A 72,089-nucleotide genomic window follows, 5' to 3' on the forward strand; every position below is an offset into this window, starting at 1 on the left:
CTAGAATTCTTCGAGAATTATTTTGGCTATGAACGTTCTTATGACCAGGAAAAATAGACATAATTATTATTGTTCTTTCTGTTCCAGATCTGTTTCCATAACAGCGATTCTCGGGGAAGTACTTGGAATTCCAGACTTTCCTTTGAAATTCCAGACAATCTTTTGTCATAACTGATTACGTACATCTGAGTAAAGAGATAAATTGGACCTGTCTGTGCCTTGACTACTACAGTCCTTGACCGTACCGTGTCTTGACCGCTCATTACACCTGTCGGTGACAGCTCGGAAAGGCAGGTACGTTTTGAAACACGGCCAACGACCACCAGGAATGTAAATCACATACCTTTAATTAGGATTAGTGATTAACAAGTTCTTTTCGCGCTGTCAATCAAGCTTAAACGATAAGAGTTAATCCCATATTATTGGTCACTAGTCCAGTGTCACAGAAAAGATCAGTTCCCTTTTTTCTGTTTTAGTTTATAATATGTAATAGGCTTTCGGAGTATTGACTCACAATCTATCTGTACAATGAAACTTTTTTTGTAATCAAGTGAAAATTCTGATGACAATAACACATTTCCAGTATTTGTTCTATTATATTATTTTCACACGGCAGGGTCGTATGTGTCATACAATGTATATTGACTAAAATCTCTTATGATGAATATCATTTATTTGAGGGAAAGTGTTAGCCATGACCTGTTACCACTAGCCTTTCACCTCTGGGTTGCTATTATCGTTCCGAACTCAGTTGTTCAAAAGGTGATTAGGCTACTCAGTTTAACGACAATTTTTAAAATAAAGACAAAATAACTTCTGGTAATGCAAATTTTACAAATTTTATTCATTATCTGCTTTCTGATTTTAGTGAAGATGTAATCACAAATTTTGTAGCAGATGAGATATAAAAAAAATATTCACTGATCACATGATGAAGCTAATCAGTCTTTGAATAACCGTGCCCTGATACATTGCAGTTAAACGTTTCAATTTTGTCTATAAACTCTATGGCAACCACGTGGTTTATACAAAGCTGAGAATTCATCTCTAGTCACCAGGTGTCTGTAAATTTACATGTGAGTTTTTTTAATTCTGAGCTAAACAGCTTATTAAGCATTTTTCAGCTTATGCATGCATGCATTATATAACTGCAGTCTGTGTGTAGGATATAGCATTATTTTCTACAGATTTAGTATTTTGTGTAAAACCATGCTTTCTGCACTTTTTGAATGTCGGTTAAAACGGCTAAAATGTACAGCATACATTCCGTAGTTTTTGTGTGTTTGTTATGATGAAAATGTTTGGGCATAATGGGATAAAAATTTGACAGCATATTATTAATTCTCATTGTTTTCGTGAAGCTAACATCACTTTTGTAGAAAGTATTTAAGACATTTCGCATATATCTTTACCTGTGTCCATCAATTCATTCTACAGTGTTACAGCTGCATATGTGTTGTTTTGAAGTAATTGTAAAAAGTCTTAATTTAATATGTTTTGTGGCATGGAGGAAAATAATATATTGTTTATTTCACTATTATTCTGTTCAAATTCCATGGTTAAATGACACTAAATGTTATGTTTAAAATAATGTTCTCTCTTTTCCTGCTATCCGATTTACAATGAGCAGATTTTCAGGACAGCAAAATTAACAATTGACTTTCATGTAAATGTAGAAAGCATGGTTATGTATATTTTGTCTTTATATTTTGTAACAAGTATTTTCTTATCCATAATATTCTTTCATCCAGTTTGTGAAGTTATTGTATTTGTTCAGCCTATTTCTGTTGTCAAATCTATGTCATTCTTGTAGACATGGTTGTCATCCTATTTTTTTTTTTTTTTTTTTTTTTGCTTCAGATGTTAAAAAGATTTCGATCAGTTAACCCTTATAACTTAAGCCATTATGTATGTTTCATATGTGATAGTTTTATTGCATTTTTATTTCTATTATTTCTTAATATATTTTTTCATCTCAGAAATAGCTCTTCTGAGATAATTGTAAAATATGACGTCAAGTAAGATTCTTGAATGATATATTTCATGTTTTTGCCTGATCCTAATTGAAGGGGGGAAATGGCATTAACTTCTCACATAGGCATGAAGTTTGACAGAAAGTGAGCAATAATCACAAACAATTTTGATTGTGATGCAGTAAGTGGATACATATCACTTTTGTTTACCTGGACAGAGCAGCGTGTGATATTTCACACTTAAAGCCGGCGACTGTTTTATAAACAGGCGGAGTCGCTCAACAACTTCCACTCGTTTGGTTATGTGATTGTGTAACCACCAAGATTATCCTTCATTAGGGACGATTTGTGACGACCTACCATATCCCTCTGTTAAATATAGGCCATCTTTGTCAGGGTATTATTCCCCTATAGATATACCATTGACAACAAACGTGTGTCTCGTATACATAATTTGTGTACCTGCTTTATGAAAGTTTGACAAGAGTCCAGCTGTCTATCACATAGCGATTGTGTGTATCACTGTATAGTCTCTACACGCACCAGGGCACACAATTCTATTGGTGCGGCCACTGAGGCGTGGAGAAAAATCAGGTGTCTTGTATTACCTATGTACCTATTATTGTAGGAAATGAGGCCAGTTATGCTGTAGCTATAGATTGGAATGCTGTGTCGAGTGTGGGCTGTGTACTGGTCCGACGTTGACTACCAGAGAAAGTGACTGCTGCACACCTGTTAGAATTATGGACCTTAATTATAATCTGAACGCAAATCTAAACAATTCTGGTGGCTACAATATAATGCCATCCCAACAGACCACTGCTGGCACGTCCGTATGGATAGGGAGCTACCCTTCACAGCAGCATCTGCAGCAGCTATCGGCACAGATGGCCAATGTGAACGTTGCTGACACAGGAACGAACTATTTGGATGCTTATATGGCTCTGTCACAACAGAATGGTCTAGGTGTGCCTGCTCACACACCCAATACCGACTTTTATGTTACATCTGTTCAGCAGGCACCGCCGGGTGGAATTAATACTTCATTGACCAACAATACAAATGTTGCTGATATACAGGCAGCCACAAGACTTGCCAACCAACCACTGTCGCCAACGTTGGATTTAGAGATGGCACAAGTTCAAATGATGAGTACGGAACAGCAGATTGCACTTCTAACCGAGTTACAACGTAAAAATATGGCAGCTGGTCTGATTCCGCCACAACATCCACCACCGCCGTATTCGAACAACCACCAACAACAGTTCCCAAAGCAATATGTCGTGACAAGCACAATCAGCCCTGGGCCATTGTCACCTTCTTCCACGAGTTCTGGGTCGGCACCACAGACCCCTACCTCGGAAAGATCCGGAGTGACCATGGCTGTCAAGTCGAGTTCTCCCGAGAGTACCGGAAGTAACCTTCATCAAAGATCCTTTACAATTTCCGAAACGAGTAGTACGACGTCATCAACATCTGTGCCAGGTTCACCAACTTGTGGTATGTCATCTTTTAATGATGACGTCATAGATTCTCCAAGAATGATGAGGTCACCGTCAGCTCCGGAAAATCCGTCAAAATCTACACATGCTCCGATTCGGTCAAAATCGCTAAAATATGATGTTAAGTTTCCGCAGGACAAGTGTCACAAATGTTTAAAGAAGGTCTATAAAGTGGAAAGCGTTGGACCTGTGAAAGGTGCAGTGTACCATAACACATGTTTTACTTGTAAAACCTGTAAAACAAAATTAACACTTAAAAATTATTACCTTAACCAAAATGACAAATTTGACGTTTCTGTATATTGCAAATCCCACCAACCGACCATCGCCGATACGGGAGGCCATCTTGATACTAACTCTATTCTTATCAAGGGAGCCATGAGTGTACCGAAACTGGACAAAGTTAATGAACAAATCAAGGTCAACAAGAATACAAAATATCACATGGACGCGAATTCTTTGGATATTTCACACGCGCGAAATGTTCCCGCGACGGATTTACAGACTGGTAATAAGGTGAAGGCCAAATCATGGAAGAAAAAGGACAGAACTTTGGATGTAGTCCCTCCACGTGACGTTATACGTCATAGTGACGTAGTTCCAGAGTATGATAAAGAAGAATACGAGCACGCACTCGTGGAGCAACAGCCGGATTATCGTGGTGCACGTTTCTAACTGGATGTATTAAATGTGATAAAAATACCATGGGATTACAAGTCATGTGATTTATATCTTCCCTAAATATGGCACAAACATTCACTGCCAGGTAACATTATGTCGAAAATGCCATATTTCGTGTGGCGCGTATCATTCTTAACAATATCGCGTATCGGGTATATTTCACATGCATGAGCATATATTTAGCCCTCTACTTTCGTATCACTAAGGTAATGTTCGATGCTGGTTAGGGTGTTATATTATTTATTTATAAATACTCATTTTATTGCATATTGAAGTACTGCCTATTGTGTTGTGCACGTGCTTGAACGTTTTGTTTGAAATGGATATATGAAATTGAGAAGAGGAAAAGATAATGAAAAGCAAACGTTTATGATTATAAATACTCTATTTATGCAAATCAAATTAACTCAATACTTTTTTAATCAAAATTGGATACCGGTTCTTACCTAGAATCTACACCATTTGATATTCATATTTACAAATACTCAATCATTTCGATAATTCATCAGTATTCTCTCCATAATTATGTACAATACACCTCCGTTGTCACACTTCTTTACTAATTCCTAATAAAACCTGTACGATGTCAATTTAGCCACATGGCCTTATGTTTTTTTTATTGACGTGATTTAGTGGATTATTTCTTTGTTGCGTATAATACTAATACACGTAATGGTAAATTAGTTTGAGACAAGAAAGTTTGTATAGCGCTTACCAGCTTAGTATCCAGAACGTCTTTGCCATTAATCCGACTAGATCGTTGGAAGATAATAAGTTCTAATAGGAAGGATAATGTTTTACTGGTACAAATTTTACAGTGCTTCTATATATTGCTGATTTATTTGGCAACTTTTGTCTCAATGCTTTTATGAATTGTGTTTAAATCGAATTTCTATAAAACAAAGTTCTCAAATTTGTTGACTGAATACGACAGGTTATAATTTCTTTAATCCGAAATTCTCTATTTGATGATTGAATATGACTTGTTTAACTTTATGACTTTCAAAGACTGTGGACCTTGGACTGTCTTGGATGTTGTTTTGATGCTATATTGCTATAAAGCGATATGCATTTGCATATCTTAAATAAAAAGTGTTATCGCGAATAGGCATTGATTGTTAAGCAATACTATGGTAAGCATAACATCGCTTTTTCGGGAAAAACGACGTAATTTTCGCTTTTGGTGACGTAACAATGGATGCCTACACACAAGAGCAGGTACACAATAATGTAAGTCTATAACAGGCAGACAGACTTATATATATATATACATTTTTACGTTCAGCATGGAAATTTTCAAAGGCTCTGCCGAATGTTTTATTCATTGATTCAGTTATCCTGACAATAGAAACAATCTTAGGTCTGAGTTTGGACTGTAAAAAGAGGTCTTGTAATTTAAAATGACAGAAATTGGATAACAGATGTTAAATATCACAAGAGGTATGACAAATGCATGTTACATATATTTATCGAATTCTGATTATATACAATGTATGTGGAGTCAATAGGGTAAATGTATGAACAACCGGATTTTACAGCAATTAAGTAGTATGGTACAAGTTGGTGACATTTATTCAAACTATCTTTTAAGAAAATTATGACTATCTCTAATGCTTAATGCAAGTTATCAAACGGGTATTTTGACAATTGTTGGAAGTTCCTTGTTTCAATTGAAAACAAAAATCAAAGCCATTCCAGGATATCGAAATTCGCAATTTCTGGTTACTTCAGCAAAATTTGGAATTGCTTCAAATTGACGTTTCCGGAATATCAAGGCCTACAAATATGTAGTGTAAATAAGATTGTTTAAATCGACATTGAATGGATTCTAGTACTCGTGAATGTTTCACAGAAACTTCAGTCTCTAACCATGAAAATAGTTAAACTTTTAGAAGACGGAGACCGGAATTACAGAACCCGTTTAAAAATTCGTGTAAAAATTTGAGTTATCTGCAAATCAAAGTTTCGGGTCCAATTAAAACTTAACAAGGATCATCGAACTTGGGACAGTGAATACAAGACTAGCATGCTCGGGGAACATTAGTATTGAGGTCTAGAATGTCAATAGCAGTACTTTGCTTTACAGACCATCGATAGCTAATGTCCATAAAACTTTCGGCGCCACAATACGTATGCTACTAGGCCGGGATCTAGGGGGGGTCTACGTGCACCCCCCCCACAACTTAACGAACCAAGGTTTTTCTGAAGCCTTATGACCCACTGATAACGAAATCGAGAGGTAACATTGTATAAACTGGGATGAACTTCCGGTTATGACGTCATCAAGATGGCCGCCATCTCGTATTTCACTAAAGATTGAAAAATAGTCATAACATTGACATTTTTCAACCGAAGAAGACAAATGAGGCATCAAAATGACCACAATAGAACAACAAATACATATCAGGACCATATATTCCAATATATATAGCTATTTCTACGCAGGAAATGAAAAAATCGGATTTTAAGCTCAAAAATGGTAATTTTTTAGCAAATTTTTCATATTTGGCTTGACGCAGCAAAAATGTTTGTCAACAGCAAACTATTATTTCTAATCAGTTATTTGACCTCTTATCAATCAGTAAAAACAACACCAACAAAAAAACAATGTTAACATTGTATAAGCTCCGGTTATGACGTCATCAAGATGGCCGCCATCTCGAATTTCACTAACAATTGAAAAAATAGTCATAGCATTAACATTTTTCAACCGAAGTAGACAAATGAGGTATCAAAATGATCATGATAGAACATCAAATTCATATCGGGACCATATAATCCAATATATGTAGTGATTTCTACGCAGGAAATGAAAAAATAGGATTTTAAGCTCAAAAATGATAATTTTTTAGCAAATTTTTCATATTTGGCTTTACGCAGCTATAATTGTTTCCCAACAAGAAACTATTATTCGTAAACAGTTATTTGACCTCTAATCACTCAGTAAAACAATAAAAAATATAGAGATACAAAAAAGAATTATTGTTATATACCATCATTAAGTTTACAAAACATCACCGGGTGCGTATACTGGGTATATGCTATTTTTCTAACTCCAAACCGCTGACACTACAGTTTCCTGGTGTATTACAAGTTCCTTAAATAAGTTTGACTATTGACGATTTATAAGTAGGAAACATGAATGTAAAGTTGACAGAATATCTAGCCTCGGGTAGGACAAGTCACAGTTTCGTTTATTTCCTATGCATATTATTAGCAAAATGTCAGATAGTTACCACAATGTCACATATTTCTTTCACTGGTTCTCAATTATAACCATTATCATTGTGCATGCTTTCCCACCTCACTGCACTATCCTCTGACGTGACTCGGCATGTCTGGTAGCTGGTACATGCAGTCCAAATCAGAGTAATCGAGATATCAGTATCTAATTCGTCGAAAGCCAGAGCGTCGTCTTCGATGTCGATGAGATGATGTGACACTACATTACCAGTGGTGTTCTAGCCTGTCATCTTTCATGGCCCATCCATGGCCAGAGTTTATATCAGGAACAACAGGTTCAGGGATGTGGGATCTCCTTCAGATTCTAACATATCGTATATGCTGTTTCAGACTTCTCAGGAAATTACACCAGATCCAGATTCTTCGAATGGTGGAATGATTCAAGCACCATTCATCAACCTTGTGGACACTCGTGCGACTATAGATGGCACAGTTGATATCCTCGAGGTCTTTAATGAGGTCATTAATGTTAAATGTTTTTCATTGGTCAGACTTTCCCATGTCCCTTGAAGGTACTGGTTGTGTCGCATCTGGTGTATGCGTGGATACACCATTGAAAACTCTCCAGAAAAAGTTTTCTACAGTGCTCTCCAGACTTGGCAAAGAGAGGAACTTCACTGTAGACCTCATTTATGACCTCAAATAATTCACCTGTGTCATCTATGGTCACTGAGGGTTCACAAGAATGAGGAATTGTGCTTCATACGAATTAAGGAGATGCAACTCAACCCTTCGCAGAATGTGGCTCTGGTGTCTTTTCCATCCTACCGGAGAGGTCTGGAACATCATATACGATATGTCAATCACTAGGTTGAAAACAGGATGAGCTCCAACATCCGCGAACCCGATGTTCTTGATGTTACCTCTGGCCATGGACGGTTGAGAAGTTAGAACCACGATGGTAAACCGGTAATGTAATGTCACATCAGCTCATCAGCTCATCGACACTCTGGCGAGAAAGCACGCACAAAGATAATGCTTATCATTAAGAACTATTGAAAGAAATATGTGATACTGCAGTAACCATCTGACATTTCCTTACGTTACACACAGACAAATAAAGTTAACAGTGGATGCGCTATTTCTAAAAGAAACAAATTTCGGAAAGTGTCGTGGTATTAACGGAAACAAATGCTTTCTTCAGTTTTAATTTGATACCCTATTAGTTGGCGTTGTGCAGTAAAAATTCATTTTGAGACGCTACTTGTCTACAAACTTTCGAACACGAAAATGGATTTTGTTAGGAAATTGTCAAGTCCCGCTTAGATATTAAGCCACCTTAAAATTCAAATGTGTTAAGATATGGATCGTCAATTGCCAATGTTATCTTCAGGAAGTTCTAAGACATCCGGAAACTGTAGTGTCAGCGGTTTGGAAAAAACAGCAATCATGTACCCTGTATACGCACCCGGTGATGTTTTGTAAACCAAATGATGGTATAACAATAATTCTCTTTTGAATTTCTATATATTTTTGTTGTTGTTGTTTTTACTAATTGATAAGAGGTCAAATAACTGATTACAAATAATAGTTTCTTGTTGGGAAACAATTATAGCTGCGTAAAGCCAAATATGAAACATTTGCTAAAAAATTATCATTTTTGAGCTTAAAATCCTATTTTTTCATTTCCTGCGTAGAAATCACTACATATATTGGATTATATGGTCCCGATATGAATTTGATGTTCTATTATGATCATTTTGATACCTCATTTGTCTACTTCGGTTGAAAAATGTTAATGCTATGACTATTTTTCAATTGTTAGTGAAATTCGAGATGGCGGCCATCTTGATGACGTCATAACCGGAGCTTATACAATGTTAACATTGTTTTTTTGTTGGTGTTGTTTTTACTGATTGATAAGAGGTCAAATAACTGATTAGAAATAATAGTTTGCTGTTGACAAACATTTTTGCTGCGTCAAGCCAAATATGAAAAATTTGCTAAAAAATTACCATTTTTGAGCTTAAAATCCGATTTTTTTCATTTCCTGCGTAGAAATAGCTACATATATTGGAATATATGGTCCTTATATGTATTTGTTGTTCTATTGTGGTCATTTTGATGCCTCATTTGTCTTCTTCGGTTGAAAAATGTCAATGTTATGACTATTTTTCAATCTTTAGTGAAATACGAGATGGCGGCCATCTTGATGACGTCATAACCGGAAGTTCATCCCAGTTTATACAATGTTACCTCTCGATTTCGTTATCAGTGGGTCATAAGGCTTCAGAAAAACCTTGGTTCGTTAAGTTGTGGGGGGGGTGCACGTAGACCCCCCCTAGATCCCGGCCTATACAGTGTAAAAGTCGGACTAGGGACTCTAAACGTAAAGGTTCTGACACTGCCGACGAATGGTAATTTGTCATCTATTGAAGAAAAAAAAACAAAACAAAAAAACAAAAAAAACAGACGCAGGCGTATGAGGATAGTTTTGTCAATAACCAAGGTTACTTACTTTACACTATAACTATCATGTATTTTTGTTTTAATAAGACATATAAACTTATTCACAACTGAAAAAAAAAACATTCTTGTTCAAATGATATTTTTCGTTTATGCATTGTCGGCGGTGGAGCATATTTAAACATTCGTATTGTTTGAATTTAAGTTGGTAACGAAATATAACTACCCTACAGTTCAATAGGGGCAAATTTTGAATAAACATTTTTCTATTAGTGGGTGTTTTATCGGACAATTGAAATTCACATATAGACATATATTCCAATAGTGAAAAATGAGCAAAAGCTTTCCATTGTGAAGTTTTTTTGGCTAAAAAAAGGATGCGGTCACGTCGGACAACTGACCACAATGAATGTTTATTGTACGGAAAGTGATAGGTATATTATATATAGGGCCAGTGTTGGTAATTAACCAGGTATTCCTTTGTGTTGATGTGGTATGCTGGGAATGTTAAAAGGTTGTTTATACTTCTCTATTGACAAACACAGTAGAAATATTATATAGCATTGCTTCAGTGAACAGAGAATCTGGCCCAGGGATATAAGATGTGTCGCCGATCATTCTGTCAGCTGTAGTCATCGAACATCTAGAGGATACGTATTACACTGGAGTTATAAAGGTTCCCAATACACTAATGTATCATAGATCACATACAATACTATAGCAATTTAATGAGGTCGATATATGGTTATATCAACCTAAGAAAAATATTAATTATTTGTTTTATCAAGCAATGTATTGATCAAAATTTAAATGCTATATGTACATTGTAATTGCCTTCCCTGGTTATGATAAATTACCAATACTATATTATCCATCATTCATGCACCGCGGTTGCCGCGTAGTTACATATGTAGGATAGGTTAAGACATATTACATGTACCACAAGCCCTCTACCTCTAGGTCACGAGTTCGAATCCAAATGTAGGAAGTTGTCCGGTACTGACCGGTGGTCGGTGGTCTTTCTCTGGATCTTCGGCTTTCTTCCACCAACATCAACATGACTCTGCTTTAAATATCTCTGATTGTAATAAATAGGACATTGAACCACAGGGGTTTAGTTTTAAATATCTCTGATTGTAATAAATAGGACATTGAACCACAGGGGTTTAGTTTTATAGACATTTTCCTCTATATATTACAGTACATGTATTGCATAAACAGACACAATACATGTAGCCAAACGCCTGTGATTAAACCAAATAAAACATTGCGAAAAAAATGATTGTACAGTAATCCTATACTGTGTATACCAATTTATCACAGAAAATCCCGGGAAGCAATAAACAGCGTCTGTTTCACAGGATAAAAATTTACTACAGTGTACCTTATTTAAGGATTAACTTGAATAGTTTTTTTTTATGTTATGGAGATATAACACAAAAATCTGAGTGTACTCTAAATAAACCGCGAAGCAGTTTATGATGAGAGTACACTCAGATTTTTGTGTTATATCTCCATAACATAGAAAATCTCTTCAAATGAATCCTTATAATTCAATTAACTAAAGATAATCTCTTCAATACTCAAAATTCATTTTGGGACTCTTTTGTCTATGAAACCATTATGCCGTCATCTGATCAGCCAATCAAAAGCAACGTCACAAACGGCGACGCCATTTTTTCCTTTATGGGCTGATAAAGTAATTTTTTAAGCTAATGAAAATGCTAGTAACAAGCAAAATTGAATTATTGACGTTTAAAACTGAAGGTTTAAAAAAACCAAAATCGTGATAGAGGCAGATGAACCGGAATTTATAGGGACATTTCTTTAGAGGTCCAAAAAGTTATAAAGAATCTCAATGTCCGGTTTCATTTTAATGCGTAAAAGGTACGACAATAAAACGGCAATAACAACGCAAGAAAATGATTGGCCTGGTCAGGTAAGTATTTACTAGAGGTTCACCTGGCCAGGTAACTATTTATCTGACCAGGAGATGTCACACACTCCTTGCCCCCAAGACGTACATGTCGTTCACTTACTTAGCGGAGCTTTAACATAATCACCCCGGGGGCCGGAGGCTGAACGACGGACAATCCGTTTATTGTAAAGTGTACCTGTATGTATCTTTGTTTGTTCGCCAGGTGGGCACTGTTGATCCATGACACACGGGCAAACTGCGTCAAAATCCTTAGTATATAAATTAATATTGTCGCTGTTATTTCAAAGACCTCCAGTACTGTTTTACAAAATTACAATGGCGATTTATAACAGGTTTACCGCACGTCATTCGTAACGCGTTTGATAAATGTAATAAGAAATAAAAGTCGAAATGAAGGGGGAAAATGTCAAGGCCCTTAGATCATGGTTTTTTTCAAACGCTATTAACCAATCACAGATGACGTCCCCAAAAGTAGCGTCCTTTCTATTGGCTAACGTCAAAACGTTTATGGCTTGTTACCAGGCTTTGCCAGATTTCGAACGCAATTTAAAGATGCGGGTAACTTATCAAGAGTTTATTTTGTATTCAAAGTAAAAATTCATGATGTGAATGATGTCAATTAGTCAATTAATCTATATTTCGATTAAATCAATAAATCAAACATTCAATTATAAGTCATCGATCGATCAAATAAACGTTAATGACATACATTCATATTTGCGATATCCCGATCGATAAATATAATCCGTGTAAACATCCCGTGAGAGAGTTGTTGTAATTTTAATTGTTTTTACTTTTTAAATCTATGGCAATATACATCAAAAGGAGTTAAATAATTCAAGTGCATCACTGGGAAATTATGCTTTGTATTTTCTATCACAACTAATCGTTTTATTCGATCGTGAAAGTATACGGGATATTCTACCGTAAAACAGTTTAGTCAGCGATCTGTGGAAATCAAAGATATTTGAGGGTATATTTTGACAAGAGATTACCTTGTATACTTAAACGGCCTGCTTGATTACCACACACGCTCTCATACGCTTCCTAAATTAGGTTTAAATATTTTCTTAAATCCTCAACACGGCTAACTGGTTTTGTGACAACAAGAGAGAACGTCAAGCAATGCTGAGCTCTGTCAATAACATATCAAAATGTTGAAAGTTTTCTCACACTTGAGCTTTAAAGGCAAATAAAGATCCCTCTACAAGTTGTAACCACCGATCTATTGTATTGACGACTGCCTGACCCAACAACAATACTACACAAATACTTTCGTTTGGTAATTATTTCCACTGTACGGTAAAGTCCCTTCAAATGTGATTTAGTAAAATAATCAGGCGGTACCCTTGACCACAGCCATAAATCGTCGATCTAAACGGCCTGGCCGAAACAAGAAGAAAACGAAGAGGCAAACACCACTGCGTTTCATGAATTGGCTATTTTGAGAATCTGCTTAAATAATTTTCTTTATTCATAATAAGTTAAGCATTTTGCAGTTTCCACAAGTTCATCTCATCAAACGAAACAATAACTCTTGACTCCCATCGACTACAACACTATAACAATCGCACCATTTCTTTGATATTTCCGCCAATCTTCGGAAATTTAACACTGTCGATAATTTCCAAAGATTACCCAAAATTTCTCAGGGATATTGCGATTGCGTGCATACCAATTACAATACAATAAAAACCTGGAATAGATCGCAATCCAATCGCAGCATTTCCGAGAAGTTTCCTGCAATCTTCGTGAATGCAAACGTTTCTGATTATTGCCAGAAAATATCCCGATGTGTCACAATTGAATTCGATATACACTCTGTTGTTCTTGGTACATGCATTGCAGAAACAAGGTATGAAATTTGTTCTATAAGTACATTGTATATTCAAGTCAAAATAATACAGTATCATTGAAATTACTGGCAGGCGACCAGTTATGGCCAAGTACCAATTCTCGCCATCGCATCATATCGGAACGATTACCACGCATATTTATGTCAATAAAGCCATCTTCTAATAGAAGACACTACTATGCTTGTTACCACAAAAAAATCGTCTGCAAATACGATTGTGATCACACAAGTGCACATCCGATGGCGAAAATTGGTACTCGGCGAGGAACTGGTGGCCTGCCAGTAGGCATGATCAAGCCTTCGATGAGGCAATAGTCACAACTGTATTAGAATGCATATTTTCTTTCTTTTGGAAATAATACTTTCGGAGCATAGCGCAAATACTACTATCTCTGACAAACATTACATTCAATTAATGTGCGTTACCAGATTGGGTGCGAATTAAAACATGCAACGGCGTTGTGAAAGTTTGTTGAATCCTTTGTTATTGAACTTTGCATCACACATTTAAGCTTAATCAACCTTCTTCGAATTGAAGATCATATTGGTGTGGTTGTTTCGGAAAAAAAGAAAACAAGTAATGGAAAGATGAAAAACGTCATTTGAATGCTGTCAAAATGTGTTTTAGAATTGCAAGGTCTGGAGGAAGCGCGTCCCAGTCTTCAATAGTACTGGAAAAGAATGAGTATTACAAGAGCATGATCTGCAGTAAAGTTTTTAGAATTTGGTATGGGCCAGGATATGAGTGTCGAGTTTATTGATATAAAACACAAGTTTATACTTCTCAGAAACCTAATTTGCATTCTGGATGTCAAGAATAAATTTTAAATTTAGAATATATAGAACAGGTTTATCCGGAAAACATCTATCCGCTCCATATCACAATACGCTAAATGACGAACTGCACACTCCCGAACTATTTGGCGACTACCGTACATGTGTTGTATAATTTCGTTTTGTATATTTAAGCTTTAAGGCTCAGTCATCCCTGTGTAACAGTTATGGTTCAGTAGTTCAAAGAAATGTTTATCGTTAACCTGCAATACCCATACTTTTTACGGATATGCACAAAAAGAAAAGTGATCGACGATAGGAATTGTCGTCCCTTCCCTAAAGCATTGTCAGGTGTGCTTGACAAGTTTAGATACGTTACACAAGTGTTAATTACATGTGTGAAAAGCTGATTAAAAATACATGTGTCCAACGGTCATAATTATCTGGTATCTGCACGTGTTAACTTTGGAGTCAAATTGGCTGCACCTTTTGCAGATCATTCAGCAAAACTATATCGCATTAAAGTTTCTGTTATAACCCATTGCTCGTGAAAATGGCTATGAGGTGTAGTGGGTCACTCATTTACAGAAAGTAAAAGAAACTGTCGACACTTTAACAAGGTTTGAATTTTCTTTTGTTTATGCACAAAACGAGAAAAAAAGCATACATTTTTCACGTGATTTTATTCAACAATTCCTGTTTTTCGTTCTTTTTTCTTTTTCTTTTCATGAATTTGTGTTGAAATGAGAACAAGTCTAGGTCACAAATGAAAACTGATAATGGCAGGCACGTGTATCTCATTGTGCATGATTTATTAAAGCTACTTTCTTCACATAGCTGAGTAGAGTGTGAGAACTGATAATGCTCTGTAAACAATGTACCAAAAACACTCGTGGACAATTTACAGCATACATGAATTTTGACGTAATTTCAAAACTAGTCTTAGGGAAGGTTTATAAGTGGAAACAGATTATGTTTAATTGAATTTAATCTAGACCCCTTAAAGTAATAGAAATATTCTTATGACAATAGATGTTGGTTAGTTGCTTGGGGATTAACACCCAGGTCATTTAGGGCGGATATTTGTACAATGTGATGCTTATGGGGATTGCTTGTGTCTTTTCAGAGACTGTTATGTTCATGTTGTGTCTTCTTGCGATAGCAGATCCTCTTGTCCATTTTATAGTGCTATCTCACTGAAGCAAACCACCAGAGACACCGAACAGCACACCCCACTTGGTCACATTATATTGACTGACAGCGAGCAGTGCACTAGAGCTACATGTACTAAATAGTATATAGGATAGGTCCAAATTACATATGTGAGCTGTATATCCCGGGTCCCTATATAAACACTATAGACACGATGTCTAAGTGTCTGCTATGCATCTACCATATACACAGTATGTATGTAAGGCCAAGTTCTACCCTGCTTAATCCTGGAAGCATACAAATCCTCCTTTATTTGTACTGATATGACACTGGTTTATGATAAGTAAACAGTCTTTAGTACACGAATCTCTAACCGGCTGGAGTTAAATAACCTTTGTAATGTTTTAAATATTGTTTCAAGCATACGTACATGAAGAATTGTACTTTTACAAGTACTTATTAGACTGGTCCCCGAATCAGTTATCTCCCCTTGCAAACACAACGTGGCTTTATCGATAGTAGATTGAAATTTTTCGCAAAAACTTATATTGGGATTCTCAAATTATGTATCACAGAACGCAGTGATGATCAAACAAGATGAAATAGTTAAACAAAACAAAAAAACAAACAAAAAATACAAAAAAATGTAATTATATTTCTGTGGAAATCTGTTGAAAAGCCGAAAGAAATATAAATTAAAACAATATTGAAAAAATGAGAAGATTAAGAAGAAAATGTGTAGAATTAAGACAGACCTGAGCGTGTTTTTATATAACGGGACTAGCATTAAAGCTACACACTGATAGTGTAAATGCTAATTTCTTTTTACATAGTAAAATATTTATGAGAGTTACATGCGTGCACAGTAAATGCTATAAAATATCCAGGAAACAGTTTCATAAAAACTTAACCCAAATACGTATAACTGACTCAGGGTTGAAATATGTAGACTCGCAGTTTATACAAAAGGTGTGGTTACTTCACCTCGTCAGATAAACAGCTTGAAAAATGGTTATCCTACCTTTGTTTTAACCTAAATTTTACTCCAGCATCACAAATTCAGCCTGAATTAAGCTTACCATCAACAATGATTGTATGACTTCTATATCTTGGTTTCTGTGCACATTTTAACCAACTGAAGGTTTGCTTTTTCGTGATAATGACCTAATTTAGTAAATCTCGGTGAAGATAAACTCGGCGTTACAAGCACACCTTGACCATGTCATTCATACTCAGACGCCGTGACCACTGGGATCTGAGAGTATATTATAGTTCACACCCACTGGAGAGTCACTATTTGTAGGCGTTCAATGGGTCTAGATCATAGGGTTCAACAGAAAAGATGCATGTACAAGTTTAATAGGAGATACAAAAACAAAATCAGTAAGTACTAACTATCTTACTGTATGTACCGATTTTTTATCTAGATTCCAAAAGGTCTTGAAATGATTATGAACACTGTGGTGGGTCAAAAGAATTGTATAACAATTAAACTGTCATGTTCCTGTGATCTAGACTAGCGATACCTAAAAGGTCCACGGGGCCGTACGTCTAATTAAGATGGCCATCCGTCATAAGAACAATTTCGCAAAGTTTCTTTCGTCTATATATGGCACATATATAACACATACACACATGTACAATACACGTGTGCTTTCCTTCAGACGTTTGATTTTACCTTTCAGAAGTCTGAAAATGTATCATCAGGGTATGTACAACTCCCAGATTCGATTTTTCCGGATAAACAATGTGTGGGAGGATACTGATGACAAACGCTCCACCATGGCACATATATACCTACTGTTAGTCTACCCCACTTGATGATGATACCCGCGTTAGCAGGCCCGTGCCATATAACGTGACACACGATATGACGTAGGGCGTCCAAAATAGCCCAAGGAGGGATAATTATCACTTATCTTCCAAACATGGCGTTACAAACATCCGTATTTATGTAACGGAGACTGGACTAGTAAGGTGTATCCATGGAACGTGATCTAGTGAGTGGCAAGTTTATAACGGATGGATGACCCGGGCGGGGGCTCCTTATACATTTTGTATATCAAATTCTTTAAACGATGTCATTCAAAAGGATAAGTCCAATACTGGCTAGATATATTATGCATATAATGTATGAGTTTATGGTGCATTTGGAAAAATTAAAAAAAAAAATAGAAAAAAAAAAATAGAAAACATTGTGACATAGCCATGCACTTGTTTGCAAATACCATAAAATCTAACTGTGTTTTACAGTTATAATTATGCGTATTTGTATGCTCTATCTACGCCTTATCTTCTTTCTGACTCTCTCTCAAAAAAGATGTATAAATTACAAACAACAATGATATATGCCTTTGCATATTTTGCGAGACTGACGACATTGAATCCCTCACACAGTTGTAAAAATACCATGTAACACTAGCACATTAGCATAAAGCATACATAGTTACAACACAACTTTGCAATTTGTTTATAATAGTTCCCGGAGAATTAGATATTTTTAGCATTACAGTTATATAATTAACTGTCCGCACTCTGACCCGTCACTTGTATGCGACACCAGCTACTCCAAATAAAGTAGGTTTCTCCCAACCTGATAAAATTTTTTTTGTAAAACCCAACAATCAGGGAAAAAAAGATGAAAAATAACACATAAAATATACATGAATTTAATTTTTAATGGGTATGAGCTTGAACAAAGGTGTCTTGAATACGAAATTGAAGTAAATCCTTATTTTATATACGACGAATGCATTGTTCCACAGGGACCTGGCACGATTTTTTTTAATCATATATAGATATACGTATACTGTTTGTAAAATATTGTCGTGTCAGGTCCCTGTGCATTGTTCTATGTAAAGCTTGACATCGCACTATTGTTAGAGGAGAATTTTCTTTGTCAAGCTGGACAACTACGTATAAATGACCACCTATAAATCATCACTGAAATCCGCTTGATAATGTTTTGTCTTTGCGAATGTCCTCGATACCCCAGGGGTTATACTATCATTGACGTTATAACATCAGTGATAATAACCCATGAATTATCGAGGATGCTTTGCGACATGTATTATTCTAAGTTTCAAACAAGGGGGAGATAATCTAGTACATATGTATCAGAATTCTGATGAAAAATCTTATCAATAACTTAAGGTCTGCTGGCCAGTCAAGGATAACTTCTAAGTTGTGATTTATCGCAGTGTGTATTCTATTTTGATCAATCCACGAATATTTATTTTCATTTTTCTTTTTTTTTTTTTTTGATTTGCTTGTATTTGATATCTCCTGTCTTAGCCATAAAGAGGTTTTAGCGGATTAAATCCGGAATACCAGTTCCAAATATTAATTCAACACCTAATTAAATGGTCGGTTTTCTGTATAAAATTTCAGGACGAAATGGAATAAATTAATCTGATTTAAAACAGTCCAAAATTTCAAAGAAATAGTTAAGCTAATTTCCGTGAACTCTTGTAAGCCGTAAATTTACCATTAGGACAATGGTGCGGTTCGCCGGATACATGGACTAATTATAAGGACTCAGCTGCTGTACTCACCTGTATAATAAACCCTGTAATTGGTGAGAGTCAGGTATGAACAAATTATAACCAGTTAGTATCTGTAGGATTGGCGGGCTGTCACGAGATATCCGGAGATCATATACCTGGCCCATTCATCCCGATAACAATCAAATGGAATGTCGGTGTATTCAACACAAAACAGTTAGCAGAAAAACCGGTTTTAAACCCAGATCTTGATTTCTGATATCCCCCCCGATGTTGATATATGTTGGTAAACAACAACGACCATACTGGTACCTGTACAGGTATACAAGTGTGTATTGATAGGGAGAGCAGGAATAAACACATTTCTTACAGAGTAGCCCGGCTGGAAATTGTCCAATTACTGCTTGACCTTACGTTAAACTACTTCCTACTAAAATTGCCCAGGACGAATTCTGGCTGAAACGAGACATAATTAACTAAATCTTGTAATTTCTAAAAATTTAAAAGTCAATTTAGTGAATTTTATGGAGAGGGTACGACTGATTTAAGACAGGCACCCGTGAATTGGTTTAAAAGTCTATAAATATATAAATACAATAATGTATCAATTTCAGACTTTTAATTCAAAGGTCTAGATTCAACTTCTGTTAAAAATTAGCTATCCCCTCCCAGTACACTCCCTCACGTGTCATTTTATATAGGTCGTTTTTATGGTAGCTTGTGAAAAAAGAGCGTAGAAATTAAAAAAAATGTATTTTAAAGTGGGCATAGGAGGAGAGGTTAACCGGAGAAAAAACATCGTCCCATGGTTAATAAATGTACCTTGATAAATGTGCGCCTTATTATATGAGGTTTCAACTCGCAACCAAGCGGTGGAGGCCTATAATTAAGGGCTTGTGGTAATATGTCAAGGCATATTAACCACTTGGCCATCAGAACCACTATCCTACAAAGTTGTGCTATTGGAAGCGATCGTACTCGAAAACAAAAAGGGTAACGTCTTTCGGAATGTACCCCATAATTTTCCTAATATGAAATGCCATGCAGAAGAGATCAAGTGCGATAGTTGTATAATATGATAATGCTGACCATCCTATGCAATACAGTTACTACTACATTTTTTAGCTGGCTATGTTGTGGGAAGGGAAGCAACTCAAATTATTTTCGGGGACATATGTTTTATCAATTCCAATGTTTTAACACAATTTGGTTTTCTTTTTCATTTTCGTTTGTGTACATACATATAGCAGCACTAGTACTAGTACTATTCCTCTCAATTACAGCGACACCAACATTAACCCGGCGATAAGTGTAGCGTATCGATCGACGGTATATATACGTAGTGCAATCAACCGTGGGTCACCGACGATGAGCGACACCGTCATCAGCCTCATTAGTATTAACGTATTTAGTAAATGTTTTAAAGCACGAATAGTTATTTGTATGTCCCAGAGTTATGAAAAGTGGGCGGTGAAGTTATCGGTTTAAGTTTTTTTTTTAAATATCTATCATACATGCAAATTAACAATTTTCTTTTTTCATTGCAAAAGAAATTTATGAAAGCACGTAAAACTTCGTATGTTAAGCATTGTGGTGTATGATTTGAGTGCTGTAAATATACATTGTTACAATTGTATTTATACCGAATCTTGGTCATGTGATGTACATTTATTACAGATCAATTCATAGTACATTTGCATTACGACATACTCTTCCAGGAGCTTGAAGCACAGTAGGGAAAGGGTGCCTCATTTACCGGTATATGGTGATTATCTTGGATTTTCACATTGGGAATTCATCTCATAAAAGATTGCGAATAAACCTAAATCATTTGCGAATAGACACAAAACTTATAAAAGACTAAATGTCACATCTACATGTACATGTCAGAAATTGCGAAAAAGAGCATTTTAGAAATAATCTTGAGACACGAGCACGTACTTGCTGTTAAAGAGTATTATCTAAGTTATTTAATCCTTGGCAATAAAGACAATTTTGTAATTATTTTGAGAAGTTGTCTTACACATGTTTAACATACCTTATAAAACATCTGATATATATGTCTTATGAAGAAGATAGGTACACTGTATCTTATTTTTGGAAATTAAAATATCTTTTATATCTCGTAGATATATTTTCGGAAATATGGTTTAAATGATTACTTATATACTTGAAATTATATAATTGTTTGCTGGATCGACAAATTTTCTCCGTGAGTAAATAATGACAATTGCCGTCCGTAAAAATGTAGTTAAATTTGAGTGAATGAGGTTTACGAATTTTCGGACTATCGGGCCTTTCGGGCTACATAAATGTACACATGTGAGTGTCACTTGTCCACTAACCTGTCTATATTTTTAGTTTTTTTTTTTTTTTTTATTTATCTATTAATTTATTAATTTATTTGGTTTCTGCTTAATATGTTATAAAGGAAAAAAAAATATATGCAGCCTTTAGCGGACCAGGGTACGTGTCGCTATGATAACTATAATATATAGGCCTACATGTATAACAAATTTTCATATCTCAGATTAAACAATTCAGTGTATATGTACAAATGTACATATTCGCAGAAATATATATGTTTCTGATATTCGTCGTGGGTAGAGCAGTACTAAATATAAATATTATTGTAGAAGTATTTTAAAGGGTTTGTGACACAAAAACCTTTTTTATAAATTTTCTGATAGTTTGACCCCATCAATGTTGGCTGACACACGTTTCACAGCAGTCCGCAAAGCTGTTTATCTACTTTAAGGGCAGTAAGGGTAAGCTCATCCTCGATACTCCAGGGGTTCCGATCACTTTCGATCTCTACACCCCTGGACTATCTCATAGTAAAACTGGAAACAGAATAGAACAGGTAATTTAGTCATTTGATGTACATCAAAAGAGCCGTATAACGGTACACTGTGGTTGACTGTGTGGCTTAGATGTTAGGCGTCGCTCTCTCTGTAGTCTTCAAAGAAAATCTTTGCTAGCCTGTGATTGGTCAAATGTTTTCCGCTGAGCTGCCTTCAATTTCACTATGAGATAATCCAGGGGTGTAGAGATCGTAAGTGATCGGAAGCCCTGGAGTATCGAGGATGGGCAGTGGCGTAGCTAGGTCTGGATAGGTCTGCATGCCTGGGGGTGCAGGGGGCGACAGCCCCCTGCCCAGGGTCCAGGGGCGAAGCCCCGGTAGGGGGTATGGGGGTCGAAGCCCCCCAGAAGCTGACGGGAAATTGTTACAACGTAGTAACCATTTTACTTCTTTGGTAACTATTAACGTATATACCAATGGTTAAATGGAGGTAACGATATTTAGTTGATAACCATTCAAAACTATACACAAAATCAGAACTGTGGTGATTTTTTTTATATACATATAATAATACTATACTAGACTCCCCTGACAAGTGCTCGAACAAAAAAACAACGGATTTTTTGTCTGTAAAAATTAAAACAATAAGCAATGGGAGAATTTTGTGTTATTTCAACTGATGAAAAACTTATGGCGAATATTTTAAACAAAATTGATATTAAGTTTACGTAATTGCGTAAGAAGGGACCAGTCCTCGACCACCTCAATAAAAAAATTAAACATAGTATTTATGACCTATTTTTCTACATATTCTGTGCTATTTCTAACAATTACAATAACATTTTTTTTCTTAATCAACAATCTGTTCATGTTCTACAAAAATAAAAGTCAACTATTTCGTGAGTAGACACCGAAAATCATGGATTAACACGCGTTTTAACGGGGCGGGAAGTGAACTAAAGTTGAAAATTCATTTTGGCCAAGAACATATTGCAATTGCTATTTCAGTTGATTTGCTATCATTTAAATATAGTTATATGTTTTTAGAATATTTCTCACTTTTCATGCGATGTTGTTTATTTTGGTATTCGTAAGTGTTTCCCGATTCAAAATCCACATTTGCTTGAGGGAATTTTGGTGAAGAAGTCTAATATTGTCTTCGACAAGATTCAAACAATCAAATTTAACAACTAAATGCACGTGGTAACCGGAAAATATATAGACTATTCTAATAATTTTCCAGAATGGCCAATCTTCAAGTCTGTCAAATGTGCACAAAGTTATGTTAGGCATACAGTTGGACATATCATATGTATTTATACGTAATTTATATTCAGCAGCGTTACGTGCATTCAAATGTGTTCTGACTGTACAAAAATGTAAGTCAGATTATTTATTGCATGCTTGAGCATGCAAGCATGCACGGGCGCTACGCCACTGATGGGGTAAGCTAGCCGGTCACGTGGTACCAACGCGTGATACTGTATAATTATAGAGACAAACTACAGAGTTTTCAAGTATTTTTTTTTAAATATCTGCTGTGGAAAACAATGACAGTGATATCCCTGCTTTGGGTTTTGTTCCAGACATTATCCCATTCAAGTTTGACCCTTTGATACACACTGATAATTCTCTTTCTACGGAGAAAGGGGATACCATCGGCAGATGTTTCAGATGCTGATCAAGAAAACCAAGAAGGTAATCAAGAGGATCGGTTGACAAACACAGCATGGTTTGTAATACACCTATTATTATCTTAATTTATTGGCATTAAATAGAGATGTGGATGCCTTCATGGGTATTCATCAGATAATTTCTTTTTAATAAGTGAATATAATCTGTAATATATCTTACATAATTATTTTTTTACATTAAGATCATCCATTGAGAACAATTAATTTCTCCTTTTATTTATGCATTAACCTAAATGCATTTGTATGATTCATATCAGTGACTTACGACTTAAAATTACTACACTTATTTTACATACCTACATATTACAAATATACACGTATCTCAATAAAATCTATTTTTTTTTTAATCAACATCAATGACAACAACGTGTAATACTCTTTATTACTATGTTAATAAACAATTGAAGAATTCAGTAAATGAGGATTATATTCTTAGCTACAGAGGAATGTATAATAATGACATTGGTTACTACTGTGAGACAAAGCTAATTACATGGTTCAATTACCGAAAGTCAATTTTTTCCATTTTATGTTGTCGATACATATTTAGTTATATTTTTTTTATTTTCAACAGGTGTTCAAGTGGTTTCTGTGACCCAATGGTTACGGAATCGGAATATACGGTCTGCTGTCGTGATATATATTATGTCAATTGCATAGTTTTCAATAAAAAAACATCTCTGTAAATTGTTTATATTGTTATTAATTTTTTTTACCACACTGAATTTATAATGACAGTCTGTAATGATTTCATGTGAAACACAGGATAAGATCTATTCGTGTCCGTCACGGTCTCATCAGCAGCGGTGAGCCAGCCGGTGAACCAGTGACGTGTGCTGGCTGACAGCCTAGCTCGTTATCGCAATAAATTTTTGCATATCGGTCAGCTGCCCAGATGGCCTTTTGTATAGTCCTTTCCCAAAACTAGGTTATGGCCTGGTATCTCAGTGTGTGTATTTGCCATCCCCATGGAGCTGGGTATTTCGGTGAACTTAAAGGGGGCCCAATCTATAGACAACTTATCACTTTTTGTGTCACATACCATTTAAGGGTTTTGTTACAACACATGCACATTGTATTTTCTATAAATAGAATCTTATTCAATAATCAATATTGGTAAAGTTAGGGAATTTCCCTTGCGTTTTTGACAAGTACATGAAAGTCAAACATTCCACAATCGATATACTTGTACATGTAACGTTGTGATCTAATTCTGGACAATCTTCAAAAGTGGTCTGAAAAATGGCAACTGAAATTCAATGCCAGTAAATGTAAATGTAAACAGTACAGGGATCTGAGAATTAGTTATAGATCATATAATCATCAACCCACCAGAGTGCACAAAGAGCATTTTTAGACGTTTTAGACCCAATAATTGCAGAATCAAATAACAAGAGGCCCAGAGGGCCTGTATCGCTCACCTGGTTTGTAATGCCAATTAATGTTCTGAATATAAGTTCATTGTTTCTTTTCTGAAGAAATTTGGATATTTACCTCTAATTCCCCTATTGGGCCCCACTCTTTCTCCTCCAGGGGGGTCAAAGCCAAAATTTATACGAATTCTGTTAACCTCAAGGATGTATCTGGCCAAATTTGGTTACAATCCATGCAGAACTCTAAGACAAGTAGAATTTTTTTAGGATTTACCTCTATTTCCCCTATTGGGCCCCGCCCTTCCTGCCCCTGGGGGGGTCAATGCCAAAATTTATACAAGTTCTGTTCCCCTTCCCCCAAGGATGTTTCTGGCCAAATTTGGTTACAATCCATGCAGAACTCTAGGACAAGTAGCGATTTTATAGGATTTACCTCTATTTCCCCTATTGGGCCCCACCCCTCCTGCCCCCAGGGGGTCAGAGCCAAAATTTATACAAGTTCTGTTCCCCTTCCCCAAAGGATGTTTGTGGCCAAATTTAGTTACAATCCATGCAGAACTCTAGGACAAGTAGCGATTAATAGAATTTACCTCTATTTTCCCTATTGGGCCCCGCCCCTCCTGCCCCCGGGGGACCAGAGGCAAAATTTATACAAGTTCTGATCCCCTTCCCCCAAGGATGTTTCTGGCCAAATTTGGTTACAATCCATTCCGAACTCTATGACTAGTAGCAATTTAAAGGATTTACCTCTATTTCCCCTATTGGGCCCCGCCCCTCCTGCCCCCTGGGGGTCAGAGCCAAAATTTATACAAGTTCTGTTCCCCTTCCCCCAAGGATGTTTGTGGCCAAATTTGGTTACAATCCATGCAGAACTCTAGGACAAGTAGCGATTTATAGGATTTACCTCTATTTCCCCTATTGGGCCCCACCCCTCCTGCCCCAAGGGGGTCAGAGCCAAAATTTATACAAGTTCTGTTCCCCTTCCCCCAAGGATGTTTGTGGCCAAATTTGGTTACAATCCATGCTGAACTCTAGGACAAGTAGTGATTTATAGGATTTACCTCTATTTCCCCTATTGGGCCCCCCCCTCCTGCCCCAAGGGGGTCAGACCAAAATTTATACAAGATTTGTTCCCCTTCCCCCAAGGATGTTTCTGGCCAAATTTGGTTACAATCCATGAAGAACTCTAGGACAAGTAGCGATTTATAGGATTTACCTCTATTTCCCCTATTGGGCCACGCCCCTCCTGCCCCAAGGGGGTCAGAGCCAAAATTTATACAAGTTCTGCACCCCCTTCCCCCAAGGATGTTTGTGGCCAAATTTGGTTACAATCCATGCAGAACTCTAGGACAAGTAGCGATTTATAGGATTTACCTCTATTTCCCCTATTGGGCCCCGCCCCTCCTGCCCCCAGGGGGTCAGATCCAAAATTTATACAAGTTCTGTTCCCCTTCCCCCAAGGATGTTTGTGGCCAAATTTGGTTACAATCCATGCAGAACTCTAGGACAAGTAGCGATTTTATAGGATTTACCTCTATTTCCCCTATTGGGCCCCGCCCCTCCTGCCCCAAGGGGGTCAGAGCCAAAACTTATACAAGTTCTGTTCCCCTTCCCCCAAGGATGTTTCTGGCCAAATTTGGTTACAATCCATGCAGAACTCTAGGACAAGTAGCGATTTATAGGATTTACCTCTATTACCCCTATTGGGCCCCGCCCCTCCTGCTCCCGGGGGTCAGAGCCAAAATTTATACAAGTTCTGTTCCCCTTCCCCCAAGGATGTTTGTGGCCAAATTTGGTTACAATCCATGCAGAACTCTAGGACAAGTAGCGATTTATAGGATTTACCTCTATTTCCCCTATTGGGCCCCGCCCCTCCTGCCCCCGGGGGGTCAGAGCCAAAATTTGTACAAGTTCTGTTCCCCTTCCCCCAAGGATGTTTGTGGCCAAATTTGGTTACAATCCATGCAGAACTCTAGGACAAGTAGCGATTTATAGGATTTACCTCTATTTCCCCTATTGGGCCCCGCCCCTCCTGCCCCCGGGGGGTCAGAGCCAAAATCTATACAAGTTCTGTTCCCCTTCCCCCAAGGATGTTTCTGGCCAAATTTGGTTACAATCCATGCAGAACTCTAGGACAAGTAGCGATTTATAGGATTTACCTCTATTACCCCTATTGGGCCCCGCCCCTCCTGCCCCCTGGGGGTCAGAGCCAAAATTTATACAAGTTCTGTTCCCCTTCCCCCAAGGATGTTTCTGGCCAAATTTGGTTACAATCCATCTAGAACTCTATGACTAGTAGCGATTTAAAGGAAATGTTGACGGACGGACGACGGACGGACGGACGACGGACGGACGGACGGACGGACGGACGGACGACGGACGCCGCGCCATGACATAAGCTCACCGGCCCTTCAGGCCAGGTGAGCTAAAAATCATACTCTACATGTTATATAGTAGAGGTAGCTAGTGCGCATGCCGCTACAATAGAAGGGACGTTACTCTTACACGAAATGGAACTCTCCTGTGTCTGAACCGCGGGAGACTGCACAACAAGATGATGACAACGTGGTTTGTTACCTAATCTAGTGAATGTAAGTTTATTTAACACTTTTCTTTCACAAACATTGTATTAATTGTATATATGTAATCAAAAATTTACTCTTAGGGTTAAATCTGGTCATGATCCAGCTAGAATAGCTTATTTGCTAAGTATCGGGAAATACAAATTTTACTTTCAGTTTCGATTTGTAATAAAGGAAAAAGCATATACCAGATTTCAGTTGCTATTTCATGGTAAAGTATGTAAAGCAATGCAGCATGTCATTATCTAATGATATTATATACATTTTTTGCTTATGTTTAGTTGTAATTAATATATTCTGAAAATAAAAAAAAATACATGTACATGTACATGTATGTATAAAATGTACAATATTATAAAAGTATCAGTATAGTACAACGTACGCCATGTACCTACTGGATATCATCATGGCATATGTTGTCTAATTGCTAATTAGTAAGATATTCAGATATAAGCTCAATGCTACTAAAGAGTCTTTGTAGTAGATCCTGGACAAGGTCTTGATAGGATAAGATATTGACAACATGTATTTTAAATCTTAAATACAACCAATGAGTTCATGAAATGACATTAGCTGCTCAGGACTTTGAATAAGCTTAAGTAATCAAGTCACCAACTATTCACATGTGCTTTCAATTGAATATGATATTAACACTACTCAATATTTCCACACACAATTTTACGAATGCAAACCTTCCTCCATAGTAGATTTTATAATTTATAACGATATGCAAATGACTGTTAATTATATACTGGGTACATTAATTTGTAATTCTAGGAACAAATTTTTGGCATATATCCAAGCTACAGCATATCCATATCATGTATGATATCTAAAGAAGTATTAAAACATTTAAATTTTCAGTTTCAATATATATTATGATTTGTAGATTTTTAATGTATCCTAGATTCATTATATGTTGCTGTATTTTTTTGTTTTTTATCTATGTATCTAAGAAAAGAATAAAATTGAGCGCAGTGTTCGAGGAATGGGGTGGGGTTGTAAGATCTAGAAATGATTGAGATAGTCTTATTAATACTAGTAAAAACAATCAAAACAAAAAAAGAAAGACTCAGATATCAGCTGCTATTTTGTAAGCATTTTTTAGATATACAAGTATCTGCATATGATTATTCAATGAATAGAACTGTTGTTCATATGAAAGAGACTCTTGTTGGCCTATTAAATCTTGACAAAGAAAAAACTGTTGAAACAGGTACATGGGTAGCCATGTCCTATGAAGATGACTGGTACCCTGGTGAAGTGTTAAGTATTGAGGATAGTGATGTTTACAAAGTCAAGTTTTTGGCTAGGAAAAAGAAAGGTGCAGTTACATTTATTTGGCAGAAGAAATTGATGATGTTCAATATGTAGAAAAATAGTTTGTTGTATTTTCAAATTTTGACATCCTCCCTTCTCCGGGTTTAAGGTTTTGGATCATTCCTGATGTTGATGAAATAAATTTGAAGCACAGACAATTTGTTGCAAAATATTTCTCTTAATATTTTAAATAAGTGAAAGAAAATTGTTTACAGTACAAGTTTAACTCATGAACTACATAAAATGGTATTAACTTTACAATCACACAAAATTTTATACAGATCTGTTGTGAAATTTTGAAGTTATATAAATTACGCATATTAATTAGGTAGATTTTGTCGATTATTCGGGTTTGGACATAATTCTGAACAATAAAATTCAAATAATGCACTGAAAATATGATAAATTGATATTTCTGTGTACTAATATCATAAAAAGGTATTAACTATACGAGCACACAAAATTTTATACTGATCTGTTGAGAAATTTTGAAGTTATATCAATTTCGCATATTAAATTAGGTAGATTTTGTCGATTTTTTGGGTTTTGACAGAATTCTGAACTATAAAATTCAAATTATGTAATGAAAATATGATATATCCATATTTCACTGTCCTAATATCATAAAATGTTATTAATTTTACAAGCACACAAAATTTCATACAGATCAGTTGAGAAATTTTGAAGTTACATCAATTATGCATATTAATTAGATGGACTTATGCCATATTTTCAGCTTGGACGCGGTAAATAATTGCTCATGGAGCATACTTTACGTTCATGTATTTTTTCTATTTTTAGAATAAAGAAGTTTATGTTTGAGAGACTTATTGACCAAAGTTTGTTAAATGTTTGATTTGATGTTTTGGATAGTTTCTCATGAAAATAAAGATTTTATGAGAGTTTTGTTTCCTTTTTCACCTAATGTAATCGAAATTGTCCGAAAAATTGTCATATTTTCCAAACTTCAAATACTGATAACTTTTGATGTATAAAAGATATTTTAAAAATTTAAAAAATGCACTGCTCAGTTCAATGTACACTTTCATTATATGCTAAAAATAGACAGCAATTATTCTTTAAAAAATTCATGTGGCATACCTACTATGTTCAGATGGCTGCCAAGAACAAGCAGAAGCCTGGGCCGTTGTATAGGCCTTATGAAATGGTAATCGGGAATGATTTCCTGCGTTTCCTGGAGACACAGAGTCAAAAGCTTGATGGCATGACAAGGACGGAGCTTCAGAGAATCTATGATACAGACTATGTCAAATATCGCTCTCAGATTCACCCCAGAGAAACGTCAGTGCCAGGGTTTAATAAAATTTATAAGACTCTTGTGGATAACTTTGTGGTGCATCCTGAAGGTAATGTACTTCATCAAATTCATTCCGAGGTTGCAAAGGAGTATACCTTTGTTAATAAAGTGCCAAGAGATGACAGTGCAGGTGCAAAACCAAAGAAGAAAAAACAAGGAATGTTACTCGCAGTAGACCAACATGTCACATTTAATAAACCTCCCACGGCAGTTTCTGAGGCTCTCATTGCATCCAGGCCTACTTACATCCCACCACTTTTTAATATGCCCAAATATGTGTCTTATGTGAATGAAGCCTATACATGTTTGCCTTGTGAAGCTAAGTGTACATCTCTCGGGGAACTTCGTCGCCATCTCGAAGGTCGTCGTCACAGACTTAGTGTAATTACAATGAAACTAAAGAAAGAACGGTAAGTTTGACATCAAACCAGAAATGGAAGATATTAGTTAATCAAACATGTTTGAAACTCGTTTTGATTTCATGGTTCTGCAAAGAAGATCAGATAATTTGATATATTTTAACCATCGGTCAAAGATGTTTGAAACTCTTTGTGCTTTGTGGAACTCAGATAAGAAGATTTTAGTAATTTGATTTTTATGAGCTGATCAACTTATTGAGACCATTTTTTTTTTTTAACTTTTCCCCCTAGGTGACGGTGACCTCTATAGACAAGTTTGACTCTAAATGCATTTTATCTGATTTTGTTTTGAAGGGCACAACTGATTCAAGACAAAAATAACATTGAGATTGTGGCAGACTGTGATAGTAGGAACGGTACATATTTCATGGACCTCAAGGAAGGAGTAGAAGCAACCATCAACATCACGATTAAAAAACAATTCCTCCACAGACATTATAGAACTTGTTCACTGTGAAATGCTGAAAAGGATTCGTGTGTTTACATTGCATGATGAAAAAAATGTCACAGAACAACAGAACAAAGTCACCATTCTACCATGTAAGTTGACAATTATAATTTAGGGAATTAATGTAAATTGGAAACTTTAAATATCAAAGAAACACAATTTAACAAAGCATGACAATTTATTGACTCGTGCCCTATCCGGGCCTCGAACTCACGATCTATGGCACCCAATCGCCTAGCCAAACATAGCTGCACCTTCTAAATTCTTTGTTAATTTGTGTTTCTTAGAGATATTTAATATTTACTGAACCCAATGTATCATATTCACTATGTGTTGTTGATCCAAAGATTTAATTAGTGGTAAAAGCAGCATGTATGTTTGGCTAGGTAATTGGGTGCCATAGATCGTGAGTTCGAGGCCCAGTTTAGGGCACGAGAGTCAATAAATTGTCATGCTTTGTTAAATTGTGTTTCTTTGATATTTAATTGGAAACTTTGAAATAGTTTAGAATGTTTTTCATATTTCTGTAAACCTACTTTTTTTTACTCTCTAAATTACTGTATTTCATTACAAAAATTACCCGGCACCCAGGGAAGGGGTCCGTCTTGTTGGCCAGATAGCATCATTGATAGGTAATGTTCAATAAAGGGATTTTGAGAAAATAAAATGGTGCTGTTTGAGTACAATAAATCGCACTTTCCAGTGATTGTGATGTTACGAATATCGGAAAGTGGCACTAATTGTAACTCAAAATTTAAATTCATATTACTGTACACTTTTTGATGTCACTGAAATTATTTTTGTAAGAAGAATTCAATATGTGAAAGTTATATATTTAGTTTCCCATTCATTAAAGTTGGTTAGTGTCCATTTATCCTATTAATCTGAATTTTATTTATAGTTGATGATGGTTCACTACTTTAATAACTGTTCTAAGCATACGTCCAAGTTGCTGTGTCTGTATGAAAAATTTATCCCTGATATATACTTTCCTTGAAGGTTTAGAACTTGAATATGAATAAACCCAGTATTGCCCTATGTACTATATGTAGTTTTTTTAGCTGATTTGAAGAACAGCAATATAATCAAAATAATCTACAGAATTGACTGCAATAATTTTTCATGTTGTTTAACTATACATTTAGATATCTCTTTTCTGCTGTTTAACTATACATTTAGATATCTCTTTTCTGTTGTTTAACTATACATTTAGATATCTCTTTTCTGTTGTTTAACTATACATTTAGATATCTCTTTTCTGCTGTTTAACTATACATTTAGATATCTCTTTTCTGTTGTTTAACTATACATTTAGATATCTCTTTTCTGTTGTTTAACTATACATTTAGATATCTCTTTTCTGTTGTTTAACTATACATTTAGATATCTCTTTTCTGCTGTTTAACTATACATTTAGATATCTCTTTTCTGCTGTTTAACTATACATTTAGATATCTCTTTTCTGTTGTTTAACTATACATTTAGATATCTCTGTTCTGTTGTTTAACTATACATTTAGATATTTCTGTTCTGTTGTTTAACAGTCTCCCACTATAAGATAAGGATAAGAGCTTTGGCTAAGAATGTCGGGAACTATCATACTCCACTTGGTTTCCATTTTGACTATGCCGGACAGGAATTCCATATCGTAAAGTTCATCCACGCCAAATGTAAAAACGCTATAACGGAACAGGTGAAGTCGTCCAAGCCGTACAAACGTCCGCGGCAGGCGTCACGAAGGGAAGCGAGGGAGATTGTGGAGGGATATCCACTACCAAAGTAAGAATAGGCTCTCTATTTAGTCTTGTGGATCTAGTCCGCTAAACCTGCCTACATTATTAGGCTTTTTTATTATTATTTTTTTACCTAATACATAAATATAATGTATATAGTCTATATTTTAGGCAAAATAAATTAATCAGAAAAAGCCTTATAATATAGGTAGGTTTAGCATACTATTGTGCATCATGTGGGATGTTAGCTGCAATCTGAAGTATTAGAGCGTAATCGAAGATATGGTTGTAATTAAATTGGCTTTGTATGGTCGATGTTTTATTTTAGAATGGAGCCATGCTTGCCAAGTGGTTAAAGTGAATAGTCGGGCAAAGAATTTCAGTCTAAATGCGTTCATTGGCCTTCCAAAAGTTCTGACATATTAATACGACGGTCAAGTTCTGCTTAGTTTCCCAGTTCTGACCATTAAAGTAAAGAAAAGTTGAAAGCATCGAAAGCGAGGCTGTGTAGAAATGTAACCACGGACATAGTGAGCCGGGAGGACGTTTTAGAATTCCCATACTTTAAATTAATTTCTTCGTACGCAGACAGATTTTGATGAGAGATTTTATTTTTCCATTTCATAAGAAATTATACTGGATACATTCACACCATTTTTACCGACTTTAGCCATCCTTGCCCGACTGTTCACTTTAAGGTGATCTGAGTGACATACTGTAAAACAACTTTATTGTTAGATGCTAGAAGGCGATCAAGTTGCAAATTATATCATTATGTACAATTAAAATCTGCTACATTATACAAATGTATGTATATAAATATTAAAGCCTAATTTACTACCTTTTAGATGGAGTGGAGACAACCTACCAAAGAAATTACCTCTACAAAGATACCGCATTCCAGACTCTCTCAGGAAAATCATCAACCGGGGCCTCAATCTCAGCCCTGAGAAATACAACGAGGCCGATAGGAAGGAACTGACAGCACTCAAGTTAGTTTTAACTTATGTAACAGCATTCACTTTTGATTTGCTCTAAGGCCAAAAAAATATATGCGTGTTTTAGCTAGGTTACATGACTGAAAAAAATAGGGTAAGTCGGTCGGGATTTTTCCCTGTGAAATATATATGTAGTAGGAGAGAAAAAAGTAAACATTTAGTACTCTACCAATTAAAGAACTTGGTCGCCGGTAAATGACCCGATCCACAATTGTTACATGTACATGGATGCATACCCATTAAACTATTAAGACATTTATCTTTGCAGGGGTAATCATCTAAATAGTTTTGTGGAAAAACATCATTTATCTAAATTTTATTTTGGAAATACTGTATTCGACCCAAGGAAAAATGAAGGTTCGCTTATAAATAATAGGACCAAATTTGGGCTAACATTTTGCAAAATTAATGCACTGAGGGGTGGGGCACTTATTGGATGGATATACAGTACAGTAATAGAAATGTGTATATAAACTATATATGATTTTAATAGACTGGTTGTTATGATAACCAAGTTCATGTTACAAAAGACATCTCATTAACATGCATGTTACCTTGCAAGGTTATTTTGCTTGATACTTAGACTGATATTTGTTAAATACCTGATTTCTCTTGCAGGGAGGTCCTTGAGAAGCCTCTGAATTTTGAAATCTACGAAAAGAGGTTTTGCGCATTGAACCACTTTGAGGAGACCCAGATGGAAGTTGATATTCGTAAATACGACATGGAAGGTGTCCCGATGACAGAATGTCAAACCAACCGCAGACTTCTCATGTTGGAGGTAGATGTAGCAAATTATCTCCCTTTACATAAACATACATACCTATGTTTGGAGATTTGTATCACAAATTGTCTCTATTCCCATATAACAACTGTTTTTTCACAGATTTGAATTAGATGTGACAAGTTATCTCCCCTTTAAATAATTGCATATAGACTTTGAAGCTCGGTATCAACACCAGCTTTATATTGCATTCAAATAATTGCACACTTCATGTAGGCATTGCAAATTATCACCCCCTATCTAGATATAATAAAACCTACCTTAGCGATCACCTCTGTATATGGACCACTTCCTTAATAAGACATTTTAGGATCCCAAATGAGCAATTTCAACACATTTCAACCTGTGTTGTAAGATCACCTATCTTTAAAGACCATTTTCCCTAATTGGGTGTTTTTTATATGCAGTTTTGATTGTGTGTTGTTATGTGATGGCAGGAGAAAAGGTTTCTTTTATACCTTCATATTGCACTATATATATACATTGCAAGTATTGTGTAATAAAGTGTGTAACAAATTATCTCCCTTGATAACATATAATGAGTCCTGCATGATTGACATTGTGATGAGATGTAAAGTGTACCTGGTATTTGTACTCACATTTAAAGTGCATCACCATGTTTATTGCTGGACCTGACTTACAGCAAATTATATCCCCTGTCATCAGATATTGACTTGAGTCCTGCATGATGAATATTGTCATGAGTACAATGTTCTGAAAACAACCCACTTACGTCATCTTTGCTTTTGTAACAGGTACCAGGTTTGTCAGAGAACCGTCCGTCTGTGCTGAGAGGTGATTGGTTATACGTGAGAATCTGTGTCGAAGGAGGCTCAGCTGACAGAGAGTATCAAGGTTACGTCCACGATGTCCAACAGAACCAAGTGGCCTTGGGATTTAATAAAAAGTAGGTTGAAGAACCAGGAAGTTACATGTATATCAGACATTTATATCTAAATCAAACACTTTAATTATAATTAACAGAAAGTTTACCATTCCAAATTCAAATGAATAAGCTCTGTATTTAGGAAAAAATTGTCATAAAATAAGTGCATGACTGTATACAGATTCACACACAATCAACCTATTTCAAAATATGTGAGAATTTGTTTTTGAAATTATAGAAAGTGAAATAAGGGATTTGATCAATTAATAAGCAAAATATTTGAATAAAAAAAAATCTTTATGGTTTAGATTGCAATGTTTGTGAAGACAAGAACATATTTTTTAGAAACCATATTTCTCTTTGTCACTAGTCTGGGATGAAGACTGTACAGTTTAACTTGTCTAAACCAGCCCTTGTCTACTCTTGATTCTGTATATTGTGGCGTACTTGTATGGAATTTCCTTCTTGATTTATAGTAATTTAAACCTACATAAACTGAAAACCTCAACATACAGGTCAAAATTTCTGGTCCTGGTGACACTTGGTTTCTTGACAAGTTACAATATTAATAAACAGAACACCTATGGACTAATTGACCTATCACCAGGTGTGATATAGCCACGCCTTGTACCCGCAAACGTACGTGTACCTATTCAATGTCTGAGCAAACATTGTAGCATATACAATACAAAATGCAAAGTCATGTGCTGTTTGATTGACAACTGACGATCCGTCAATTAGCCAGTTCGTTGCCCTGGCCTCGATTTCTTGAAACAAACTTTTAGTCAAAAACTGACTTAAGTTATAAATTTTCATATAAGTTTCATAAGGAGAGAAACTTTTACAAGTTTGTTAAGTCTGCACTTTTGTTTTCGAGAAATTGAGGTCTGAGCCAGTACCAATTTACGAAATATACTTTACCATTTCTCTAGGCTGATGGATAAGTATGTCAGAGGCATGAAGTTCAATGTTCGATTCGTCTTTAATCGTCTACCACTACGACTACAACAGAGGGCTGTAACTTTAGCCAGAGATGAGGGACTTGATGACGTCTTATTTCCAAAGCCAGCGACCATATGTAGCCGGAGCATGAATATCATTCCCCTACCACTCGTGTAAGCTAAATGTCATTTACCAATTGAAAATAAAGGGGGGTGGGGGAGAGGGGGGGGGCAACTACCATGATATTCTGCTACTGTAAATAAGACCCACTACCTACAAGCAAAGGAAGACCGTACATTCTGATCTACCAGTTACTTTACTTCATTTCACTTTGTCAGTATAACTCTGGGCCGTTTTGTTTATTCAGAACAACCGGTTTGACCGTTTGTTAAAGTCATTATTTCTTGTATAAATCCTGACAGACCTGCAGTTTTTGATACAGGCCTGTGAGGGCTTTGTCAAGGCTCGTCTGAAAACATTATAAAATCACCAGGTCTGTCTTTAATCCATAAACGAACAACTTGGTCCAACCAGTCAAACTGTATATTAAATCGAAAACAGCCCAAGTCTGAAAAAAAGGGAAGTAACTCTGGAAAATTGAAAGAAAACAAACCTATTTCTATTTTTATAAAAAGGCGTTCACAGCCGATTTATTATCTGATAATAATGTCTTGTTTAGTATGGAACTGGATTTTCACGACTGCTTGAACCTCTAACATCCTTAGAGATTATTCAAGTCACTGTAAAATCTATGATAGCACACAATTCTTGCCATCAAGAGCAGGCAACTCAGCAATATGCAAATACAGCCCTACAGAAACTTGCTATTATGAAGTATTTTGGCTTGATTTTTCTCAGAAAATTTTTACAGAATTTTGCATGCCTTGTAGATTTTATAACAAGGAATTGGAGAGTAATGACGAACAGAAGCTGGCTATCCAGGAAATTGTTTCGGGAATATCCCGACCAGCTCCGTACTTAGTGTTTGGTCCACCTGGGACGGGTAAAACCGTCACCATTGTTGAAGCCATGATGCAGGTACGTGGTTGTCTCTCTTACTCAAGTTAATGGTAATGAGACTAGAAGATTGAATTGTTACCGGTGTCAGAGCAAATTTGTCTCCCCCATCAAATTTTTTTTTTGGGGGGATACTTTTGATATAACACCGGGGTTTAAAAATTTTGTGAAATGGCTATCAGGGTACATGTATATAAAGTTCATCCATTTGTCAATATTACGCAGATCAAATTTTCATGACCATATATATATAGCAATATCCTGCGAAACCACAAAATATCAACTCCGCCAAAATAACTGGCTACTATTATACAGCAACTAAAGTGTACCAATTGTGTATTGATTATGTGTGATATGATAAGCCATGTCTATGTTTTAACTTTCAATACAAACACATATTTATTTTTGCATTATGATTGTATGAATTTACAGATATGGAAAAATTTAAAGAAGTGTCGTATTCTGGCGTGTGCCCCTTCCAACAGCGCTGCTGATCTCATTGGTACTCGCCTGCTCAAAAAAATCCCAAAAACAGATATCATTAGACTGAACGCTTTCTCAAGGTCATGGGATCCAATTCCAAGTGATATCAAGGTCAGAACTCTGATAATTTCGTCTTTTTAATTGTTATAAAGACCAGACGGTATCTATGACAATAGCTTATTCAACATGCTTAACACTTTTCATTGGACGTGTGTTACAGACTGTAATTTATGACTTCTATTTGTTGCAGTCTGTGAGTAACTATGACCGAAGCACACAGCAGTATTTCTACCCAGGTCAAGATGATCTAAAGCAATACAAGATCATCATATGTACACTGGTCACTGCTGGCAGGTAGATATTCAGTTTTATCACATACAATTTTGTCATATTGTTTCGCCGTCTTCAAACTCTGATTTTACTTTATTGTTTCTGTCAAGACATCAACTAAGAATGTCCGATTGAACTTTCAGACTGGTATCTGCTAATTTTGACTCTTGCACGTTTTCCCACATCTTTGTGGACGAGTCTGGCCATGCTGTAGAGCCTGAATGCATCATTCCACTGGCCGGAATCTTGACTGCTGACCCACAGTTAGAATGCGGACAAGTGGTACTGGCCGGCGATCCAGAACAACTCGGACCGATCCTTAGGTCACCTTTCGCCATCCAGTATGGACTTGGTGAGTAGAACTGCTCATTTAATTTTCCTTCAATTCAAATATTGATTCCATTCCTATATGCATAATATGTTGTATTCTTTATGCATTACAGTTAAATGTAATTTTCAGGGGTGTACAATTCCAAAAATTTTGCACTAGCCCAAGGGCTAGTACCAACAATTTTTCACTAGCCCTGATCAGAATTCTACTAGCCCTATTTTTCGTTCATTTTCATATGCACATTTTACTCGATCTGGATTTTGTACAAACCTGTACAGAACAAATACATGTCTAAACAGTGTGTTAAGTACCATATCTGCTAATAAAGATATCATACAGATTGTTTCACAGGAACCAGGTATTCATATAATAGTGAAAACATTATTGAGTCGATATTGATAATGCAACAATGCCATTGCATGCAAAATATTTCAGATTTGAAATTATAGTTCTTATATCACTCAAATATTTGCTTTAAAACTATCATTAGATGTAAAGAAAGAAAAACATTATCAGTATATCTATGAAAGTTTAACTTTGATATTAAAGCTTAGCAAGGAAACATAACATGAATACAATCAGTATTAAATATCTGCTGTTTTCATTTTATATGTAAGATGAACTTATTAGAATTTAGTAAATAGTACAGTTCATGAAATTTTTGTAACAAAATCTTGAAGTAAAATTACTTTTTACTGATCTTACTTATTTTCCATGATTTTTATGAGTATTAAAAAAAAACTCCATTTTATCTAGTAACATTTGCATGAGATTTGAATAAAATGTTGCCAATTTCATAATTTCATATAAATTATTTCCAAGAACTGTACACAAATTCAATTTGACAATTTACAATAAAATATTTTGTAAATGATTATTAAATTGCACTGCTAATTTTCATTTACAAGATTTCAATTCTATTTAAGTTATTTTGAAAAACATTTAGTGAATTTATTTGTGTCAATTAACTAAGCATACCTATATATGTATAGATCTGCAAGTGCACAGGACTAAAAACTACCATTATTTTATACTTCAAAACGATCCTCTATCCATCTCACAGCAGTAGTACTTTCTGAATCCAACCCTCATATACTCAAATTTATAACACTAAAATGATAGTGATGCTAAATAATATAACAGTCACTTCATAATTAATTTTTATCTAGAGTCTAGAAATCTAGATTTTCCCGTTCCCTGTCTGTCAACAACATCGGCAAACACATGGCCATCTGCGTCACTCAAGCGCTTAACTTTCACCAATTACATAACAAAGCGTTTGATGCACATAGATGAAAAATGTTATTTACGTTTGGGAACCATCTGTGGTTGTAAAACTACATTCATGATATTTTCGCTTCAGTTTTGACCACACATTTACTGCTAGTACAGCAATAAAAGGCTAAACTGCTGATTTACAACTAAAATTTCAATGTAAAGATAGATTTTTATCAGGAAATTTCCACTAACGGGCTAGTAATGATCCATCCTCGATACTCCAGGGCTTTCCGATCACTTACGATCTCTACACCCCTGGACTATCTCATAGTGAAATTGAAGGCAGCTCAGCTGAAAATATTTGACCAATCACAGACCAGCAAAGATTTCCTTTGAAGACTACAGAGAGAGCGACGCCCAACTTCAAAGCCACATAGTCAACCACAGTGTACCGTTATACGGTTCTTTTGATGTACATCAGATAACTAAATTACCTGTTCTGTTCTGTTGCCTCCAGTTTTACGATGAGATAGTCCAGGGGTGTAAAGATCGTAAGTGATCGGAACCCCTGGAGTATCGAGGATGGTAATGATCGTGAAGCCACTAGCCCTGACCTGAAATTCACTAGCCCCGGACGTCGGGCTAATGGAATTGTACACCCATGTTAGCCCTTCTGGACAACACTTCTATAACAATAATTATGAAGTTAGCAATATATGAAGAGGTGCTTTGAAATCATTAATTTTCGTGGGGGGGTTAATTATTTTTGGTGGATTTCGTTTTTGGATGAAAATCAACGAATTTACATCCCTATGAAAATTGATCTTTTCAATGAATGCATTCTTAAGATGATTAGTAACTTGCTGCATAGTTTTTTTTCAGGAAGTAGAATAACCAGTTCCAAGTCGGAGAGTATTGTTCGAACAAAGATAGTTTTCAAAATTTGGTAGACTATATCTACATGTACCAAGTTAGAACGAATAACTAATTGAAGCAATCATGAAACTATCAATGTGACATGATATTTGTTTCCTGGCTCCGATTTCTCGAAACAGAAGTGCAGACTTATTGCAGAGTTATTCTCCTTATGTAACTTATATGAAAACTTTAGACTTAAGTCAGTTTTGGACTTAAGTTTGTTTCGAGAAATCGGGGCCTGGACACATTTGTAAAAACACTAGTTGGGTACCGAATCTAGCTTGTAATTTTAACTGTGTTGTGTGGTAGAGCTTACTTCGGCTCGAGCGATCACACAGTTCAAGTTACAGCGTCGACTCTGTCTTTTTAACTGTAATGTGTAAGGTTTCCTCCTTGGATTTAAGACACAATGAAATTGTAAATATTCATATTCCATGAAAATTGAGCCCAATGAAAATAAATGATTTCACAGGGATTGGGATGACAAAGGAAAAACCACGATCCGGGGAAATAGTTGTTTAGATTTGGTTTCAAAACTTTTAATTTTTCTAACTGTTCTAGGTGAGTCATTGTTGCAGCGCTACATGACAAAGTGTGAAGTGTACAAGAGAGGCGCTATAAACACTGGGAGTTATGATACCAGAATCATCACAAAAAACTACTGAGAAACTACCGCTCACATCCAGCTATCCTCAAACTTCCAAATGATCTTTTCTACCAAGGAGAGTTGAAGTGCTGTGCTGATGTTGGTAAGAGAGAAACTTACTGTCGCTGGGAAGAACTTCCGAAGAAAAACTTCCCTGTTATTTTCCACGGGGTCATGGGTCAGGATGAGAGGGAGGAGAGGAGTCCATCGTTCTTCAATGCAGCAGAAGTGGACAAGGTTTGGACATATGTCCAGCTGCTATTACAGTACAAAAACTACAAATTGAACCCAAAAGATATTGGAATTATTTCCCCATACAGGAAGCAGGTATTGTTGTTAATTTATTTAAGATATTTTCCAAAAAAATAACTCTGGCAAAAGTTTATGGAGGATCACTATGATGAATCTGATTTATATGCATTTAAGTATGAGCTCAGGCTTTTTATCTTAACATTTTAGTATAGTTGAATTGGTTTAAGTGCAAGTTTATTGTGTTAGCTCACCTGGCCCAAAGGGCCGGTGGCTTATGTCATGGCGCCTGGCGTCCGTCGTCCCTCCGTCCGTCGTCCCGTTGTCCGTCCATCGGTCCGTCGTTCAACATTTCCTTTAAATCGCTACTAGTCATTAGAGTTCTGCATGGATTGTAACCAAACTTGGCCACAAACATCCTTGGGGGAGGGGGAACAGAACTTGTATAAATTTTGGCTCTGTCCCCCCCGGGGTCCAGGAGGTGGCGGGGCCCAATAGGGGAAATTAGAGGTAAATCCTTATAAATCGCTACTTTGTCCTAGAGTTCTGCACGGATTGTAACCAAATTTGACCACAAACATCCTTCTGGGGAGGGGAAAAACAGAACTTGTATAAATTTTGGCTCTGGTCCCCCCAGGGGCAGGAGGAGCGGGGCCAATAAGGGTAATAGAGGTAAATCCTTTAAAATCGCTACTTGTCATAGAGCTCTGAATTGAATGTAACCAAATTTGGCCACAAACATCCTTTGGGGAAAGGGGAACAGAACTTGTATAAATTTTGGCTCTGGTCCCCCGGGGGCAGGAGGGGCGGGGCCCAATAGGGGAAATAGAGGTAAATCCTTTAAATCGCTACTAGTCATAGAGTTCTACATGAATTGTAACCCAAATTTGGCCACAAACATCCTTGGGGGAAGGGGAACAGAACTTGTATAAATTTTGACTCTGGTCCCCTGGGGGCAGGAGGGGCGGGGTGGCCGAATAGGGGAAATAGAGGTAAATCCTTTAAATCGCTACTAGTCATAGAGTTTGCTCACATGAATTTGTACACCAACGACTTCTGTTGCCACACATCACAACACACACCCTGGGGGAGAAAGGGAGATATCAGAACTGTAATACAAATTCTGTGACCTCTGTCACCCCCCGGGGCAATGGATCAGGCAGCGTCCGGGGAGCAACTAGTGGAAATGAGGGGTAGTAATATGTTTTTAAATCGCTACTATGTAGTCCTAGGAGAGATAGGCACAGCGCATAGGGAAATCGTGTACTTCCCACAAACATTCACCGACCACAAAATCATGCCTTGGGTATAGTGAAACAGAATTCGTATAAATTTTGGTCTCTGGTCCCCCATGGGGCAGGAGGAAAGGGCGGCCCCAACAGGGGGTAATAGCGGTAATTCCTTTTAAAATAGCAACTCTGTCAAAGATACTTCTGCATGGAACTGTTAACCAAAAATAAGCCACAAACATCCTTAGGGGAAGGGGAACAGAACTTGTATAAATTTTGGCTCTGGTCCCCCGGGGGCAGGAGGGGCGGGGCCCAATAGGGGGAAATAGAGGTAAATCCTTTAAATCGCTACTAGTCATAGAGTTCTACATGAATTGTAACCAAATTTGGCCACAAACATCCTTGGGGGAAGGGGAACAGAACTTATATAAATTTTGACTCTTGGTCCCCTGGGGGCAGGAGGGGCGGGGCCCAATAGGGGAAATAGAGGTAAATCCTTTATATCGCTACTTGTAATAGAGTTCTACATGAATTGTAACCAAATTCGGCCACAAACATCCTTGGGGGAAGGGGAACAGAACTTGTGTAAATTTTGACTCTGGTCCCCGGGGGCAGGAGGGGCGGGGCCAATAGGGGAAATAGGGAAATAGAGGTAAATCCTTTAAATCGCTACTAGTCATAGAGTTCTACATGAATTGTAACCAAATTTGGCCACAAACATCCTTGGGGGAAGGGGAACAGAACTTGTATAAATTTTGACTCTGGTCCCCTGGGGGCAGGAGGGGCGGGGGCCGAATAGGGGAAATAGAGGTAAATCCTTTAAATCGCTACTAGTCATAGAGTTCTGAATGGAATGTAACCAAATTTGGCCACAAACATCCTTGGGGTAAGGGGAACAGAACTTGTATAAATTTTGGCTCTGGTCCCCCGGGGGCAGGAGGGGCGGGGCCCAATAGGGGAAATAGAGGTAAATCCTTTAAATCGCTACTAGTCATAGAGTTCTGAATGGAATGTAACTAAATTTGGCCACAAACATCCTTGGGGGAAGGGGAACAGAACTTGTATAAATTTTGGCTCTGATCCCCCGGGTCAGGAGGGGCGGGGCCCAATAGGGGAAATAGAGGTAAATCCTTTAAATCGCTACTTGTCGTAGAGTTCTGAATGGAATGTAACCAAATTTGGCCACAAACATCCTTGGGGGAAGGGGAACAGAACTTGTATAAATTTTGGCTCTGGTCCCCCGGGGGCAGGAGGGGCGGGGCCCAATAGGGGAAATAGAGGTAAATCCTTTAAATCGCTACTAGTCATAGAGTTCTACATGAATTGTAACCAAATTTGGCCACAAACATCCTTGGGGGAAGGGGAACAGAACTTGTATAAATTTTGACTCTGGTCCCCTGGGGGCAGGAGGGGCGGGGCCCAATAGGGGAAATAGAGGTAAATCCTTTATATCGCTACTTGTAATAGAGTTCTACATGAATTGTAACCAAATTCGGCCACAAACATCCTTGGGGGAAGGGGAACAGAACTTGTGTAAATTTTGACTCTGGTCCCCCGGGGGCAGGAGGGGCGGGGCCCAATAGGGGAAATAGAGGTAAATCCTTTAAATCGCTACTAGTCATAGAGTTCTGAATGGAATGTAACCAAATTTGGCCACAAACATCCTTGGGGGAAGGGGAACAGAACTTGTATAAATTTTGGCTCTGGACCCCCGGGGGCAGGAGGGGCGGGGCCCAATAGGGGAAATAGAGGTAAATCCTTTAAATCGCTACTAGTCATAGAGTTCTGAATGGAATGTAACCAAATTTGGCCACAAACATCCTTTGGGGAAGGGGAACAGAACTTGTATAAATTTTGGCTCTGGTCCCCCGGGGGCAGGAGGGGCGGGGCCCAATAGGGGTAATAGAGGTAAATCCTTTAAATCGCTACTAGTCATAGAGTTCTGAATGGAATGTAACCAAATTTGGCCACAAGCATCCTTTGGGGAAGGGGAACAGAACTTGTATAAATTTTGACTCTGGCCCCCCGAGGGCAGGACGGGTGGGGCCCAATAGGGGTAATAGAGGTAAATCCTATAAATCACTTCTTGTCCCAGAGTTTTGCTTGGATTGTGACCAAATTTGGCCATAAACATCCTTGGGGGAAGGGGAACAGAACTTGTATAGATTTTGGCTCTGACCCCCTGGGGGCGGGAGGGGTGGGGCCCAATAGGGGATTTAGAGGTTAATATTAAAATTCCTTCAGAAAAGAAACAATGAACCTGTATTCAGAACATTACTTGGCATTACAAACCAGGTGAGCGATACAGGCCCTCTGGGCCTCTTGTTTTATGAAAATGCTAAAAAAAACAAATATAATAGTCATTAGACTGCAGTATAAATGCAAAAAATAAAAGTCACAAATACAAGTGCGCAATTCCAGCAGTATTTGTATCAAGTCACTACATGTAGTTGTACATGTAAGATGAAAAGTGATTCAGGTTCAATCTCTTAGTTTGAATATTCAAAATACAATTTATGTACAGTCGTGTATATCAACCATGCTTGAAACAAGTGTTTACATCTACTCTAAATTAATTATGAAATAAAATGATTGCATAAACTCAATCAGTTGAAGATTGTTTATAAAAGAATCATACCCTCAACAAGCCAATGTATTTCTAGGTCCAGAAGATCCAGGCTATACTGAGGAAGAAGTCCATGACTGATATACGAGTAGGGTCTGTGGAGGAATTCCAAGGTCAGGAACGACTGGTCATCATTGTGTCCACTGTCCGCAGTAACCCAGAATATCTCTCCCTGGATGTTAAATACAAGCTGGGATTCCTGAAAAATGAAAAGGTTTGTCAAATTTAAGTTTGTGGATTTATCCAGGATATGTATAAAATGAAAAGGTTTGTCAAATTTAAGTTTGTGGATTTATCCAGGATATGTTTATGTGATAAGAGAATTGTCTTTCACACCTTGAGCTCCAGACAAGCCACTTACATCTACATACAACAACCTACATTTTGAAAATCTAAACGTCAAAATGTTTTGCAAATAGAGATATCATTGTGTCAGGATGTCCTCGAATCCTAGTGTTACTTCACTGTTTAACAGTTAGTGATTCAATTGATGATTTCACAATAAATTTCGATCCAATGAAAAGCATAATGTTATATTACACTGCTGACATATTCAAAAATATTACATGGATATCGGACAGATTGTGTGATCATATTTTGTAATCCTTTTCATTTGAGAGTTTTCTTTTGTTTTGGGATTATTGTTTTAATATTTTCATTTTTTGTGTGTGCAGAGATTCAACGTGACCTTGACTAGAGCTAAGGCCTTATTGATCGTCATTGGAAACCCTCAAACACTGTCACATGATCAGCATTGGAAAAGGTAAGGCAGTCACATGATCAGCATCAGAAAGGTAATCATACAAAACTGTCACACGACCTGGACATAAGTTAAAGAGTCTTAAACACTCTTACATATGGTCAGTGTTCAAACAATTACCCTCCAATCACTCACAATTTAGCACTGCCATATAAAAAGTATATTTCCAGTACAGTCATCAGATCAGCACTAAATGATCTGCATTTGAATAATTTTATCCCATACTACAGTAACATGATCAACATTAAGAAGGAAATATTGACCTTCGTTTATTTTCACAAGACTAGGATTTGAATGTAAATCCAATGACAACAGTTCAGCAATGAGTTGCAAGATTCAAATGTGGCTCAATAAATTATGTGTACTTTTCAGCTTCATAGATTACTGCAAAGAAAACGGAGGATACACAGGTGTCCAATGTGAACCTGAGGAGGAGGAGTTACAGGATATGGAGGAAAGGCTTCAACTGATGAAACTTTGGGACCAAGGTAAGAAAGGCTTCAACTGATGAAACTTTGGGACCAAGGTAAGAAAGGCTTCAACTGATGAAACTTTGGGACCAAGGTAAGAAAGGCTTCAACTGATGAAACTTTGGGACCAAGGTAAGAAAGGCTTTAACTGATGAAACTTTGGGACCAAGGTAAGAAATGCTTCAACTGATGAAACTTTGGGACCAAGGTAAGAAAGGCTTCAACTGATGAAACTTTGGGACCAAGGTAAGAAAGGCTTTAACTGATGAAACTTTGGGACCAAGGTAAGAAAGGCTTCAACTGATGAAACTTTGGGACCAAGGTAAGAAAGGCTTCAACTGATGAAACTTTGGGACCAAGGTAAGAAAGGCTTTAACTAATGTAACTGTAGGACCAAGGTAAGAAAGGCTTTAACTGATGAAACGTTGGGACCAAGGTAAGAAAGGCTTCAACTGATGAAACTTTGGGACCAAGGTAAGGAGGCTTCAACTAATGAAACTTTGGGACCAAGGTAAGGAGGCTTCAACTAATGAAACTTTGGGACCAAGGTAAGAAAGGCTTCAACTGATGAAACTTTGGGACCAAGGTAAGAAAGGCTTCAACTGATGAAACTTTGGGACCAAGGTAAGAAAGGCTTCAACTGATGAAACTTTGGGACCAAGGTAAGAAAGGCTTCAACTGATGAAACTTTGGGACCAAGGTAAGAAAGGCTTCAACTGATGAAACTTTGGGACCAAGGTAAGAAAGGCTTCAACTAATGTAACTGTAGGACCAAGGTAAGAAAGGCTTCAACTGATGAAACTTTGGGACCAAGGTAAGAAAGGCTTCAACTGATGAAACGTTGGGACCAAGGTAAGGAGGCTTCAACTAATGAAACTGTAGGACCAAGGTAAGAAAGGCTTCAACTAATGAAACTTTGGGACCAAGGTAAGAAAGGCTTCAACTGATGAAACTGTGGGTAAGAAAGTCTTCAACTGATGAGACTGTGGGAACAAGGAAAGAAAGTCTTAAACTGATGAGACTGTGGGACCAAGATAAGAAAGGCTTCAACTGATGAAACTGTGGGACCAAGGTAAGAAAGGCTTCAACTGATGAAACTTTGGGACCAAGGTAAGAAAGGCTTCAACTGATGAAACTTTGGGACCAAGGTAAGAAAGGCTTCAACTGATGAAACTTTGGGACCAAGGTAAGAAAGGCTTTAACTGATGAAATTTTGGGACCAAGGTAAGAAAGGCTTCAACTGATGAAACGTTGGGACCAAGGTAAGAAAGGCTTCAACTGATGAAATTGTAGGACCAAGGTAAGAAAGGCTTCAACTGATGAAACTTTGGGACCAAGGTAAGAAAGGCTTCAACTGATGAAATTGTAGGACCAAGGTAAGAAAGGCTTCAACTGATGAAACTGTGGGACCAAGGTAAGAAAGGCTTCAACTGATGAAACTGTGGGACCAAGGTAAGAAAGGCTTCAACTGATGAAACTGTGGGTAAGAAAGTCTTCAACTGATGAGACTGTGGGAACAAGGAAAGAAAGTCTTCAACTGATGAGACTGTGGGACCAAGATAAGAAAGACTTTAACTGATGAAACTGTTGGACTAAGATAAGGACAGTTCTAAATGTTGAAACTGTGGGACCACGGTAAGAAAGCCTTAAATTGATCAAATTGATGGACCAAGGTAGGAACGGTACAAACGTCTAAATGATGAAACTGTGGGACCTAAGTACAAAAGGCTTCATCTGATGAAATATGTGACCATATATAAATCAACCATTTCTTTATACTTTCGCAATCAAAGGAATGTCTCGTGAAAATCGCTAAATATCATTCCCGCGAAAATAAACTGATATGCATCTAAAGTATATACTTTATATATAAAAATAAATAAATTACAATTCAAATAGTCTATATACCAGCCATATGTAACTGTATTCTAATCTACGACTTACAGAGGAAGTGGACAAAACAGCACAGTTTGTACAGGAGTATGGGATGAAAAACGACTCGGGAATGGCCAGGGACAAATAAATCACGATGTCCTAATCTCTCTGATATTACACTAAGTATTGCCTGTTACAGTTACTTGTAGGCTATGTTGTATGAGGTGTTTCTGATGAGAGATGGTAAATTCTACCAGAAAGTTAGCAATCTTGAAACATCTATCAGGTTGATGTAGAATGGCAGCTAATGGAAAGATTTTTATTCTATTTTGGAAAGTTATGGAATTGAACATCAATATCTTTACATTTTATCACGATTTGTTTATACACCTGCAGCACTGTGATTATTGTAACAGTATATGTTAAAGGCCCACTAACCTTTCCAAAACTGCTTGTAATTTTTTAAATGGGAATGTAAATAGAGATCGATAATTTTGTAATGTCGTAAAAGTTTTTAACTTACTATTAATACTACACGTATCATCACCTTCTGTATAATTTGATTAATATAAATAATATGACAGTTTTCATAACGCGGTCGTCTTATGCTTCTCTGTGACTCTGCACTGTTATGATATATAACGAGGAAATCTTGCATAAATTTGATGTTTTTACCACATCTTAAACCATCAGTATATATTTTCTGATGTTATAAAGTTTTTAAGAAACCTTTATGATTCGCTCCGGAAAGGTAGTGGGCGTATAATTGGTAGATTCCTGAATAATAAAAATCGGGATCTATCACTACTAACCATTTTTTTTATAGTACTTGCATGCTAGAATAATATTTATGATCATCTCATCATGCGATTTACGGTTTTAAACCTCTAACTATATTTAAAGTTGAAGCAGATTTTGTAAATCATAATATCGCAAAATAGATTTGTTTAGTGTTGATTTAAAAAAAAATGAAAAAAAATGAAATGACCCATTTAGGTAGCGTCCAATGGCAATAAGATATACTGACATTGTGTAAAATTTTGTATATTAATGTTTTTACCTTTGAGATTTCATATGTTTACAGTAAGATTTTATATTTTTTATCCAATGAAATAGTTATACATTTTACCTGTTTAAAGAGAATTACTATTGAGGAATTATTTTAAGTCATAAGTCTCCAATATTTTAATGAACTTATTTGCTTGTGACACAATTGCTTTGCATATTACAGTGTTATCTTCCCATGTGAGAAATGTCATCATTTTTGTTAGAGAGCATTTCGGCGCTTTCCCTCAAAATGTGATAGGTATGACGTACCAATCAATACGTATATGCATACAGAACATACCATTTATGATTGTGACTAAATGTGCCAGGGTTAAAGATACAGTCAAACCCAAGGGACAAAGGGAAATTGAGATGGTCGCTAAAACAGGTTTTATTGTTTATAAACATACGTATGTAATTTATGTATACATCGATATGTCAGTTGTGTGTTTTTTAATTTGAATAACTTGATCATCCTTCTTAGTTTTAAGTTGTATCTTTAGTTATAAGTTTAATGCATGGTTATATCCTTACTTACACTTTTAAGATTTTGAAAATATTTCTTAAAGATGTCATTTATAGCTAATTTGAGGCTTTAGCAATATAATTTGTTGACAAAGAATGAATTAAATTTATAAAATTCAGAGAAGAAATGATTTTTGCTGTGTTTGAATAACCTTTTTGGATTCTCAAACAAGCGCTATAATACTAAAATGATTTTGTTGCTTTCATAAAAATGTCCTAGAAAATTACATATTAGAAATATTTAATTGATAGATTAAATATAAGTATTGGTATACATTTTTTGTTGCTTTTATCACAACATCCTATTAAAATGAAAAAGAAATATACATGTATCATTAATTAAATATATTGTTTGGTGTATATTTTGACACTGAATTTATAATTGAAAATATTTTACCAAAATTTTTACCATTGCATGATGTTTTATGTAATAATTTTGTATTTTTTATTCCAAAATTACAAACATATAAATAAGTAGCGTTTCTTCATTCTTTTGAATTGCTTTATTCACTTAAATGATATTAATTTGATAAGAAGATTAGTAGTACAATGTATTTTTTGCTTTTGAAAACTTGGCGATATCATTCCTATTGACCATTTGTTAGTATTGCTGTAGTTATTATATAATAATACATAATTGAATCATCATTGCTTTAACTTAGATGTACATTTGGCTGTTATTTCTCATCATAGTACACAAAATAAGTAATGCCATATGAATTTTCCGATTATCATCAGGTTTTATCCTAAAAGTCCAGATTTTTTTTATACTTTTCAAGCCGAGTTTAATTTATCATGCCAATATTGTTTCAAACATTAAAGCAAAATGCCATGACAAAGTTTGTTTTCATGAAAATTTGTTATCTGATACAACCCATTAATCAATGGCCCACTTTCATCAGCTGCATTGTTTTAGTATAACAACACGTTCCTTACAACATGTAATTATATAAATCTGATGTTAGTACTTCAAAGTGTACATAGTGTAATAAATAGAGATTGTCATGCTTGTTGTTTTTTATATACAGTGATACACAAATATAATTCTACGTTATGATCATGACTTTGATATGTGTTCGTTATAAACGCATTTTACTGCACTTGTATAATGTTTGAAATTCCCATATGAAAATCAATTCCATTTCAATTTATTTTACAACAACACAGTTTGATCAATATTATATCTCAGTTCTATTTTATATGAGAGAAAATTGTTGCATGCATTATTTTTTATTGTAATAAAAATCTTTTATCTGAAATAATATTAATTTCTCCACCAAAATGTTTTATGTACATATTACGACATGCGCCACAAAAACTTTTAGGGTAAAGTAATATATATATGGAACATGATATGTGATAACATATACCACGATATTATTTCTTTGTATTTACATCAGCATTCATAGGAACAGCACGCTCAAAAATGCAAAGATGCAAATAAACTACAGTAAAACATCCCCTTATATAAAAAAAATCCCTATACGGTTAAAAATGAAGTCATTCAACATTGCAAACATAACCTTTGTGTGATTATCATCTCTGGACATATCAAAAGAGACAAATGTATTGATATGCATCCTTTCTTTTTTAGTATACAATATTAATTATCGACCTAATTTCAGGTGGATACGGTGAGTTATCAACCCGAGTAAGTAATATATCCCGAGGCCAGAGGCCGAGGGTTATATCATTTTCGATGTAAACATAACGGTCTCTCTTTTACAGATTCATATCTATGTTGATTTACGCCTAAAGTATATAAAGAAATATTATTACAGAAGACCAATTGTTTTTAAATTAATTAATTATTAAGTGCTAACAACGTTAAAGAATTACAAAATACTGGTAAATTTATTCATTTTGCTTTTAAGACAAGGTCAGAAAAGTTAAAAAGTTGAGACATTTGGCTGGAATATCTATGGTATGAATCACTCTCGATCTCTTTTGTGATATCAATTGTATATTTTACATGATGTAGTTTGTACTGATGGACCGTAACGTCTACGGAAAAAATGAATTTGATTGAATTGAACCCTCGAAAATGATATAACCCTCGGCCTCCTGCCTCGGGATATATCACTTACTGGGGTTGATAACTCACCGTATCCACCTGAAAATAGGTCGATAATTGTATAATAACAACCACATCAAAATTTATTGATTAGGCAGCCACCATTACGTGTCATTAAAAGTTCCTTGCGTTAGAAATTATGAGTAACTTGCTTGAGAACATTTTCTTGTGCTCTTAGACGTTGTTATATGTTAACCACAAGTAGAGTAAATTAAGGCAAGCTATTTTAAGAATACCTGTTTTCCTCGTGTTTCTCTTAGTCCTTCCATTTCCAAAGATTTTATTTTTAGAATCAAAATAAAAATGAAACGTCAAATTGCCATTTTTATTTTATCATTAGAAAATAATAGTCCGCAGTATATGTTTCGTTATGCCATGAACGTCTAGTGACAACTCTGGCGATAATTTTCGTTAATGAAAAATTACCTAAATAATTAATTTTTGAACATATTTCATATCTTTAATTGTAAAGTAAATGAGTCTGTGGTATTGTTTGAAACAAAACACAAATATTACTAACAATGACTCTTGGAAATTGCGATTGATATATCACATTGATAAATTATGATATTCATTTATATATGTACTGTATCTTTTATTATGGCATTTTCATAAATGTTTTCAATTGGACATGCTGATTTTTGTAAATTTCATATTTCACTTTGAAAATTGTTTTGTTTTATGAAAATGTAATTTATGTAAATATTTTATTAAGAATAATGTTGTAAATGCCGATTGTTTTTAATGAAATTATTATTATTGAATCGTCCTCTATTTCTTCATTGACAGTAGAATCGATTTTGCTGTTATTTTCAGCAATTCAAAATCGTGATATAAAGAAGAAAAAACTTCAATGGATATTAATTGTGCTTGTTATGTAAAAATATTTTGTCTTGTGTTTACTTCATTCAAATAAATAGACAGGCGATTTGTTACAATTGTATGAATAATTACGTTCTCATTTAAAAGTCGTGTGATAGACATTTCTTCGTAGTTATTTCAGAACTGATTTTAAAACACTTCATATTCGCCTTAAGCGAAACCTACCATATGCTTACGTAAACAATAAACTGAAATTACAATTTAGTGTTTTTACACTGACAATCACAAACCGATTCATGATATCTCTTTAATATAATCCCGAAAGTTCAACAAATTCTCATTGTTACATGTATGTGCCTTAACATTCAGTAGCCATTTGTTTTGTATTCTGCTTTTCTGTATGATCAATCCTAGGGCAGATCTGCACTGGAATTCTTGATAAACTTCAATATCCATATGTACATGTTTTGTTACCATACATCAAAAATAGTGGCAGACAAACACAATTAGCCAGGTTTGGTTTGTTTAGGGTTACATCCTATTAACAGCCAGGGTCATTTACGGACATGCTAGGTTTGATATGGTAGAAGAAAACCTGATTATCAGGAAAAAACATTCACTGACCAGTGGTTAGTACCTGCAAACTGCGCCCCACATGGGATTCAAAGTCGCGACCCAGAGGGTGATATATCTGACGGGACATCTTCTCCATTTGGCCATCGCCTCCCACACTTAGCAAAATTGTTACAAAATGTTATTGTTATCTTGATTGAGAATCTAGTCTGAAGATAAATATACTTGTTTCAGAAAAATTAGCAGACCAAGCATTGCAACGATCTCTCTTCATTCATCGATTCACCGTGTGGTATACGTATTTTCTGTGATGAATAAATTCATATATATATATATATATATATATGTCTAAACGGTATGACTTACATACTTACATAATTATAAAATGCTGACAAATGTAAATTAACCGTTATTGCTATTTTGTTATTCGTCACATTCATGTACATTTGAACAAGAGGCCCAAGGGCCTTAACGGTCATCTGACTTGTTTGGCAACAGTCGTTTGTGAAGACAATGCAAGGATTATTTAAGGTACATTATATATTTACAGTATTGGACCTAGAAAAGAAGTTTAAAGTAAGTTTTAAAGGTGGTGGTCATCTCTGCTTTTGGTGCAAGGCAAAAAATTACACTGTGTGAACCATGTAAGGATCATTGCAGGCAAGTTTAAGCCAAATGGCATGAGAAGAAGTTGAATATGTGTTTTCAACGTGAGAGCTGCAATAGGCATCTGGAATATTGGATCAATTGAAAAATTTGGCATTTGGTCAGGACAATGTTAGAATCATTTCAGGCGAGTTTCAGTCAAATCACATTGGTAGAATTAGACAAAGGAAAGAAAACATACAAAAGATATTTCATCAAAACTTTTATTAGGAGTAACAGGAATTGAAAAAAATAAATGAAGGCTTATGCATCAAAACATTGTGAAAACTATAATAATATACAAAATTTGCATTAAAAAAGAAGTTATTTTGGGTTTGTGGAGTAGTATAGTTAGCTACTTGTATTTCTGTAATAACAATTGTCAATAATAAACTGAATTTAAATTAAAACAATAAAGGTTTTTTTAGATTTAGTGAATTAATTTTTGTATATTGAGTTTCTAGTAGTTGCATCTATGTATATCAGAAAGTTACAAATATAGTAAATCTGTCTTAAAATGTGTAATTTGTTGGATTTGTTAAAACGTATAGCTGATGATTTGCATAAACTACAATAAACTAAATCTAAATTTAACTAACATTTAACAGATATGTTTAGTTGTATAGTTATATATTTGCATCCATGCATTAACAAGGTACAATAATATATTAAATATTAAAACAAACAAGGTGTAACAAATTCTACAAGTTGTTTAGCGATCTATTTGCATTTATGTATCAACAATCTACAATAATGAACTAAATCTATATTCAAAGAAACAAGGTTTGACAGATTTGTCAAGTTGTATAGGTAAGTATTTGTGACCATGTATATCATCAAACTAGTTTTATGTAAAATAAAACAACAGAGGTTTGTTTGATTTCTCAAGTTATGTAGCTGGTTCTTTGTTGGATTGTTTGAGTTATCAACAAACAGCAATAATAAACTAATTCTATAATAAAACAACTAATGTTTGTATCAACAATCTACAATAATGAACTAAATCTATATTCAAAGAAACAAGGTTTGACAGATTTGTCAGGTTGTATAGGTAAGTATTTGTGACCATGTATATCATCAAACTAGTTTTATGTAAAATAAAACAACAGAGGTTTGTTTGATTTCTCAAGTTATGTAGCTGGTTGTTTGTTGGATTGTTTGAGTTATCAACAAACAGCAATAATAAACTAATTTTATAATAAAACAACTAATGTTTGTTGGATTGCTTGAGTTATAATAAAACAACTAATGTTTGTTGGATTGCTTGAGTTATCAACAAACAGCAATAATAAACTAATTCTATATTAAAACAACTAATGTCCTTGAGTTGTATAGTCAGTTATATGCGTCCATGTATATTAACAATGAAAATAATGCAACAAATCTAAAATAAAACAACCAAAGTTTGTTGGATATCCATTTTATATATACTGGTAGTTGGAAGTTTGCATTTTTGTATGTGCTAATTATATAGCGTACAAAAAAGAACAGAGGTTTGTTGGATTCCCCGAGTTGTGTAGTCAACTAAATATTTGCATCCATCCATATGTATCAACACAATTAAACTACAATAATATACTAAATCTTGACTTGAAAACAAAACACAGTTTCATCACATATACATGCATGTAAAACAGTATGAGACATTGTACGGAAATGTTTCAGTTTTTAAAATCTTGAAATTTGTCTTTGAAAATATAATACGTACCGCGGTATTTATATATGTTTTAAATTTAGTTGTTTTTAAGATTTTATAGGTGTTGTTTGTATGAATATCAGTTATAATTAATTATAACCTATTTGGTGCATTGTCTGAAGTTGATCAGGTAATTATAATAGTGAAGGTGTTTATAAAAAGTTTAAACAAAAAACAACAGTGACATAAACTTGGGGAAAAAAATTGCAAATGCCATATTTTCAATATCTGAGAAAGGTTGGGGCTGGTAATATTATTTTTTGTAAAGAGTGAGGAAGGAAATCAATGTTTGAAAGTTAAAAAATGACTTGCATCATATGTGAAGTATTGAAGATTACAATGAAAATAGATTTATATTTTGTTTTTGTGTGTATGCAAATAAACTAGTAGTGTTAATATTTAAGTAAAAGTACAATTTGAGTTAGTATTATTTAGATAAAACGCTTAATTATGAAGATATGTATTTTAACTTAGCGTTGAGACATTTTTGTAGAATGTCTCATATGTAGCAATAGGTTGTAAAGGAATGTTTCGAAATAACTGACATTTGTTTTTTTGTAGATGTGCAACTTTAAACAAAAGTACGCAGGTGAATACATTCATGTTTGACTTTAACCAAAAACACCAACTTGTTTTAGTTTGATAGTATACTGATCATGAGCATATGCATAAGAATTTGGAATTGGCACACAAAAACAAAATTTGATTATATATATTTGTACATAGTACAGTTGTGATAAAGTCTGTAAGCATGATTTTAACCAAAAACACGAACTCGTTTTGGGTATTCAGTGTTTAGCATGTGGCACAACTTGTTTTGGCATATATACTTAGAGCTTTCTTGAATGGGGTGAAAGTGTTCACGTAACTAGCAAGTTGCTATTGATTGTATGTATTGCTTATAGATTTGTCAGTAAGGATCTTTCTTCAAACTATATATATATATAAAATAAATTTGAAGAAAATTCCTTATGGACGAAATTTATAAGAAATAAAAACAATAATGACTGATTAGTGAGCACTTTTGCCCTAAAGTGAGCTGTTCAGACTGATGAGCTCCCTTGAATGGGGCGAAAGCGCTCACTAGTCAGTTGTTATTGTTTTTATTTCTTATATATATTTCCAATTTGCATATTACAGAGTTATCTGCACTTGCGGGTAGGTATTGATTGTGATGTCATGTGTTTGCGAGCGTAACGTCATACGTTTTGGTGAAGATGACGTGAATTGCGCTCACAAAATAATGACGTAACAATCTACCTACCCGCAAGGGAGCTAACTCTGTAATAAATATATATACATGTATATTAGAAATAAAAACAATTAATACTATCTGAGTTGTTATGCGATTGCTTTCTGTGCATTCAAGGGAGCTGTCATGTTTGATATTTAGAATAAAGAAAAAAGTATGTGTTTATGTAGAGTTTCAAAAATAAAATTCAACGACTTGGTTTTTATAGCACTTTTGGCATTTTATGATGGCACTTAGCTTTGGGAATATAAAAGTTAATTTTTTAAAATTTCTATGCCATATTTAGATGTTTTAGTTCAAACAAAATTAAAGGAAGCTGGTATAATTACAACAGACTTATATTGTAAAGCAACAGATGCACACAATTACCTCAATTGTTATTCTTATTTTACCACAGTATGCTATTTGAATGTCAATATACATATACATGATTGTGCAGGTGATGAATTTAATTTATCAAATAATATTCTTCACACACTGTTTTGTTGGAAGGCAAAGGAAATCATTTTTTTAAAAATATTAAAACCAAATGTCAATAGGCCATAATAGAAGATGGAGCAACTAATTATTGTTATGTGAATTTGAATGTGTGTGTACCTTGTGACGTCATGGATTGTTTAAAAAAAAAAACATTCATATTCGTGAAGAGCCATTATGAAATGGCGAAAGTACTAGAGAAAGGTCGTTAGTTTTATTTTTTATATATATATACATGTGTCTATTAATATGTAGACAATATGTAAAGTAATTAAAGATGCTCCACCGCTGACAAATGGTATTTGTTCACTATAAAAAACAGGAGCAGACGATTTAATATTTTTCTTCAGTTACAAAAGATACTTACTTTACACCATTACCACCATTGAAAAGTTTGAGCTTCTAATTTTACTTCAAGTTAAAAATATGAAAAATAATTAATTGCATCCTGAAAAAATTCCGTGACACTATATCCTATATGGAATGAAGTACTGATTGCGCATGCACAAAAGGCGAAATAAATTATTTTATATTATTTTTTGTGTTAATTAGGCATATATTTACACGATTAAACACCAATTATAGTTCAAATGATTAATATCACTTATTCTCTGTCGGCGGTGGAGCATCTTTAAGTATATGTAGAACAGTTGAGTTTAACTCATGCATCAGTAAGCATGATATTAACCAAAAAGATTAATTTGTTTCAGTTATAGAGTACTAAGCATTTGGCACAGTGACACAAGAACAGAAACTTTTTTAGACATATATGTATCAGTTGAGTTGATTGTTGAACTCTTTAAACATGATTAACCAAAAAACACGAACTCGTTTCAGGTATACAGTACTATAAGCATTTGGCACACAAAAACAAAAAGTTCTGTTAGGTTACATGTATATATGGTGATCATGAGTAGTTCTCTTGAATTTGCGGTTGTGAGACATTTTGTGTGCCAACAGAAGAAGACTCTGCATCTGGTTGTTGAAACAAAGTGTCTTCAATGTTGATGTCGTCAGAAATTATCTCAGAGATGACGCCACTGTTTGTTGAGTATTTGATGGTAAAGTGTTCCTTTAATAGGAAGTGATCTTCTAACCTATCGACATCATCGATTAGATGAGGCACATTGTTTTTTGTTACATACGAGTCCAGGGCGTTTGTGTAAATTTGGAACGTGTTTTTTTCTCCACAGTCTTCATCCAAGCAAACCATTTGTCCAACGATTGTTGTTTTTAGATGCTTTCTCATTTGTTTCATACTGCAGTTTTTGCATCTGATTGTTGGGGTGTGTGGATCTTCGTCTTCAATTAATTTGTTGCACTTCGTGTTTCCACATTTTGTCTGTTTCTTTATGGTTGTTTGGTGGATTTTGATTTTTCTTGTTTCATCCGACTCTAAAAGATGCTGCAGGTTAGTCTTTACATCTTGGACTTGCGTGATTGAGGAGATTGATGTCGCCCCAGTTGTGTTCAACATGAGGACACCGTCAAATTTTTTAGCGACAAGATTTGTTATGTAGAAGCATTTGTTTGTTTCCATTTTCTGAATGTTTTGTTCCCAGAAGGTTAATTTCATTGATGTGGTTCTGTCAGCAATTATGCCAACACGCGTCAGTTTTACGCCGTATCTCGTCGTGACCTCTTTTGCATCAGATAGGAAACCCAAGAATTGTACATGGACTGAGGCCTGTAAATAGAAAAGATAGATAGATAAACCATCAAATGATTTAGTGTAGAATAATATTAAGTAATAGCAGGTTTTTTTTAAAGTTACATTTTTACTTAAATGATTTAGCCTGTGGCAATTATGAGCCATTTTTGAAGTTATAAATTATATACCTGAACTGTATGAGACCAAATAAGTGTTCTTTTGTTGTTTTATGCCTCATGATCAATTTCAATTGCCCATGCTTAAATAATTATATAAAGCACAATTGCAAAACTACACGAAACTGTGTAGGTTTGAGAAATGTTTGTCTTAAAAGCACCATTTCATCAATTTAATTATAATGCCGTCGGTGGTTGTTAAGATTGAATACCGTATATTTAAATAACATTAAATTGTTATGTGTCCGGTAAACATATAGAAATAATAAAGTAGAATCATGTTATTAGTTAACCAGGGTATGGACGCAAAACGCCAACCAGGCATGACAATTGGATCATGAATGGCAATTACTAATTAATTAATTGTTGCATACTCAGTGAGTGACAGTGCTAGTTTAGTGTTGAGGTTTTGTCTGCAATTTGATCGGTCATTTATCGGTTGTAAATTAAACATGTTGTTTATATTAACTAAGTGTATATTATGTTTCAATTTTCAAACCTCTTTGACAATATATACATAATGCATTTGTCGTAATTTCTGCGTTGGTCAGAGTACCTTTTGATTTAAAAACTATTTTTTACAACAACATGCAGTATATAAATTATATATTAACTCAGACATCAGAAAAGTTGAAAAAAATGGCCGGATATTCGGACTGGCAAGAACTGTGAGTAACCTGGCCCCGACCAAACAAGATTTTGCCGAAGTAAACATAACTTTCTGCTAAATAGGCAGCTGTTTTCATGATTATCTTATGCAGTTTCGTTTTTGCCAGGTTTAATTTTGGTACCTGTGTATTACTTCAGAGATGTCATTTTTACCGACTTCCGGTATTTAATAATTGTCGGATGGTCGGTCCAGATTTGAAAAATGAAAAATAATTGGTGTTTAAATTGTCAATATATGCCTAATTAAGTCGAAATATGATATAGTGCTACGGAATTTTTTCAGGATGCAAACAATTTTATGCATTTTCATTTCACAGAATCCTGCATAATATACAGGTTGGGCACAAGCCTGCAGATGGGTAACAGTTACCTGTTTGCAGTAATCAATAAGTTATCCAATAGAGTAATTATGTGAAAAGAAAACGCATAATGTTGTTTTAAAAATTATTATAAAAAAATGGGCGTCATAATTTTTAGAATTCCTTACAACTGATCAAAGACTCTGTTTCTGTGGGTGAAATATCAAATTCTGTTGTCTAACTTTGTTGTAAGATGACAATTTACGTGCTCTCCATTGACTTCAGTGTATATATATAGCTATCAGGGATATTCAGTGCAAATGTCATGGTTGAAGGAGTTTTACCTGTGTTCTATTTTTAGCACCATAGTAAGCAATGTAGGTGGTTTATTTTGTGACTTTTACCAAAATTGAGACAATGAAGTATGTCCCATTTTGTTCAATAATGTGCTATATATGTTATGTTAGTAATGGTGCCATGTCAAAATTATTACGCCCTTTTTTGATAAAAAAGTTTAAAACATGCATTTTTCTTACACAATATTTCTGATTTGGGTAACTTATTGATTACTGCAAACAGGTAACTGTTACTCAAGTTGGTAACTGTTACCCATATGCAGGGCTGTGCCCAACCTGATATACGGGAGTGGTGTCCCCAACCTGACAAAGGCAATGAAAAGGCGATAAATATTTAGATTGTGTAAGTGTGTATACGTAGTGGACAATTTTCAGACATTTGAACTCCTTTTTTTTGTTTTGTCGTACTCAGATAGTTCACATATTCAAATTTGTTCAATGCAATAACATTTCAACTCACCGACATATCCTCGTTTGTTACTTTTTCTAGCACCATGTCGTTGTTGGTGGATTGTTGAGCCCGAGGTGATATCGCATCTTTTTTGAAAGGTAGGGATTCTCCGCTGATCTCTAAATTGGTTTTGTGGTTGACGATGATATCAACATTACCGTCATTTCCAGGCGACAAACGCACATTAGAGAGTTTAATGGGGGATTGCATCGCCGCAGCCTTTGCATAGATGGGATGTTTATCGGGTGCAAATGAAACGATCTTTTTGACGTCGGATTTTCCCATTTGGAATTTCGCTTTAAAATAACGTGTTTTTCCTGATTGTGAGGTTTCTACATCCGTAAGGTCATACATATATCCAAGCACTGACTGTGTATCTTCAAATAGTTTCCGTTTGGCCATGATACGTTTGGATTGTTTATGTCTACTCAGAGTCTGCTGGTGTGAAACTGGCGGGAAATTGTGTAGTGTATATTTAGCAGTCGGAAATGTTCGTAATTTTCCGTCACATATACGGAAATACACGAAGACTGTCGAGAAGTCCGGAAACGACCCGTTCGGAAGTAGTCGGTGAAGTGAAGAGTTTACGTGCCGGGACGTATAGTAATCGTTTCTGGGCAGGCGAAAAGATAGGAAGAGCAAAGTATGTAGAGAAAGCAGAGTGAGGAGTCGTCTGCTATACCTATATATCTATTAATTTGGAAGACGACTCCTAGATCTTAATAGGTCCTATCATGTTGTAGTCGGGTTCAGCATAGCTAGTAGTAGACTGGATTACTTGCCTTAGTACCAATTCTGTCCGCTAGACTGCGCTCATAAATACTATGTATATCGGTGCGAAGCCTAGCGGACCGAGGGTAGAAAAACTACGGCAGGCAATCCAGTCTGGTTTATTATGTAAAATGTAGTGGATTGTTATGATTTCAACTGGTATTTGGAGTGGTATATATTCGGATATTTTTGAAAACCTTTTGCATTGTCTCCAAACCCTCTAAAATCAAACGCTTCCTTTATCAGTGCAGCAAGTGACTAACACATACAGTATTGCTTTAATGTATGTGTCATGTACATTTGGGGCTGAACTTGGGCTGAATAAAGGGACTTTTTCTTGGAGAGATTTTGCTGTATTTTCCCAATGTTATGTAAATACTTTCTTTTCAAATAAAGAGGAAGTGTCTCAACTATACATGTTTCAAGAAACATGAAATGTAGTTTGTTCTCAATTCTAAAGGTACAGGCTCCTGAAATTATTGAGTAAAAACAAGGACATAGTCACTTATAAATCCTTGGTAAAAATTACTGCACAGGTAGGGCTTAGCGGGAAACAACATTTTTCAAGAAACAAATCAATTTCAATGGTGTTTTCAGTTTGATGTAATATTACTAAATTTCTTTCTTTACATACAACAAAAATATGCATCTATATAAGCAAATGATTTATTTTCAGGTATTTGAGTCTAGAATCAGCAACATGCTATACAAATGACATGAAACAAGAACACACAGAGAATAAATTAATTAAGAACTGATGATCTTATTTTGAAAGCTCCTAATATTAATACAAATGTAATGCAATAAGTATAAGGAGAACAAAGTGCTGCTAGGATACAATTACAATAGGAAGAAGGAGAAAGATAGGAAATTCCTTACTAATGAAAATCAAAAGCTTCAGTAAGGAAAATCCAAGCTGGTATTGAATGATGGAGTATACATAGTAAATGTATTGAATGCTAAATAAACCTTGGTGACTTAAAGATATCAAGACATCTAAAAATGCAAACCAAAACAGGTGACATAATATTCTAAAATACAAAAAAAATTGTACAAGTGCTGAATTTGATTCTTAAAGGGAAATTGATGTTCATGTACAGTTTGAGAATATCCCATATGATATTATCATATGTAAATGGTATGTTTTACTATAATAATTGCTGATTTGTTTTAAAAATGTGAAGTTCATGATTGCACTTATTTGGTACATTATTATATTGTATGTAAAACAATAATTCACTAAATGCTACTAAATTGTGTATAAAAGCAGTTACAAAAAATAAATATCATACCTGGTAACTTAAAAAGGCAGCATTTTTTTTATAAGATATATGGAATGACTGTTTTGTAAATTATGATTATGGTTAGTTATCATGGAAGGGAAAAACAAGCTATGATTATTGCTAGTGACATGAAAAGTGTACCATAGCTAATAATTGATATATGCACAATATATTTCAAGAGCAATAAAACATTCTCTTTGTGTATTTGATGAAAGTTTTTAAGAAAATATTGATGAAGTAGACAATACATTCACATGGAGTAATCCATAAGTGGAATATTTACACATATTAGCTTGTAACATGTGTAATCATGACAAAAAAACATCTATCCTGTTCACTTCCATTTTACTACATTAAATGTAGTTTGATTTATACAATTCATCAGTAGAGAGTGAGTTTACGAGCATTTTAGAGCTGCGGCAGTGACCCCTCTACCTGATACTTACCTTTCTTTATTTATGAAATGAAGCTTTCATGGATAGAGTTAATGACAATTTGTTTAAAACTGCTCAAGTATTGTACTTCATGTTAGTTCTTTAGTATGCAATGTAATTTTTCTTATAGTTCACTTTCCAGTGTTTGACCCAACATTAAGAGACTGGATAATAAGCCTTACAGATTTCAATAGATATGTATAAATTCTTTCTACATCCATATTGAATCTTTTATGAGTCTTGATATCTATGTGCATAACAAAACAATGCTGCAAAGTTGCATAAAGATAGATAGTATTGTTAAATATTAGAGGTAGAAGTTTTATTGAAAATATATGAATATATAGTGAATTCTTTTGATATGAAAAATAGGAAGAGGTTCAAATACATGTATTAGCATAGAAACCTTAGAATAATGAATGGAACATGTAAATAAGATTTAAGTTTGGTGAAAAATTGCAATTATGTTATTAAAACTTGGAATCCTGGAATATTTCCTATACATTTTATATGAAAATTCACCAATTGGTCCTAAGAGAACAATCTTCTTTTGTACTGAACATAACTGTTTGACAACACATGGCCATATGCATATAATACCAGATTCAACAAGCAGTAAAGTACACGATTGTCAAAGATTGTTAAAAATTATTTTTAAAAAACCTTCATATTGGCCACTGCAATAAAAGGTGAAAATATTACATGTACAGCAGTTTTTTATAATTAAGTTCAAATATTTTAACTTCACATTTCATATACAAATAGATTTTGTAAATTAAATTATTAAACTCTTAAATAGAAGCAAGTTGATTTATTTATAAACTAAGTTAAATAGACAAAAGGAAATGAAAAAAAAAAGATTTCTTGGATAACATAATGCAAATTAAACAAAACAAATTATATCAGTATATCATTTCATCAGCATATCATGTGCGACAGTTTTATCATCATGTAAGCAGAACAAGGATTTAATTCAACAGTTTTATAGATACATTAAACCTTAATTAAATCTAATTAAATTAAACAAACTTTCTGCAGTGAACTTGATTCTCAATATACGAAAACATCCATACAAGAAATGGTGTATGGTAAACAGATGGACAAATATATTGTCTTTCTAGGCTATTACCGTAAATTGAGTATTTCTACCCATAAATATATTTTGGGTGATTGGAATAAAAAAGGATGCTTTTAAATTTTGCATTTCTTGTGCTATATATCAAATTAAGCAGTTATCAGTGTTTAATGCACGAATCAACAGTGTAAACCACTGTGTTCATATTTCCAGTTTGATGTAATCCTTATTTATTTCATGCAAAGCAATACTAAGATACCCTTTTTTTTCCTTCGCAGTTAAATTTGCGCATTAAATTTCCAACATCCAAATTATTGCAATTTACAGTATATAGAAATACTCAATGCAACCGACTGCCATGTAGATGTTCACTACGTAGGCGTCACAAGCATAGGGTTAAACGTTGGTGGAAACCCATTCTCTGACAAACCACCCAGTCGATGTAATTGACATACATCTCATTAATGAGATGTATGTCAATAACATCACCAATAGTCAAAGGCGGGTTTTAAGTAATGGATTTGACAGTACAATACACCATATTATGGTCAGACCAATATGCTTCCAACACACCAGTTTCTCTCTCGCTAAAATTTGTAAATATCAAATCCAATTGTGACTTCATTTTAGTAGTTGACTGATTGATACTTTGTGTGCAGTGGAATGTTGATTCCATAAACCTTATGAAAGTGTTACATCCAGCTTTTGTTAAATCTACATTGAAATCTCCCATAATGACAAGGTTTTCATTTAACTTTAAAAGTGGTACCAAGTGGTCCTTCATGATAGTATAAAAGTGTGAAATAGGACAAGCAGGTTTTTTGTAAATAACAACACATTGCACTTCAGAATCACACAGGTTGAATGACAGGTAAGAAAATTCAATGTTTTCTGTGGAATAATTTTCATATTTGCTGACATGTGAAGAGGATTTGACAAATGTAATGAGTCCATGATGAGGTCTAGTCTGCGAATGCAAGGCGTCATTTCTGAACATATTAAACCCTTGTAAGTGAAATGCATCATTTCTATCACTACTACAAAGCCAAGACTCAGCTATTCCAACTACATCAGCTGCATAAACATTGGGGTCAGACTTTATGTCGGGAAAATGTTTGTGAAATGATCTAGCATTGTTGAAAAGAAATTTACCCTGCATTTCAACATTATATAGTGGAGTAAAACACAACTTTAATCCATTGTCATTTAATCTTTGCATCTCTGTATCAACATCATTGTCTTTTGATAGACTTCCTTCATTGAAATCAATGATGTGTAAGTTGTTCAGTGATCTAACTCGAGAGAGTGCTACATAATGAATGTGTGGAATTTTGCGTTTTTACTTTGTGACAAACTTACTACAACTTTGTCAAGGGTTGCACCTTGTGCCTTGTGAACAGTTTTTGCAGCAGAAGGTTGAAGTGGAAACTGTATTCTTTCAAATGTTTTTCTGTTATACATAAAAGTACGTTTTGTTTCAAAGATGGGTGTCCAGGATTTTTCTATATTATTTCCAAATAAATGCTGGTATTGATTTCTTCTCATTGCTCCAATTTTTTCTTCGCCAAATAATACCCATACAATTGCTGGTCTGACAGCTGAATGTTTATATTCGATGTGTTTTACCACGCATGTACTGCCATTTGTCAACCCATCAGCAACATCAATGTTTACAGAAATATCATATATCATATTGACAGCAACAGTTAAATTAGTTTTCAATTGTCCAGTATTGGCTTGTTTGTCTGGAAGATTTTCTATCAGGGTCTTTTTCACATCTTGTGACAGTTTGGTTTGTGATAAAACATCTGTATCAGCTTTGACATTTACTTTACTTGTAGCAAGATTTTGCATGAAATTATTATTAAAATCATCAACAAATTTATTTTCAATGAAAAGATGAGGAGCTGCGTGTGGGTAATGCATTGCGCTTACTTCAATTTGACGTGATAGAATTAATTGTTTGTCTTCATTTGTCAACTGATTGTGTCGCAGTCTGTTAAGTAGTTCAGAAAATTTAAGGTCATCTTTTTGTCGCATTATTTCAGTAAGCTCAAACATTGTAAAGTGTTCTTTCCACAGGTTTTTTGCAAGGCCTTGGCCTGGACATGACAGGTCTTTGAAAATCCAGGAATCTCCAACTGGCGAAAGCTGGTACAAATCACCAACAGCAATTATACTGACACCTCCAAAATCTTGTTTAGTACCAGTCAACTGTTGCAGTCTCTCATGGATAAATGCTAGTAGCTTGTTTCCAACCATTGATATCTCATCTATGATGATAACAGAAAGATTTCTGTACTTTGTTCTGTAGGTGTTCATTCATCTGCATACATGTTTTGCTGTGTTTGGTACATTTTTTTGTGAAATGCTGATGCAATGGTCATTCCGTTGATGTTATATGCTGCTTTTCCTGTATATGCACATAATAAAATTCGAACATCATCCGGATTTTCTCCTTCTTCTGAACAAAGAGCTCTATGCAAAGTCTGATAAATGGTTTCAATAACAACTGATTTTCCTGTTCCTGCACCTCCAGTTAAAAATGCATACAGTGGTTCATCTCTATGTTGGATCCAGTGACTGACATGGTTGTGAAATTCTCTTTGTTTGCAATTTAAAGACTGTAGGAGTCTATGGTATTGTTGTTCAGAGATTCGGACTGGGCTCGTTTGCACATCCGAGGTTTTAGCAGGTAACCCAATATCTGGACCTATATCATACTCTTTATGACATTGTGTGTCTGGATCAAAATGTACAAACTGCTCTGAAGGCTGTGGACCTATGTCTGCATCTTCTGCTTCATTATGCTCTGTATTTGGAGCAACTTCATCGAAATCATCAAGTTCACATTCTGCTTGAAGTCTGGCTTGTTCCAGTTCATCAACAAAGTTTTCATATTTCTTTTGTATTAGCATTAATGATGTTAGCTTGTTTCTATAATGCTGTTCGAAGGTTGTGTACCCATTAATTATGTCGGTACTCTCATTGCGCCATGGCAGGAAAAGAAGAATTCTTTCTCGAAAGTACTGTTCAGAGTTAGTTTTCTTGCTGTAACCAACATATCGTATAACTCTTTTGTTCTTTCTTCTTCGTATCTTAATTCCGTTCTTTAAGTGAACTAAAACATCTTCCTGTTCAAAGTTTTCTTCTCAAATGTATCATCTTCATTGTGTTCCGATATTTTATCTGCCCTTGGAAATTCTTCCTTAGGAAATGATACTTCAAGTTCAGATACTACATCTGCTAAACACCAATTCTCAAGTTGTTTTGGTCTTTTACTGTACCTAGTAATCATATTATCTGCTTTGATATCAAGTTGAATTCTCAGGCAGATTTTCCAAATCTTCTTGACTTTTCAAGAGAAACACCCTTTCATCAGGAGGGGAAGTATTTATAAAAACAACATCTCTTGTAGCTTGTGTGAGTGGCATTTGCAGAATCAAGTAACTAGCTTCTTGGCACTGACTTCGACAAAGTTCAAGAACTTATTGCCTATATGCCTGACTTGACGTCTTAGGTCCATATTTCCTTCTACTGCTTCTTGTGAGGCTTTTTCAAGTAAAGCACTAATACCTCTCTGAGACTTACTGATGTAAGATACTATGTAGGTAGCACATGCGTAGGGATCTAAAACAAACTGAATGTCTAGGTTTGCATGCCATGCCTGGAGTATTGCTAGATTGTAGTAATTCACCCTCATTTCAGCAGGGTTTCTCCTGAGAAAATATTTTAGGACCTTTCAGTGATGCTCTGATACATTTTATATATTCTGTCTCTTCCATTTGCACTATTGTTTGTAAAAAATCTAGAAAACTTAAACTGCAGCCATCTTTGTATTCATTCATTTTCTTCTGAAGATCTGTGTATTTTTTTCTATATTCTGCAACATCAGTTTCCAGTGGTTCTAGAAGCATAGTTCTTGGTAAAGGAGGTAATGGAAACCCAAATCTACACACTGGTTTACCACCTTTTTTGCAGGTTTTAGAATGTTTATGAACCTGAAGTTGTACTAGTTCTGCTAGTTCAGAATTGTCTGTTTGTAAAGAGCAGGTAATATATTTGTCAACATATGCAATGAGGCTTTCTACATTATCGTCTGGATATCTTGGGGCATTGTCAGTCCATAAAAGCATATGAATGTGTGGTGAGCCTCTGTTTTGGAATTCTACTCTACGAAATGTGTCGGTGACATCACCAATAGGATTGTGTTGACTTTTTAGGAACGAGTTGACAAAAAGTTGAACTCTGTTGTCAAAAAATCTTGCACAGGTAACAGGATCTTTTTGAACTAAATTTGTTTTAAAATTCCAGTCTGCTTTTCTAAGATCATCGTTTGACAGAGTTTTCCCATCTAACTGAGCCAAAGTTTTGAGAAGATCAGGCCATCTTGTATCTGCTGATGATAAAGACATGAACCATGTAGGCAGACCAAGTTGTCTTATCATTGCAAAAACATCTTTCTTTTTTGATGACAGGTATGCTGGAGAATTGCGTAATGTTCTGAATATGTAATAGCCTTCATTCAACCTCACGATTTCATTTGTTGTTGATGAATCTCTTGCTTGACCTGCAGTCAGAGTTTTGCCATCAGATTTACATCGCCGAAGCGCAAGGTTGACTTTGTCACTTATTTGTTTTGCTTGTATTTTTTTCAACTTGAAAAATATGTTTGGAACAGAATGAGCAGCCCTCCTATCAACACTTCTCAGTTCCCATTTAGCAATATCACTGTAATGAACAGGAGTTTGGCGTTCAGTGTTTTCTTTCCTTTTCTGACCACAAAATATTGTTGGGAAACAAAGATATTCTGCATCTTTATCTTCATACAAACTAAGGGGTCTTTGGTTTTCACCAGGTGCAAATACATACACTTTATTGGTATCAGTGTCAGCTTCATCAACAAGTGTATCAGAATTTCCTTGGATACATTCATCTGATGAAATTTCACAAAACTGGTCTTCAGCAGTTTCAATTTCTCTGTCATCATTTAATTGTGATTTACCAGTGTATTCAGATATTATCTCACTTGGATCACTCTGAACATCATCTTTCCATGAAGTGTTGATACTTAATCCTGCATTTTTATACATCTCGCTATTTTCCATTAGCCATTGTAGTGCATTCATAACAGCATTTGGGCGAACATTTTCAGTAAAGCAGGCCGATTTATGAGATAAACGTTTTTTTCAACTTAACTGCAATGGTTACATGCTCATCAATCTGTCTTGGTAAAGCATTTACTGTTGGTTGAATGTCAACAGGCACATTTACCACATTTCCTTTAGCTGACAGCTGACCTCCTCTAGGCAACTCTCTTATTTGCATAAAAGGTATTCTCTGTGATATCAGTCTTTCTTCAAGAGGGTGCAACTGCAACACATCTGGCTTTGTAGGCCATATCATTCCATTTTTTCGAGAGAGTCTTGGAATTTTTTCCTCCTTCAGTGATGCTAAACAAGTTCTGCACAGCCATTCTTCCTCATTTTGTGATTTCAATCCTGTACAATAGGTTTTACTTTGTTCACTGATATTTGTATTAGAAAGCTTAACAACACTCCGTGGAAACCATGTTTGATGGCAACATGTACACACAAAAAGTGGACCTTCTGCTGCGTTTTTGTGGAATTTTTTCAATACATTGTTCAATAGATTCACCCATTTTTCTTTTTATTGAAAGTTCTGCCTCATGTTCGCAAAAATCGCTGTATGTTCGTTTAATACCTTTTACAACTTTGTCCTTGTCCCTTTCATTATTTCTAAACCTTTTCCGACTTTCTTGTTTCAATACTCTTTCACAGTCTAATTGCAGTGGATCCATTCGTTTTAATTTCTTTGCTTGCATCTCTTGCTCACAAAACTCTTGGTCTTCTCTTGCTTTTCTCTTACTTTTTAAAGTGTTTTGTTTAGTTTTGATTTTCATGTCAGGTTTTTGTCTAGCAGCTTTTTGTGCTTTATATTCTTGCTCACAAAACTCTTTGTCTTCTCTTGCTTTTCTCTTACTGTTTAAAGTGTTTTGTTTAGTTTTAATTTTCATGTCAGGTTTTGTCTAGCAGCTTTTTGTGCTTTATACTCTTGCTCACAAAACTCTTTGTCTTCTCTTGCTTTTCTCTTACTTTTTAAAGTGTTTTGTTTAGTTTTAATTTTCATGTCAGGTTTTTGTCTAGCAGCTTTTTGTGCTTTATATCTTGCTCACAAAACTCTTTGTCTTCTCTTGCATTTCTCATACTTTTTAAAGTGTTTTGTTTGTTTTAATTTTATGTCAGTTTTTCTAGCAGTTTTGTGCTTTTTTTTGCTTACAAACTCTTTGTCTTCTTTGCTTTCTCATACTTTTTAAAGTGTTTTGTTTAGTTTTAATTTCATGTCAGGTTTTTGTCTAGCAGCTTTTTTGTGCTTGATACTCTTGCTCACAAAACTCTTGGTCTTCTCTTGCTTTTCTTTTACTTTTTAAAGTGTTTTGTTTAGTTTTAATTTTCATGTCAGGTTTTTGTCTAGCAGCTTTTTGTGCTTTATACTCTTGCTCACAAAACTCTTGGTCTTCTCTTGCTTTTCTCATACTTTTTAAAGTGTTTTGTTTAGTTTTAATTTTCATGTCAGGTTTTTGTCTAGCAGCTTTTTGTGCTTTATACTCTTGCTCACAAAACTGTTTGTTTTCTCTTGCTTTTCTCATACTTTTTAAAGTGTTTTGTTTATTAATCATTTTCCTTTGTGGGTTTTGTCGTGTGGCTCTTTGAGCTGCAAGCTCCTTTTTCACAATGTTTCTCCGATGTCCTCACTTTCTTCATGGCTTTTTCTGTGTACTTTCTATCCTTGATTCTATAATCTTCACTTGCCCTACGTTTTTTCATGTAGTTATTCATGTATTGCTTTCTTTCTGATTTAAAGTCTAAATCCTTTGTGCTTTGTAGCAATTTATTTTTAGTCATATTTGTTTGGTACTGAAAATATTTGTCCAACAGTGTCTGCTTGTTTTTTGAACTGTTAATTACATTCCTCGCTTCGTAGATTATTGAATCCAAATATCTTTCCTTGTTTTCCTTTAAGCTTGTATCTTTCTGCATATCAGGAACTGTGACATTTGGGGGAAATATATTTTTTTCAATGTGATGATGTTCAACAGAAGCAGCTGTTACTTCAAAACATATCTTGTGGTGAATGGTTCATTGACCTTGCCAGGTTTATGCAATGACAATACACCTCTTGAACATTATGGAGAAATTTGAGAATACTGCTCCCATCTGAAATTTGCAAGCCTGATCTATTTCTAGAGTGTGAATCAAATACAAAATATCCTGCTGTTTGCTTGACAACAATAAACGTGTTACCTTTGAAT

At 35.2% G+C, this 72,089-nt stretch overlaps 3 protein-coding genes across 3 annotated transcripts; 2 read left to right on the forward strand and 1 right to left on the reverse strand.

The window, feature by feature from the left end:
* The first annotated feature begins 65 nt into the window (after nt 1–65).
* LOC138311815 (LIM domain-containing protein 1-like) lies at nt 66–4,442 on the forward strand. The gene is made up of 2 exons (XM_069252999.1): nt 66–294; nt 2,602–4,442. The coding sequence occupies exon 2, from the start codon at nt 2,717–2,719 to the stop codon at nt 4,148–4,150; it is 1,434 nt and encodes a 477-aa protein (XP_069109100.1). The 5' UTR covers nt 66–294; nt 2,602–2,716; the 3' UTR covers nt 4,151–4,442.
* Nucleotides 4,443–27,411: 22,969 nt separating this feature from the next.
* LOC138311813 (putative helicase MOV-10) lies at nt 27,412–53,850 on the forward strand. Its single transcript, XM_069252998.1, is given in 19 exon segments — nt 27,412–27,489; nt 29,915–30,528; nt 30,832–30,949; nt 30,951–31,077; nt 32,530–32,764; nt 33,567–33,710; nt 34,335–34,497; nt 35,256–35,407; nt 36,319–36,501; nt 37,219–37,366; nt 37,778–37,939; nt 38,079–38,182; nt 38,302–38,510; nt 41,187–41,278; nt 41,281–41,598; nt 45,413–45,589; nt 46,050–46,138; nt 46,508–46,623; nt 48,552–53,850. Coding segments are annotated over 18 exon segments (3,228 nt in total). The 5' UTR covers nt 27,412–27,489; the 3' UTR covers nt 48,629–53,850.
* Nucleotides 53,851–57,132: 3,282 nt separating this feature from the next.
* On the reverse strand, nt 57,133–59,600 carry LOC138311816 (uncharacterized). Its single transcript, XM_069253000.1, has one exon. The coding sequence runs from the start codon at nt 59,405–59,407 to the stop codon at nt 58,499–58,501; it is 909 nt and encodes a 302-aa protein (XP_069109101.1). The 5' UTR covers nt 59,408–59,600; the 3' UTR covers nt 57,133–58,498.
* Nucleotides 59,601–72,089: the final 12,489 nt, after the last annotated feature.

Source organism: Argopecten irradians, unplaced genomic scaffold (genome assembly GCF_041381155.1).
Source record: "Argopecten irradians isolate NY unplaced genomic scaffold, Ai_NY scaffold_0126, whole genome shotgun sequence".
Taxonomy (NCBI): Eukaryota; Metazoa; Mollusca; class Bivalvia; order Pectinida; family Pectinidae; genus Argopecten; species Argopecten irradians.

What these genes read in the sequence shown, in the direction of transcription:
- LOC138311815 (XM_069252999.1), top strand. Translation starts at nt 2,717, where the DNA reads ATGGACCTTAATTATAATCTGAACGCAAATCTAAACAATTCTGGTGGC.
- LOC138311816 (XM_069253000.1), bottom strand. Translation starts at nt 59,407, where the DNA reads ATGGCTCATAATTGCCACAGGCTAAATCATTTAAGTAAAAATGTAACT.